The sequence below is a fragment of the Rhinichthys klamathensis genome, unplaced genomic scaffold (assembly GCF_029890125.1).
Source record: "Rhinichthys klamathensis goyatoka isolate OS25496 unplaced genomic scaffold, OSU_Roscu_1.1 h1tg000079l_1, whole genome shotgun sequence".
NCBI lineage: Eukaryota > Metazoa > Chordata > Actinopteri > Cypriniformes > Leuciscidae > Rhinichthys > Rhinichthys klamathensis.
The window spans coordinates 402,243-474,331 of record NW_026606621.1 but is presented as its reverse complement, the minus strand read 5'-3'; the positions used below and the strand labels follow the sequence as shown (position 1 = coordinate 474,331).

The 72,089-nt window shown below is 41.5% G+C and overlaps 1 long non-coding RNA gene across 1 annotated transcript; it reads left to right on the top strand.

Moving 5' to 3' along the window:
* Positions 1-32,032: 32,032 nt before the first annotated feature.
* On the top strand, positions 32,033-40,366 carry LOC130085431 (uncharacterized). The gene is made up of 3 exons (XR_008807144.1): positions 32,033-32,150; positions 34,407-34,492; positions 40,182-40,366. It is a non-coding gene; the product is annotated as an uncharacterized LOC130085431 (long non-coding RNA).
* Positions 40,367-72,089: the final 31,723 nt, after the last annotated feature.

Here is a 72,089-nt window from a genome sequence, read left to right as displayed (position 1 = left end):
TTAATCGCTATTTGTTCGTCAACAGCAGATTAATGACCATTACGATCAAACTTCTCCTACGGAAACCATCAAATCATAAACCAATAGGAGTGCATAGAGTATTAGTAGACTGTCATGCTAAATATTTGCTGCTGACACTTTATTTTGATGCTCCCCAACAGATATTCTACTTAACTTTGCAACTACATGCCAACTTATTCTACTAACCCGTGCCCTAACATAAGCCACAACACAATGGAAAAAAGCCACAACACAATGAAAACAAGCCACAAAACAATGAAATCAAGCCACAACACAACGGAAACAAGCCACAATGGATACATTATTATCTTTGTAAGACTGACGACTCCATCATACAGTGGCAAGGAAAACGTGTGGCTTGATTTTGTTGTGTTGAGGCATGATTTCATTGTGTTGTGGCTTGTTTGCATTGTGTTGAGGCTTGATTTCATTGTGTTGTGGCTTGTTTGCATTGTGTTGTGGCTTGATTTCATTGTGTTGTGGCTTGTTTGCATTGTGCTGTGGCTTGATTTCATTGTGTTGTGGCTTGTTTGCATTGTGTTGAGGCTTGATTTCATTGTGTTGTGGCTTGTTTGCATTGTGTTGTGGCTTGATTTCATTGTTTTGTGGCTTGTTTTCGTTGTGTCGTGGCTTGTTTCCGTTGTGTTGTGGCTTGATTTCATTGTGTTGTGGCTTGTTTCCGTTGTGTTGTGGCTTGATTTTGTTGTGTTGTGGCTTGATTTCATTGTGTTATGGCTTATTTCCGTTGTGTTGTGGCTTGTTTCCGCTGTGTTGTGAACTTATGTTTGCTTTTTAAATTTTGTGCACTACTGGGCCACCGTACTAGCCTGGCTGCGCCCTCCTACGCACTTCCGCTCAATTTCATTTTCCTTCAGTACTACGTCTGGGACTGCTGTATATTCTCAGGTTTCCAGAAATCCATTTTTTGTAGGACCAATCAGCGAACAGAGAGGGAGTGGCTGAGAACGATGATGTTGATGTAGTGCGTCAGTTTGAGTTGGAGTTCAGTAATGTCAAATCAAGTCAAGTCACCTTTATTTAGCGCTTTTTACAATACAGATTGTATCAAAGCAGCTTCACAGTGATAAAATGAAAATAATACAACAAAGTTTGTTTCTAAAAGAAAATTGCGTCAACGTCCACCTTAAGTAAGGCAGATCAATAATATTATTGAATATTAAATGTCCCCAACTAAGCAAGCCAAAAGCCAAGGCAACAGTGGTAAGGAACCAAAACTCCATCAGGTGACAGAATGGAGAAAAAAACCTTGGGAGAAACCAGACTCAGTCGGGGGGCCAGTTCTCCTTTGGCCAACAAAGGAACAGTGCATGATTCGGGGACCATTACAAGTCAGATTGGATCGGAACATTTAGAGTATTTATCCATTTCCATCTTTTTGGAAGTCGAAGTAATCACGCCGGTATGGAGACGAGTTGTTGAGGATCAGTGCCGATGGCTGTCGTGTCGATGAGGCCTTCACAGGGCTGATGGGGCTGGCACTTCAGGATGCGTTGGGATGGGTACAGGCGCAGGTCTACCATAGAGGGTCCATATCGCCGGCGTTGAGTCGTCTCTTCACTGGCTTTGTGATTGGGGCATCTGAAGTCTCCGTGAGAGGCTGGATACAAACTGGAGCTGACGAATGCCATTTTCCTCGGGACTCGCGTCCCGAGATAACAGCAGAAAAGCAAAAAGGGAAAATAATTAGCATAGCTGCTGTTCATAATGATTTCCATAACACGAGCGTAGATGATAAAAACATGAAGACAGTGACTCTTGCATCCCAGAGTCACCCCCATTCCGTCCCCCACTCAACTCAGCCCAGCTTACTGACCTCTACGTCCCTCCTGCTGCTGAGACCTAACCACAATCTCATAATCTCTCCCCAGCCCAACCATACGCGCCAACCCGTTTGACTAAGGCTGTCGAGCCCCACTGGTGCGTTAATGCAGTTTCAGTGGCAACGGTTCCGTATGGCATACCACCTACCGTAATGGCAGCGTAGAAAAGACGTGAGAAAAGCTATTCGCTCCGTTGGTGCAAAACTGCCGAATATACAGAAGTTAAAGCCGGAGCAAGAACAATGTTTGCTAAGTTTTGTTGGTGGCCATGATGTTGTGGCCCTCCTCCCCACTGGGTTCGGGAAAAGTTTGATTTTCCAGCTCACTCCGCTAGTGGTGAATGAGTTAGCTAAGGCGAATGATAGGGATGCAAAGCCGATAGTTGTTGTCGTCTCCCCTCTTGTTGCACTAACGGAGGACCAAGTGAAGGAGGCAGAAAAGTTAGGAGTTCGTGCTGGGCAGCTCGGCATGCACGATGACCGTGACATTTTGGACAGACGCTTTAGCCTGGTGTTCGGAAGCCCCGTGTCCTGGCTGCTAAACAACAAATGGCGTCAAATGCTAGCCTCGACAATATAACGTTAGACCCAGCTTCGACAGTTGACTGAATACATCACTGTCCTTAGTGTCAAATATACATTTAGAATTTACAATTGTTCCTTGAACTCTTAAATTCGATGAACAAAACTCTGAGTGACTCTGGGCAGATCCAATAGTTTTGAACTTTTAACAGAGAACCCGCCTACAAGGAAGTAAACGTTTCTCAATGGAGAGAGGCCAGACTCTCTGTACAAATGAAATGTACGAGAGTCTGGTAGAACCAGACTACCACCGTACTAACACCTCTAACCAAACAGTCTACAGTCTACTTTACAGTCAACTAATACTCTAATGAGAGTTAGCTGACATGTAGCTGGAAAGTTACTTATAATTAGTAGAATGTTTAAAGTGGACCATCGAAATAAAGTGTTACCAAAGTAGGATCTATATAGTATGAATGTGTGTAGTATGAATAAATTCGGACATACTGTACGACATTCGGCATGTTGTCATTGTCATGTGACCTATGACGCCAGTTGCTTCGCGTCACCACCATTCACAAATCCCTTCCCCATGACTGTTTTCAAGAGTGAGTCATTGATTAATTTATTCAACCGATCCATTCAAAAACACTGAATCACTAAACAAGTGAACTGTCTTTATAAATAATTTTTTTAATAATTTACTCAACCGTTTTGTTCAAAACAACGAATGAACCACCGGTATTAAGTTTTGCTTAGTTCAACTCTACGTCATCATTTTTATTTTCAGCCAGGGTGCGATTAGTCAGGGCAGATGAGGGGATTTTCCTCCCACTGCTTTGATATCCCCCTTTCATTTTTACGTTAGGAATACGTTTTATCCCTACTTCTGGTCAGATGGGATGCATTTCCCATCTCCGACTGTAGATGGTGATGTAACTTTTCCAGCATTAAACGTGTGACAGATTCTTCTGAGTGGAACGGTAAGTAATTGGATTAATATTATGTAATATTTTTAGGTATAATATTTATAAATAGCGGTTCAACGGTTTTACTGGTCATCAACATGAGGCGAGATTATCTATCCACCTTATTTTACAATGCAGAAGTAAGGTATTTTCTTTGAATGTACTAGACTAAAGATTCATTATTTGCTATAGGTTTAAATTAAAATAATACTGGTTTGCAATATCTACATTGTTTAAAATTCCACATTTAAGTATTCACATATGCAACGGTTGTTGCGAAAGTCTTCACTTCCCTATTGTGTCGTATATCCAAGTAAAACGTTTTCTTGGACAAGAAAGAAATGCAGAGCAGGGGCACGTTCAAGTTCAAAACGGTGCGCAACGTTTTGCTACAGTTTCCGGGTTTAATGTCATGTTTCCTGGAAACGGTGTGCACCGGTGTGCAACGGGGTTTGAGATACATTTTCTCTTGTTTGGTGGGTGTGTCAGAACTGCAGTCCAATCAGCAGCAACATGTATATAACGCACGCTGTTTTAAAGTGAACTCGCACAATGGGTTCAAGGAAAGTAATTTACAAATGTGTTCGATGCAGCTCGGTATACGCAACAACTGAGGATATTAGAAGACATGTTTGTCGTAAGTTTTATTGTAAAATATAAGATATCAACATAATGATGTAGTTGTTTATATTTTTAGCTTCATTGCAAGTGTATGACATTTGGTATAGAAATAAACAATGGTAAGTGCTTTTCCTAAAAATGAGAAAGAAAATGCAGGGTATTAAAACAGTATGAACTACAAATAAAGTCAGTATGTGAGGCTAAATAGATGTGTTTTAGTCTGAATTAGGTAAGATGTGTGCTTCCATTTCAGTTTCAGCAATCCCTTCTTGGGATGTTCTCTTGTGTTCTGGGTGGCAAGTGCAGTAACTGTAACATCGGGCATATTTTGTAGTATTAAACACATATTTATACCGACTTCATCAGGCTCCGAAAATTCTTCACAAAGAACACAAAGAATGGCCTTCTCAGCTGCCATAGTTGCAACTCTTGCGTCATCAGAACAGTGTGTTCAACGCATCACCGTTTCTGTTTAAAAAACGTTGTGCAACGTTTTGTCGGGGCTGAACGCAGCCCAGAACTTGCATTTTTTTTCATGGGGATTGATTGGATGGTTGTGGTTTGCTATTGATGATTGATTGGATGGTTGTTGTTTGCCATTAGTGGATCTCTTTGAGTGACAGGTTGTCCCGCCCCCACGGCAGTAAACATCATCAGAGAAAAGAAGAGATGTCGCTGCAAGAGGGAGGGAAAGAAATGTGATTTCATGGTAACTGATTTCAACATAGCAAAACATTACGCAAATTATCCTTTCCATGGAAAACAAGTTGTGTGCATTTCAGTATCAGTAATAATCAGGTATGCTTTGCAAGAATTGCTGTTAGGTGCTTAAGTCATGTCAGACGAGGCTGTGGTATTATATAATCTTCAGACTAGCAAACAGACTTTCATTGCTAATTCAAGCTTGTGGAAGGAGCAGACAGAGTCAGTACTTTGGCTTTCACCCTCTAGGTACAGAGCTGTTTTTCATTTCTCATTTAGTCATATGATCCAGTTGAGTAATTTAGTGCTTCAGTGATGAAGTTAAGAATTTATAAGGAGGAAGGATCGTAGTGGGTGTAAAGACAGCCAGGTTTATGTGTAGAGAATGAGAAATACTTCCAGGCACAAGCCTTTAGAGAACTGCAAGCAGGGGCTGAAATCAACAGCGAGATGCAGGTGCTGTCTGCACAATGGCAGTTAATGTTCATCTGACTTATAAGACATATATCGTGAAGTCGGACACTTTCTGCTTCCCGTAGTGATGCTCACTGTGTTTACATACTTTACCACAGCTGAAGTGAAACAAATGCAATATTTGTCAAATACACAGACTAATGGACAAATGTATTTAATACTTTATGTACTGCTAAATACAGCGTCTGTTTGTACAAGAATAAAGTTCAACATAAACCTATACTATTTAAATACCAATGTAGTGGGGTCTACGTTTTTTTATCAGTTTTATTTTGATAAACATGAAACAATAGCCCCTTTCACAGAGCGCGTTGATCCCGGGAAATTGCCAGATCAATTTCTGTGTGAACGCAAACACGACCCGGGATTGATGCCGGGATCGATGCCGGGTTGGGGACCTAGTAACATTGCCGGGATCAGTCCCGGAACGCGCGCTGTGTGAACAAAAGCCGTAACCAATGCCGTGTCGTAATGATGGCGCTGAAGTGAAGTGAAAGCAGGCTAGTGAAACGGTACGTAATGCGCTAGTTTATGATCGAATCTGAGAAAAAAATGCACAAGCGTGGTTTCTCCAGAGAGAAATCGCAGCTAATAAGCAAACTATACACGCTGCTGAGACATTACGTCACATCGATGTCACGTGTCTTTACGGGATTTTTAGGGGTTGTGTGTGAACACTCTGATTCCGGAAAATCACTGGCAGTGTGAATGAACCAAAATCAAACGAACCCGGGTCAAATCCCGGGTCACTTTATCCGTGTATTTTCCGGAATCTCTGTGTGAAAGGGGCTAATATAACATCGCCTCTACATGAAAAGAGCTTTTACTGTTCTAAAAAACAGATTTGTGAGCATTAGTGGAACTGAAGGTGTCACAATTGACAAGAAAATGCGGTGAATCCGGCCAATCGTGACACAGTTGTGTGTCGTCATCAGAGTTTGTGCAGCCGCTCTGGAGAAGCTGCGCTGGCTGAGTCCTCCGACTGCTCTCGAGTCGCTCTCGCGGTATTTTGATGGCATACGTCACAGTCTCGTGGCGTCGGCGCTGTCTCAATTTGGACAACATTTCTAACCGGCATGCACTGCTTCAAGTCAGCCGCCGATCGGTCTGCGCAGAGCTGCATGAATTCGAACAAGCCTGTTCTGATTGGTTGTTCAGATCATGTGTTTCTCTGTTCTGTTTTGTGATTGGTTTATTGCCTTGACTGTTCACATGTGTTTCTTATTGCTCGTTAGTCTTTGTGTATAAATAGCCCTCATGTTACTATTGTCTCTTGTTTAGCTTTGTTTGTGTACCCTCTTTTGGTTCATGCTTATTTCGAGTCAAGTCAGGTCTTTGTTTTTTTTTTTGTATTTTGTTCGCAGTTATGTCAAATAATCTGCACATGGGTTCTTAATAGGAATGTGACGGTTCTCGGTAAAAAAAAATCGAACTGTACCGTTCTCATCGGACCCACGCACTTGCACCATGGTTCTAAATCCGATGAAAATACGCATCTATAATATGGTTTGTTGAAAATAAATAAAAGACTGACAGAGTTGGATTAATGCATGTTTCTGTCGATGGATACGCATTCTTGCTTCTGTAACCCACACAAGGTGCAAACCCTCTAAGCCACCAGGGGGTGGGGCGTACACTCCAGGGAGTTTTTAAAAAAACACACCTTTCTTCCGTTGAAGACATTGTCCGAACGCATTGACTGGTTGAAAGCTGTGAGAGAGAAAGATAAATCGCACGACTTTGCGAACTCCTAAAGATACCTCCGATTGTTTTTTTAGAGAGGAATAAATCATCTGAATCTGACCTGCGGTCAGTGGCGAGCCAACCAAAGAAACCATTGAACGGACCGAGAGCCTGGTGTGGCCAGCCGTGGCATCTTCGGAACCATCTTCATCCTGTGCCTTCTTTGCATACAGATAAGAACATACATAAACCTACCCGGGTAGTGAAACGAACATACTTTGAGGAACACACACAAACACCAAACACTTTCACGGACTCTTTCTTTTGTTTGAAATTGTTTATTTTGGGTTCAGTGTGCGAATGTGCACTCAGGAAGCCGGCTTAGATAGGCAGGCAATGTAAATAACTGTCATTAATTTGTACAATACATCTCTTGAGCTTCATCTGGGTTGTTTTCTCTCTTTTCTGCTGGCATTCTATTGTTTCAGGCTCCGTAGTCGTACCTAGAAATCTGATATTAGCCCAGTTTGATCCATAGCTAATTAAATTAGTCGTCAGGTATACTTACAAAACCGCTAGAAGGGTTACACTTCCCCTAAACTTTGTTCAATGCGAGGGCTGTATGCTCTATTTGACTAGTCATTTACACTGTCATCATCCGGGTGTTGTTAGCACACAAGCGCAGGTTAGACCTGAACAGTACATGTTGATATCTGTGTTTAACCCTCTGGGGTCTGAGGTGTTTTCGGGGTCCTTGAGATGTTTTGGCATGCTCTGACATTTGTGCTTTTTTCAGTTGCTTATAAACATATTAATGGCACAGGTGAAATTACACTCTATATAGCACACACAGGGCTACCATAATATGTGAGCAACATGTATGTACATGTTTGTATTTTTGAGAGAATATTGTTTATGCGTGGTTATTGAAAAAACTAAAAAATAAAGTTTATAATATAAGGCCACAAATAACATACTAAATATCTGTCCACAAGACTTTTGACTAGTGGATGTTATCGCCTAGAGTTTTTGCTTCAAATTGATCTGAAAATCATTCTGCCTTATCATTCACATAAAACAATAGATTGTTTTAAATTGTGAAAAACATTTTTTTGTTTGCAAAGGCAATATGCAGATGGGCGGAACGGCCCAACCCCCTCATGAATAATTAGGCAGTTCTCACCTGAGCAGTCTGCATACTAATGAGCCTTTCATTCAGGGGTGTCACACAAGAAAGAATGCAAGGACAATATATATACACTACCGTTCAAAAGTTTGGGGTCAGTGAGAATTTTATTTTTATTTTTTGGAGGAAAGAAAACAATACTTGTATTTATCAAGGAATAATTAATTTGATCGAAAGTGACAGTAAAGACATTTATAATGTTACAAAAGTCTTTTGAACTTCCTATTCATCAAAGAATCCTAAAACAAACAAAAAAACTGTACAACTGACAGACCAACAACTGTTTCAACATTGATAATAATAATAAATGTTTCTTGAGCATCAAATCCTCATATTATACTGATTTGTGAAGGATCATTTGACACTGAAGACACTGACACTGGTGATGCTGAAAATTCAGCTTTGATCACAGGAATAAATTACACTTTACTATATATTCACACAGAAAATAGCTGATTTACACTGGAGATAATATTTAATACTATAACTGATTTTTGTTGTATTTTTAATCAAATAAGCGCAGCCATGGTTAGCAGAAGAGAATTCTTTTAAAAGTATTTAAAATCGTACCGACCCCAAACTTTTGAACGGTAGTGTATATAAATAAATAAATGTTTACACACACACACACACACACACACACACACACACACACACACATATATATATATACACTCACCGGCCACTTTATTAGGTACCCCATGCTAGTAACGGGTTGGACCCCCTTTTGCCTTCAGAACTGCCTCAATTCTTCGTGGCATAGATTCAACAAGGTGCTGGAAGCATTCCTCAGGGAGTTTGGTCCATATTGACATGATGGCATCACACAGTTGCCGCAGATTTGTCGGCTGCACATCCATGATGCGAATCTCCCGTTCCACCACATCCCAAAGATGCTCTATTGGGTTGAGATCTGGTGACTGTGGAGGCCATTTTAGTACAGTGAACTCATTGTCATGTTCAAGAAACCAATTTGAAATGATTAGAGCTTTGTGACATGGTGGAAGTAGCCATCAGAGGATGGGTACATGGTGGCCATAAAGGGATGGACATGGTCAGAAACAATGCTCAGGTAGGCCGTGGCATTTAAACGATGCCCAATTGGCACTAAGGGGCCTAAAGTGTGCCAGGAAAACATCCCCCACACCATTACACCACCACCACCAGCCTGCACAGTGGTAACAAGGCATGATGGTTCCATGTTTTCATTCTGTTTACGCCAAATTCTGACTCTAACATCTGAATGTCTCAACAGAAATCGAGACTCATCAGACCAGGCAACATTTTTCCAGTCTTCAACTGTTCAATTTTGGTGAGCTCTTGCAAATTGTAGCCTCTTTTTCCTATTTGTAGTGGAGATGAGTGGTACCCGGTGGAGTCTTCTGCTGTTGTAGCCCATCCGCCTCAAGGTTGTGTGTGTTGTGGCTTCACAAATGCTTTGCTGCATACCTCGGTTGTAACGAGTGGTTATTTCAGTCACTGTTGCCCTTCTATCAGCTCGAACCAGTCTGGCCATTCTCCTCTGACCTCTGGCATCAACAAGGCATTTCCGCCCACAGAACTGCCGCTCACTGGATGTTTTTTCTTTTTCGGACCATTCTCTGTAAACCCTAGAGATGGTTGTGCGTGAAAATCCCAGTAGATTAGCAGTTTCTGAAATACTCAGACCAGCCCTTCTGGCACCAACAATCATGCCACGTTCAAAGTCACTCAAATCACCTTTCTTCCCCATACTGATGCTCGGTTTGAACTGCAGGAGATTGTCTTGACCATGTCAACATGCCTAAATGCACTGAGTTGCCGCCATGTGATTGGCTGCTTAGAAATTAAGTGTTAACGAGCAGTTGGACAGGTGTACCTAATAAAGTGGCCGGTGAGTGTATATATATACAAACAATCAAAATTTAAATGAAAGCCAAAAGCACATTTATAGTCACACCTTTTAGCCATCCACATACCATTTTTAGCCATCCACCGCGGTAAAAATAAACCAGTCGCATTGCAAAGTCGTTCGCGAAATGACCGCCAGGTGGCGCAAAAAGACATTTAGCAAAACGTAAGTGGGGCTAATGTCTATTAACAGTAGCCTAAGGATGAAATACTACAAGTTATGGTAATTTCCAAATAAGCCTACAACAAATTGTTGGTCATACAGATAAGATATAATCTTTTAAAACTTTAAAAGGCTAAAGTAGGCCTACACTCTCACAGGCTAAAGACAAAACGTTTTCTCGCTCATGTCAGAAACAGACGTTTGGGTATTTCTCAGTGAGAAAATTCATAGCTGAGCGGTAGAACTTACAATTCATCATCAAGATGACACGGGTTCAAATCCCGCACAAACATGGTCTGCTGTAAATTTTATATTTATTATTGCAAAGAGATTTGTCTAGCTCTAAAACTCTGTTACACCATACAGTTTTTTTTTTTTTTGCTTATATTTATAAAATACAATTATCATGCATTTCCATTTTACACTAAGTAAAAATACAAAAAAAACAAAATAGTATCCAACAGAACGACTTTGCATCTGTATAATAATAGGCTACCAATCGTAATTTCAAAAGCAGTTCTGTAAAAAAATAAATTATATATAGCCTATATATATAGGCTATATATATATTATTTTTTTTATTCCAGGCTCTCATGCCACACCCCCGATTTCTCACGCTGAAGTGTCAACCCGGTCGGTCAAATTCCTGAAGGATATAGTTTATCTATAGATACCTGTTGAGCCACTCGTGATCGACTAGTTATTATACCGCAAATTAGTTAAAATATCCCGTAATCTATCTAGAGCGAGCGTGCATGCGAGACAGATATTGTGCTCCAAACCATGCGCGCGCATGGCAGAGAGGTCTGTTCCCTACAACCTAGAGTTTTTAAAAACATGGTTTTAAGTAAAGTGTGATTTGCCAGGGGGGATTGTGATTTCCTTCTGGTCTAAACATCCCTGCTTCTGCTGAATTATTTTAATCCCCACACCCCTCCCTCCACAGCTAATCAATGCTATAGGCTACTTCACCAATATCAAATATATAAAATAGAGATATGCAACAGGCACGTTTAAACGACAAACAATAAAATCAAAACCAGCGTTTCAGTTGTTCATTAGTTCCAGTGGCCTTAATGCATGCACGGCTTTTCAAATTTCACAAAGCGTGTTGAGATTATTTTGAATGGAATATTGAAGTTTATAATTAAGTGTTTTGGCACACCACGCCGAGTGGCCCTATGCATTTTTCTAAAGTCGGGTTTTATTCTGGCATGGTGAGTTAGTGTTCGACAAACACGGCGGCGCGTTCATTTAGATTAATTTATTTTTCTCATTATTACAGCTAAAATAACTTAGTAGGCGACTCCGTAATTTTTTGGTCATACAGATAAGAGTAGAGTTGCTTACATCGTTCAAAACTGTAAACTTGTATTCATATTAGGCTAACGACAAAAACAGTATAGGCTATCTGTCGTCTCTGTCTTCGGGAACTGCGCGTCACAAAAATGAACCGAAAGCCACTTCAGCTCAGTCACGATAAGAAATCGGCTATGTCTAAAGCCTTTAAATGTCTAAATATTTAGGCTAATAAATGTTATCTGATTATAGGCTAATCCATATGAAAACTAGAGGAACAGAGGATGTAGCCTACTCAAACATGTAATGTAAGCGCTTCCCAATGAGAAAATGACAAGACAAGGGTGAAAATCTCGCTCTAATTAAATGTAGGCTAAATCGCCCTGAATTAAAATGTAAAAACAGATCAAATAATGTATTTGTCGAAATGTTGCGATATTGTTTCATTTAAGTTCATAATTGTTCTATAAATGTTATTTAATTTAGCAGCATTACCACGAAGCACCGTGTTTTCGATATTTATTTGAATAATACAAAATCAAATAAAAACTTAATTCACAAATTGCATGCCTGGTTGTAAGGATCCAAAGATCCCTGTAGACTTTAATATTGAGTTGAACATTTTGTTCATGACAACAAATTAACAAGCGTTTTTTCAGATTATATTTAGTTTTGCTTGGAAAAAGCTGCCCCAAACCAGTTTTATTTCATCAATTATTGAAATAATGAAATATTTAGTAATAAACTTTTATGACAGAAATATCACTAGGCTACATGTAATTCCATTTAATTCCTTCATTATCAACACTGTCTAGAATAGCGATTTAAGTGTGAATTGCGACTTCTCTTTGTGTTAAGTCAGCCTCAGACTCCGATAGCCTGTGGGGGGTTGGAGGGACAGTTGCTGGACAAAGGTGTTAATGTTCCTCTTTCATATGGAGAGTGTCGGATAGCCAGCCTGATGAGCAGGCAAAATTATTGTAAGGATAAATCTGTGTCCAAATGTAGGCCCCATATTTTATATAAATTTATAATAGTAGTTTTAGTATATTATAAATATTGTAGTTTATTTATTGTAGCCTATTTAAAGTTTTTTTTTTCACACAAAATTTCAATTGAAGTTATTGTACGGTGAATTCAACAAGGCATGCTGTGTCTTTGAAGCAACAATTAAAGGCTAAATAATTTTTTCGTGATTTGTATGGCTGACACGCAGCAACATATACAGTAGTATTATCAGAGCGAGGGAGACTAAATAAACTTGTTAAAAAGAGATCCAGCGCGAGAGAGGCAAACAGAAACGCATGTTTTTAATTTAAATATGTTTCTTTGGACAATTTTCGTTTTGTACTGTTTTAATTGTTTAATTTAGCTGTAATTTCTTTGGCAATACGAATTTAAAATGTCGCAAGAATAAGATTAGCCTAGTGTTTCTTATTTTGCATCGCAAAAGAAATAAACTCTAAACCGATGCAACCCTGTTTTAAATAAAAAAAAAACTGTCCCGACACTTTATTTAAACCTTGAAATGTTCGAACTTGGTTTCAAACATAAGTAATTTTTGTGTTCTTTTAAATTACACAATAATTTAGCAGACTAAAGACGAGCTTCTTCATTTTAATTTTCTGATGCAATCGGCTGACAATCTTCCTTCATCAGTTTTTGTCGTTTGTGCAGCGCTGCGGTTCTACAGGAATGTAGCAAATTTATGTTGTAATGATAATCAAACAAAACTCTTGACTTTAAATAAGTAAACAGATATAAACAGTTACCTATTTAAGCATCAAGGTGGGGAAATATAAACGTAGGACAACATCGGTTAACAACATGTATGCTACATTGAGATTCGATCTCGGGTCGATTGAAGCTCCTCGAAGCTCGTGTCGTTGCGTTAACCACTGAGCTATCGTCTGTACGCTGTTTAAGTTGTAAAGCCTCATTCATGTAGCCTAAATGTTTTTATTGCAATGTTTTATGTTGAAATGTTTTCATTATTTATTCAATTACATTTCAGTAGCCTAATTTCAGTATTGTGATTATGAATTATTTTAACTACATTTCACTTGTTGAATTCTTCTGCTACCAGCTTTCAATCGCTCTGAATCAGCCGCGGTGCGGCAGCAGATTACACATTAGAGAGAATAAACCGGAATAAACGAACACTTTTCAGAGTCTATGATTGTAGCGCCTCTTAGCGGTAAAAGGCAGCAAATACACCACACATTTTACCGCCGCGGTGGAACGGCTGATGTGGGCATTGTCATGGCTTGCCTCGACATTTGCGTTTGAATGGCGTGCGTCCTCCGTGGGCGTGTCAGATTAACGCGTAATGAAGTGTAATGAGCTGGGGAAAAAAATACTGACAGCACTCTCTTTTCATACAGATTGCATAAACTGAGAATATTTGTGAATATTTGAAATTACTTCATTTAAAAGAAGAGAATTTAAGCTTCATAAAGAAAAACCTCTCGTGCCTGTGTGACAAGTAATCGCGGAGTTACAGTTAATCTTAGGACGCGTTTCAGAATGGACTTCACTGACAGAGAGAACGCAGAACTCGCATCATGTTTGTTTTTCTTTATTTGGTGAAAAGCACAACACTTTGTTTTTATTGTGAGTATCCACAAAAAAAATAGAAACTTAACAGGATCTAATGATGTACAACACTTATATGTAAGATCAAAATTAACCGAGTATTTTGAGTCTCTTTTACACTGATAAGAAAAAAAGCGAGACAATCGCGCCGGCGCGATAGCCGACCCCAGGGGGTTAAACTAAACTCATTTAAACCTTGCCAATTTAAACATTCGAGTGCAAGATGCAAAAAAGAAATAACGTGCGTTCTGTTGGAAGATTTGTGCACTCATCCGAAGCGCGCACGCAAACATTGAGTTTTCTTTCAAGTCTTGCGCTTGAACGGACAAATGCACACAAAAATTGCCAACATGCCTGTCTTAGGAAGTATCCTAGCAAACATAGTAGGTTATGTCTTAAGTGAACGTAAACAGTCGAGAAAGAACGCATGTGTATCAGTATACTGGATCTGTGCATTGTGTCTTAAAGTGAAAGCAGCCTAATATTCCTGCTGTCTGTTTGTGTTTTTAATGTTAATCAATCAACAAAAGACAAGGAAATCACTCACTGCTCTTGACCGAATAGCTTTTGAAACTTTAATAATTATTTATCTTTATTTAATTTATACAGTGGAGATTATATGCAATCAGGGATGGGCAGTATTTCAGATACATGTGTAAAGAAGGAGATCTAATCTGACGGCAGTTTGGCGCTGGCTGTGACACACACACACACACAATCAAATTTGCCGCTCCTCTGTTACCGCTATGGTCCGGGTGCACACGAGACACATAGCACTTGTTCATTCAAACTCAAAGTACCCATCGTCCTGATACAATAAACTCACATCGCATACACACACATACATACACGTTCATATAGATTTACCTGTTCATGATGAGTTGATTCTGGGTGTGAAAGAGACAGATTAAACGTGATTGTTGGTATCGAGGGCTATTTATAGCGCACTGTCACGTCTCCGCAATAATGGCGTCACCCGGAAAGGAGGATACTATGTGTCATGTGATGTGGGAAATATTTTTGTGTCCATAGTTAATTTATGTCTTGAAAGAATATTACGTGATGTTGGTATGTATTTTATGGATATATATTTATGTTTAATGTTTATTAGTGCGAGTTTGTGTAGTACTTAAGCACTGTGAAATTTCATATTCCCCCTGGTTTTTGGTAAATGGTTGGCTCCAATAGGGGAGGAGCCAACAGTATAAAAGAGTGGCTGAATATTCATTCAGGGTCTCTTGGTAGGCTGATGCGTGAGTGTGCAGTTGTGGTGCCACGAACAAATCAATTAATGTTTTGCTGTGTGAAACCGTGTATTGTGGATACGTGTTTACAGTTTTTTGTTTATTTTATTTATTTTGTTAAGTTAATATATTTTTTTGCCGGTGGAAGAGTTGATTATTTTTGTACAGTTTGGGACTCGCTTGTAAATAAGTTTCACCTCTATATAAATAAACCATCATTTTGCACCATAGTGCATTTGCGAGTTGGGCCATCATCTTTATCTTGGACCATACCACGTCCAGGAAGTGGGCCATCAAAACCCACTTCCCTACAACATGTATTTAAAATACTATTTGAAATACAAAATTCTATTTTGTACTACTATACCAGTATGATGATATAGCCTATATCTGTCTCGGCTCCACCAGATCTACAGACTCCAGCCACTCGTTCACTCTCCCCTGATTACTAATCACCACACCTGTACCTCGTCACCTGTTCACTATATACATTCACTTGCACCACTCTTCCTCTTCATTGTCTGATCTCGTCTTTCCATGGACACACAGACTCTACCTCGATCCTTACCTGTTCTTACCTGCCATCCTCGTCTTCCGATCCCATTCCACAAACCTGCTATCATCATCTGTGACTCATCAGCCTCGCTCAGTTCTCTACCTGTGAAGAACAATACTGTTATTCATCAGCTAAGTTCCAGTCTACTCTCTTCATTGTGTTCAACTCACCATTTACATCTGCTGGTTTCCGTGCTTCTGTTCATAATAAACTTCCGTTACAATTATACTCACCTGTCTGCTTCATCACTCGCCGTGACACTATCGTGACGATGACATAAAATGTGAATTGATTGAACTTTTATTATATCATTTCTATCTCGCATGCAAGCTATTAGTGTGCAGGAGTTGTTGACGCATTAGAGCGATAAAGAACAATGGTCAAATAAGTATTAAAAATTGGAACAAGCTTGATGTTAAAAAAGAGTTATTACAAGTGCAATATGCCACCAAAGAGAACTGAAATTCAGTATTCACACACTGACAGCTTTCTGTGTGCGTCTAAATGGTCAAATACACACAAAAGTATGTTAAAACCTGAGTCATTGAGTACATTGTGACACTTAGTGGAACTACTTTTATGGTGGAAGGGATTCTAGATATTAAAACTGGTGTTAAATCAGTTGATGTTATTTATGGACACTTATGGCGCTTTTCCATTACCAGTACCAGCTCGACTCGACTCGACTCGCCTCGACTCGGCTCGCTTTTCGCTCCGTTTTCCATTGCAGAAAGTACCGCCACAAATAGTACCCGGTCGTCATAGCGACGCATTTCGTTCCTCGTTGCCCCATCAAGCTCTCGCTGGATCCTCTCTTCGGCAACCAAACAAAGGAATGTCTGCACCTCCTCGTTTGACCACGGCGTATTCTTCCGAGTTGCCATAATAATAGTAGTAAGTTTAGTAACTATCTCTGGCCAAACTATTTAAAAATGGCGGGGTTATTCTGGATACTCCATCTGGCGCGTGCAATGATGACGCAGATTCTCTGTGACCAATCAGCAGTCGGCATTGTTTTCACGTCACATTTTAGTATCGGCTTAGCTCGCCTCAGCTCGCTTAGAACCTCGCCGGAGGTGGTACGAAAAAAAGTACCCGAAAGCAGGTACAGGTACAACTTTTACACAGTGGAAAACCAAACAAAGGCGAGTCGAGTCGAGCCGAGCCGAGCCGAGGCGAGCTGGTACTGTGTAGTGGAAAAGCGCCATTATTAAATTAGTGAAATATTAAAGCAAAAAAGCTGTGTATAGTTAGAGCAATATAATGGAAAGTTACAAATGCACTAGCATCTGCAATATTATTTATTTCTCAGCCGAATAAAAAATAACTGTTTAAAAAACGCTTTAAAACAGCATTTAAACAGCATTCACTGGGTGCAATTAAATTGCTACAAAATTATATTTTCTACATTAAAGATTGTTGTTGTTTTTATTACATTTCCATGATCTTGCTTCAACTCCCATCATTTCTGAAGCAGAGCATGTTTGGGGGGGTTTTCTGCCGTTCCTCATGATTACGGGATAACAATTCCCATTAGACCAATAGACAACCACTTACCAGCTCTTCTCACAATCTAGCACTGAAGCATTTCAATCTCAAAGATGAGCACTTAATTACTTCCCTGCTATTCTTCACACTCGTTTTCCCAAAGCTAGAAATAAATAATTACTAATTAACAACTTGCGAATTGCAACATACACCCTGCCTCCAACAACAGAAAAATTTGTTTCATTTTGCATTCACTATGTTGTAGACCAGAAAGTTTCTCTTGTGAGCGCACAAGCAGAGTTAAACTTTGAATGTAAACAGTCTTGTCCCTCAGGACGGCATGTGAGGGCCTGTACATGCAGCCAGATGGAGCTCAGAATTCTGTCTAATCGTGCTGATATTGATTTGTGTTGTGGAATGGCTTTGAAACATGACTCATTCCTGCGCATGTGAAGCCTTCATTCTCAAAGAAAGTCATCCATATTACCCAATTATGGATTGCAATTTGACTCTCGTTAGTTTTGAGCATCCATTGAGAGTAATTAGGCAAGATTGGATTTGTGTATGGAATATACCAGCCCAGGCTCATTAGAAAAACGTACCTGTTGCAAAAAATTTGCAAAGCGCAAAATACGTTGCTTCGTGCACTTTTCGCGACAGTTTCAAAGTGAAATGTCCTGTAAGTGGTGCTAAAAGCGTGTTTAGTATTTTCCGGAACAGATGAACGTGAATATGGCAATGCTTTATTACATTGGTGTTTGTACGTTTCACTGCAGTTCTGAATTGAAATGTCCGGTGGGTGGCGCTAAAAAGCTCAATGCTCCATTTTAAATTAACATACACATACACTAAAGCCTAAACCTACCAGATAGTGTTAACAAAAGCAAATGTGACATACAAACTCAATCGTAACCATGGCACTTTAGCTTGTTTTTGAACTCCTTTATTGTGACTCGTCTTTCATGGGATTCGTACCTGAGCTCTCCGCATCACAAGTACAATTCTGTACCAGCTGAGCTACACTGTTAGAAAATAAAAGTGAAAAAAACGGAAATATTCTGGCAGCTGGGGCGCCAGAAAAATACCGTGAAATACCAGTAAAAAACCAACTCGTAAAAAAACGGAAATATTCTGGCAGCTGGGGCGCCAGAAAATGTCTGTTAAAAAACGGAAAAATACTGTCAGGAAAAAAACTGTAAAAAAATTGTAATTTCTTATCCTATAATTATGGTTTATTACTGTTATTCTACACAAAAATATCTTTCATTATCTGATATAATGTTAATTTACTAACCTACTGAAGTATTAATATCTGTTTTGTACCATTGTAATGCACTGTCAACCAACAACCACAGTGGTGATGAGAGTCACATGATCATTCAAAGCTTATTCAGCGCTATCTCACGACCAATTCGTACAAGAGATTAAAAGGTGGCTAATTCGTCCGACCTCACTCGTACGACTTCGTGCGATTTTGTCTAAACCAACGTGATAGGTAGGTTTAGGGGCGGGGTCAGGGATAGGTCATTCATACGATTTCATACGAATTTGGTAACTTGTAAAATATGCACGAATTAGCAAACAACATATGAATTCATACGAATTGCCTTGAGAGCAGGCTGGCTCATCACAAGCAGCTCTTCCACAAAAGAGTTACAGTAATGCTAATATACAGAAACTGCACAGTATCATTCGCACAAACATTAAACACCATCATGGTAACACATGAAATTTTAAAAATGCAATAAACATTAGTTTAACAACATTAAATGTAACATAAAACCCTAATATACATAACTCATTCGGAAAAAAACTAAGAAAACTATGAAGAAACATAGTTATTTCAACAAAAACACATGAAATGTGAAGTGTCACGCAGGGAATTGTGGGAATGTCAATTTACGGTTTTTCACTGTAAATTATACAATGAGTTGTTCTTTTTCACTTTCAAAAACTGTAATTTGAATGGTATTTTACAGTAAAATTACATTAAATGTACCATTAGATCTATCACAGTTATTATATAGTGCGGAAATACTTTTATTTAACCTTAAAACTCACTTTAACACCCATCTTCAAGGAAAACATGTTAAATGACTGATTTCTGCAGTTATACCTTCTTTTCTTTGTTTTCTAATTTAACAGAAAAAATCTGTAAAATATTACGGAATATTTTATGTAAAATTACACATAACCCTGTAAAAATACAGACAATTTCCTTTAAAAAAACGTAAAATTGATGTAAAACCAAAATACAAGCAACTACCTGTAAATTCAATAGTGGACCTTTAAATTACAGCAAATATCTGTAAAATAACAGGCATTCACTGTATAATGACAAAACGGCAAAAATCTGTAAAAAAAAATACAGACCATTACCTGTAAATTTACTTCTTTTTTTTTTTTACAGTGTACCGAGCAAGCTTATTATCTTAGTAAAACCTAACATATGGAGCTGGTTAAAAATGCAAAGTTACAAACTCCAAAATATATTCGTTTACAAATCATACACTATGGTAAAAAGTTTTGGAGTCATAACATAATTGTGCAAAGAGCCGTGTGAAAATAAGTTTTTATTAATCCATACTTTAATCTGCCCATGTAATCATAATTGTTTGTGAAAACTATTAAAAGTTCTTGCAGTTTTTTACTGTCTCTAGTGTTCATTTCTGTTGGAAACTGCAGTGATATGTACGTATTGGTACATTATTTTCATTTTGCAAAAATGTTGCCACAGGTACGTTTTTCCAATGAGGTGTCTGGCTGTGTTGGAATATACTATAAGGGGCGTTAAAACTCTGGCTCTTTATCTCTAGTGGGGAACAATTAATCAGTTGAAAAGCTTGACATGCGGGTATGCACAAATGTCATTGTATTTAATATATAATACTTTGAAATTGATTGACTTAAGGTGGTGCATATTAATCTCAGACCTTTCAAATGAACAAACTTCACAAAGAAAACTACACTGAAATATACAGTATTTACTCGTAATATGCTTCTTACCATACTGAAATATTTCTCTCAACGAAACATTGCCTTTTTCAAATTAAAGTGTGCATGTAAACTGCATAAATTGTGTAACCACATAATAATGTAAATACTTTAAATGCTGCGACAGCCTGACATATGTCATTAGATTGTGTTTTGAATCAGTTTTTGGCTTATGAACAGACCCCCTCAGGTCATCATTGAAAGTGTGTTGCCCTCCAGTGACCTCGAGCTGAGCAAATGAGAACTGAAATTTGATACAGCTTCAAATTAACAAACCATGTTCAATAAATCGAAGAGATATTAACACCAGTGTTTTGTTTTTGAGTGCAACAGTCTGAAACACTGCTGAATACTTGTTAACTACTAGATGCTTTTTCAACCTTTTGTATAAAGCCCTGACAGTATGAAGGAGTGAGAGCACATTGTTACTGACAGTCACAGGGAACATAAGCAGAGACTCAATCTCTCATTGATATTGTGGTGCAATGCACCATGCATCTACTATTAAGATCCACTGTCAACATCTTCCTTTGCTGGGCCCCCATGTACAATAACTACAGCAACTGACAAAAATCTTGGACATGTCAGGCTGCAGTGGCTGTGATAGTTGAAGAAGCTGTGCAAAGGGTTCGGAAACATGCCAAACATCCATTTATTTGCTTCCCCTACTGTCAGCATGAATCATATGATAATACAAATCCAATGCTCCTAGAAATTTTGAGTGGCTGAGATCCATGAGCCTATGGGCCCATGACTGAGCCAAACATCTGAGTAATGATGCCTCAAAACACAAAGTATTGTTACTCATTCAGGAGATTGTAAGCTGTAGCCAAAGACAGTCACAGTGGGTGTCGCTTCAGAACTCAGAGTGGCATTAATTTTATATACAAATATATTAAAATGGGGACATCAATTGTCCATGGGAAATATCATGACTTGGGTAGATGCCTTTAATTTTCAAGTGATCCTGAAGACCTTAATTGGTTGCTTCAGGTGTGTTTGATTAGGGTTGGAGATAAACTGTGCAGGACAGTCGATCGGCAGGAGCAGGGTTGGGCACCACTGGTCTAGAGGCTACAGGCACTCCAAGGCTGCGTCCCAATTCGCCTACATATACTACGCCCTAAAAGTATGTACTCTTTTTGGGAAGAAAAAGTACATACTTTTGAGTGTGTAGCAAAAGAGTAGGCAATTTGTAATATTGTTCTTATTATTACCATTTACCATTATCATTTATGATTTTTATTATTAATGACGCTTATTGTTATTTAGAAGAAGAATGGCGTTATTATTATTATTATTTAAAAGAAGAAGAATGTAATTTTTATTATTTTGTCAGTCTGAATAATTTTTTGGTCATTGAAAGTCTTTCATTACCGAACCCAGTCCGTGTGCACCTGCCGGGGATAACCCTGAAACGTCAGGGTAAAGCGCACAGGCTCGCAACTGAAGGAATACGCTTACAAATCAAATGCATTGGTAAAGTCACACAAATTAAAAATTGAAGTCCATGTTGCACAAAAATAAACACTGAAGTTTATAATTACTATGTTGTTGTTGTTTTTTTACTGTGGGTCATAATATATCATATCTTTTAGTTTGTCAGTGCGTTTTGTGGTGTTAGGGATTGTTTTTCTGCGCATTTCCGCACTAACTCAAAACGTGCGTACACCACCTCCTGAGCTGGCGTAGGATTTGAGCGTGCCGTACGCCAACGTCCATATTGATAAATCTCAAAGTCACTGTGGTTTTGAGTGTACGCCAGGTGTACGCTGGAAATTTGGTGTACGCACTTTTGATAAATGAGGGCCCTTGAGTTAAGCACTGACCGCATTTCTTTATATTTGAGTCCAAGTTCAAACACTATGAAACGCTCCATTAACGTATGGAGCTCTGAAACACTGCCAGCGGGACATTAAACAGGAAGTGTCTGTCCGAGCTGTTAACAGGTATTGCGTGGGAACGCAAATATCTTTGCGAGGGAACGCAAACATTTTGTGTGGGAATGCAAATATCTTTGCGAGGGAACGCAAAAGTTTTGCGAGGGAACGCAAAGTTTCTCGGGGGAACGCAAAAGTTTTGCGAGGGAACGCAAAAGATTTGAAAAAAAAAATTCTCCCATCCTACAATTTTTTTCCACCACCACGTCCCTTTAGGGGCTCCGTAATTCTGTATGCAGTACAAATCAAAAATGTAGTTGTGAACTAGTTGTACTTAAAGTTTACTGCTGTTAAACTTATAGTACACTTAAATGTATACTTTTATATACTAAAATGTGGGCCAATTGTGGGACCAAGCAGTATTGAAATATATCAATGTACCAGTAGTAAACTTGTAATTGTACTGAGTATACTACCACATAAAGTGTACTTAAAAATATACTTGACCTTTACTTAAGTATACTTCATAAAATGAAGTAAATGAAACTTGAATTAAACGTATTTTTCGTAAGGGCAGCAGGGGTGCCAAACTCTGCTCCTGAAGGGCCATCGTCCTGCAGAGTTTAGTTTTAACCCTGCTTCAACACTCCAGTCAGTAGTTTTCAAATAATCCTGAAGTCCTTGAGTGGCTGGTTCATATGTGGTTAATTAGGGTCGGTGCTAAACTTTCCAGTAGCATGGTTTGACACCCCTGTTGTACAGCGTACCCATAATAACAGCACCTGACAAGAATTTTGAGTTGCAGTGCCTGTGGTTGTTGCAGGTAGAAGCTATGCAGAGGATTCAGAAACATGCCAAACAACATTTCTCTTCTTCCTCTACTGTCAACACGAATCACGAGTCAACGTGAGTCTGCAAATCCAATGCTCCGAGAGACTTTGACTGGATAAGATCCATGAGCCTATGGGCCCATGACTGAGCCAAACATCTGAGTAATGTTGCCCCAAAACAAAAGAAGTCTCATTCCAGAGATTGTAAGTGTTAGCCATCATTCTAATCGTTTTTAGCAGAATCAAAGAATGTTCAGAATGCAGGAAGGGCATGTGTTAACATGGATCTAAAGTACAGAAACTTATAACTCACCTATGGGATGCAGGGTGGGACGTGTGTCATGGACTGAGGCTAGGTCATCAGTTTTCACACAGCCACTGATCTTTTTAATACGTAAGGATGTTTTGGCATGCAAGTATAGGAGGACCAGAGTTTTTAGTCCATTATTCAGAATGCTCAAGCTGCTTCCCAGAATATCCGATAAAATTTCAAAGACTTGTTGGCTATTTAGATATTGTAATGCTTCATAACCTTGGAAATATGTCTTTCTAAAGAAAGAGGAAGTGTCTCAAAGGTGATTGCCTACATTCTCTTAATTGTAATTGTGACATAAAGACTTTAGGGGTCCGATAAATCATAACTGAGTATGACAGTGTTCCTTTTGAGCCTTGCACACCTCACGGGTCTGTATTGGATAGAGACTCTGAATGGGTTCAATATAAGTAAATGAAGCTTTGAGGGGTGCCTCTGTGATTCTCTGAGAATATTCTTAACCTTGTGGTTGACCTTTCTATACCACAGACTTTCTTTTGAACCCCATAAAAGCAAAAACCAAAAAATTATGCATAACAACAGTGTTCTGCTTTTTGGTTGCAAACTATGAAAGAATAAGTTCTTAGTTCCTCAGCGGAATTCCTAATAAGGCCAAACAACATACAAAAAGTCATGCTTAACATTGTTGCATGATCACTAACAGGGAATTCCTGCTGTTTAAATGCAAAGTGCTCCATCTGTCAGCTTGTGTGTTACACAATGCTCTTGCATTGGGTTCATCATGATCCAGATGCTTTTTGACAGCCTCTGCTGGAGCGTAGAGGTTATTCCTGTACGAGGTGTGCAGGTCACAAAGCGCTACTGCTATTGAGAAGAAAGTGACACTGCTCAGATTTTGCCTTTTATACAGACTGAATTATTTGAAATGAGCAAGTTTCCTTTGATAAAACTATGGAATTGAACTAAAGCCCTTCCAGAAATTCAATTAAGGAAGTCTTCAGCATAATTCAAGGGTTGTGCATTGCGCTGTCTGCAGGGATTTGGGGGCTTTGGCAACACAAAGTATTTAGGCTTTATTCAATTAGCTCTCGGAAATGCTTTTCCAAAGGTCAGGCTGGGAAGCGGAACAAACACTGCTCTGTTTATGTGCAGTGAGAGGGCCCTCTGCTTCACCCCCTGACTTGCATTTAAAGCAAGTGGCATCAAAGTGAACCACAGTGGTGCCAGTTTTCGTGGTTTGAAGCTATACAGCTCATCTAAAAATGATTATGCAAAAGCAGATGGCTAAACTTAGTATGTACTACTGCAAAAGTGTGATTTCAGTTTGTGTAGTTATATATAGGTGCTATTGGACCAGTTGGAACAGGCATGGAATTGACTCACAACTAGCAAGTCGAGTGAGTTAATAAACAATACTAGTGTAATTAACTCACACCTAGTCAGAAAGATGAGCTGTTAGTCTCTGTTGGGGGCACTTTAATAAATGTTAATAAACACAGCTTGCTAGACTGCTTGTCATGTCTGAGTTGCAGACTGGTTACAATTATTTTGGAACTATGACTGACTGACTGACGGAAATTAAACTAATCTGGACCTTTATAATTTTACTGGAAGTTTATAATTGCTTTTTAGTCTGGCTGCTAACAAAATTATTCAAGTATATCTTGGTGGTTTTGGGGCCAATTGGTTTGCTATTACTTTGGATTTATATTTCTGAGGCTTGAGTTTGTTTATCATGTCAGTTATCACAGATTAAAGACTATCAGGCTGGCTCAGGATCTAGCATCTCCAGTAATAATTTTGCTTTGTACATTCAGAATTTCCAGAGTAATTAATAACTGAAGGACTTAACATAGTATATTCCTAAACATTTTACATTCAATCAGAATAAATTGATAAAGCATTAGAGACAATGTATATGTTGTATATGTATATGTTGGATATGTATATGTATTTACGTTCTAGACATTACTTTTAAATAACTATTGCTCCTGCTCCTTAACTTGATGTGTGATGTGTTACAGGTCCTCTAGTCTCCGCCTCAGACATCACGCCCATGGACCGCTGGCTGAACGTCTGATGCATATGGCACACTTTTCTGGAAACACTTCAGGAGTTTCGAAATCGCGATCTGATTGGTTGAAATCTGAAAATTTCAACCAATGTTTGAAAACCTCTTGTGGAAGAAGAAGAAAGCCATTGAGTTTCCAATTGTGACAATGAGCGATTACCATGATCAACTAAACGCTGGATTTTCAAAAGTATGTGAAGTTCGCGGCTCCATTGATGCAGTAAACTTGCACAATGTTCTGGAATGAATCATTTATTAGATGCACGCCGGTCTTTTATTGTAGGGACATTGACATTATATTGTCACACCGCTAAATATGAAGCGGAACAAAACGAACTGTGATTGGTTGTGTTACATGTCAGTCAAACGTCCTCTTGGGCGGTCCTTGGCCAAGAAATGCTGCGATAGAGTCCAGACCTTCTGCCGTCAGTCCGAAGGTCTGGCTATGCGAGACTACAGGTCTGCCTCCTCTCCTCTGTTCCCACCTGCACATCATTCCTGGTCACACAAGCCTGCACCTCATCACCACCACTATAAAGACACATTCTTCACCTCTGTTCACTGTCCGGTCTCGTTCATTCGCAGAGGACTACTTACCCTGCCATCACGTCTCCGCCTCCGTCTCCGTCGTCTCCAGGGTCTCCATCTCCAGCGTCTTCAGTGTAGGGATGGGCAAATGAAGCGTCATGAAGCACTGGGAAAAGATTCAAAGCATCGTGTCAAAAACAGTGCCATCTTGTGGCAGGTCAAATTTATAGCAGCCATAAACCCAAATGCCCAGCGCCGTTGTTTTATCTTTTAAACACAAATAAAAGCCTGACAATGCTAAATGTTCAGTTTTCTGATAATATAACAATTATATTAATACTAATTATAAAAATACCAACAGAGTTGCTTGATGCAAGTAAATGGTGGTTTAATATGTAATATCATGTGGCAGTGGCTCAGTGATTCATGTAGGTTGTCTACAAACCGGAAGGTTGGTGGTTCAATCCCCGGTTCCACCTGACCAAGTGTCGAGGTGTCCATGAGCAAGACACCTAACCCCAGCTGCTCCCGACGAGCTGGATGGCGCCTTGCATGGCTGACACCGCCGTCGGTGTATGAATGGGTGAATGTGAGGCAATATGGTAAAGCACTTTGGTGGCCATTGGGTCTGTTGAAAGCGCTATATAAACGCAGTCCATTTACCAACATAGGCTTATTTATATATTTTTTTTAAATAGTAAATGGACTTAAACTTCCAAAAACCTGTAGAGTAGTGGTCTGGGTTCAAACATTCTGACACGCAAAGTGAAGCATTCACGTGACTGGAAAGAAAGTGAGGCTTTGTTTTTCGTTGATCACGTGTTTCTCTGAAAACAATACCGGCTCCGGCACAGAGCTTCCTGCGAAATTGCGCTGCGAACTCGATTGTCACCGAGTGAGACAAATAGGAACCAGGATTTGTTGCACGGGGGAGCGACTTCCGGTGTAACACCGGGCCGGTTCCGGTGACATTTCATGGCCGCCGGCGTTGACGAGCGCCAGCTGTGGACACTAATCAGGCCGTTATCGGTGAGCACATGCGGGAAGAGGCATATATAAGGAGAAGTTTGAAGACATAGGTGGTGGGTTCTTGGTGCTTGTGTTTTCACGTTGGGTTCCCCTTGGTGTTCTTGTAAGTGGACAGCGGGAAGCAGCAACCGCAGCGAATACAAGTGTGGGGATGTTTACACATTGAAGTCGGTGAGTGACTGGCATATGGAACTGAGAGAACAGGGTGATTAAGTGCAGCGCTGAAGATCCATGCTGTTATCAAGGAGAGAAGTTAAGTACACTTTTCATCAATGTACGAAAGGGTGAAGATTTACCAAGAACATTCTGAATACTGACTTGCGCTGGCTGGCAGTGTGTGTTGTTTCTCTCGTTGTGAGTCTCAGAGACCAAGGAAGGAACTGGGCTTTATATGATCGCTCTTGAAACCTGATACCCCCGTGTGAAAAGCCATCTGTGGATTGTCTGACCCTGCAAAGATGGAGTGAAGGCCTGTTGTTCACGGGAGGTGATGTGGCATTGCAGTGTCTGAAAGTGTGAAGTGAGCACGTGTAAAGAGTTATAGTATTGATGCATGCACGAGTGTGGGAGACCAAATCATTACCATCACTCTATAATCTTTGTTCGGGGAAGCCTAACCAGTGGGACATCAAGAATTTAATCTGATCTGTCGATTGTAAAGTTGAGTCCAGGTTCCCAACCACCTGATGCTACATTGGAGAAAGGAGAAGCTCGGCCTGGTGTGCTGGTGAGAAGAGCCGTAATTGAGTTTATGGGATCTTACTTTGTGATCATTCATTCTAAAAGAACAGGAAAAGCCCAGCCACCTCACCTGGTCTGATGATTCTTTTCCTGGAGACTGCCGCGCCCTCACCGTCTGAACTGAGAGAAGAAAGAGCTGGTTAGTAGCGGTTGGATTTCATACTCACGATTGTGTTCTGTGTGCATAGAGAGTCTGCTGACTGCTGCGTTCGATCTGCTGCCGTTCTATGAACTGAGAGATCCTGTGAACCATTATTCTGAAGGAGAGTCTGCTGACTGCTGCGTCCGATCTGCTGCCGTTCTACGAGCTGAGAGATCCTGTGAACCATTATTCTGAAGGAGAGTCTGCTGACTGCTGCGTCCGATCTGCTGCCATTCTACGAGCTGAGAGATCCTGTGAACCATTGTTCTGAAGGAGAGTCTGCTGACTGCTGCATACGATCTGCTGCCGTTCTACGAGCTGAGAGATCCTGTGAACCATTATTCTGAAGGAGAGTCTGCTGACTGCTGCGTCCGATCTGCTGCCGTTCTACGAGCTGAGAGATCCTGTGAACCATTATTCTGAAGGAGAGTCTGCTGACTGCTGTGTCCGATCTGCTGCCGTTCTACGAGCTGAGAGATCCTGTGAACCATTATTCTGAAGGAGAGTCTGCTGACTTCTGCGTCCGATCTGCTGCCGTTCTACGAGCTGAGAGATCCTGTGAACCATTATTCTGAAGGAGAGTCTGCTGACTGCTGCGTCCGATCTGCTGCCGTTCTACGAGCTGAGAGATCCTGTGAACCATTATTCTGAAGGAGAGTCTGCTGACTGCTGCGTCCGATCTGCTGCCGTTCTACGAGCTGAGAGATCCTGTGAACCATTATTCTGAAGGAGAGTCTGCTGACTGCTGCGTCCGATCTGCTGCCGTTCTATGAACTGAGAGATCCTGTGAACCATTATTCTGAAGGAGAGTCTTTTGACGGCTGTGTCCGATCTGCCGCCGTTCTACGAGCCGAGAGATCCTGTGAACCATTGCTCTGAAGGAGAGTCTGCTGACTGCTGCATCCGATCTGCTACTGTTTGAGGAACCGAGAAAGCTTGCTAACCGCTGCCCCGTAATCGGGAGGAGGATTTGCTTGCTACTGTCACCCACCTGTTGTCCTCCGGTGGACAGGAGAGATCTGGTCCTCTGAGGCGGCGTTCCGGCTCCGCCGTCCTGCAAGGAGAGTGCACGGCTGTGGCAACGTTACGAGCCAAAAACCCATTCTCTGCTGCTTGCCTTACGATGTCATCCGTCATAGACCCTCTTGACCTCCCTCTGGCCAGAGTTCCCCTTGTCGGAGGCCCATGTGGGACACCCTGGAGTGAAGTAAAGGAACCCGGAGTCATTCCGATGCTGTTTTAAGTGCTATTAATTAATAAATAAAAAGACGAGATTTTATATTACCTGTTGTCTTGTCTGATTGGTGTCTTCGGTGTCGGCTCCTCCGGAGTGTGGTTATTGACCCTTGGCCTTGGGAAACGGTTACACGATACATGCTTTGAAGCTTCAGTGTCATAAGTAACATCACTACTTCAGTGTTCTTCATACCAGCCATCCGTCTCACCCACGATATGTCTCCATACCTGTAAGAAGGACCGTTCCACTCATCGCCTGCACACCGCTCTCCATAGTATCATTGTTCATATCACTTACCTGCATTCTGTCACTGCTCATTGTTGTCAAACTCCTGTTCACTTCATATCTATCTCTTGAGTCTGCTTCCGTAACATGATGTTGATATCTTTTCCCAGATTGGGCCCTATTTTAAGGATCTAAGTGCATGGTCTAAAGCGCTCGGTGTGTCCGAATCCACTTTTGCTAGTTTAACGACAGGAAAAATGGTCTGGTGCATGGTCTAAAAGGGCTGTCCCTATTCTCTTAATGAGTCATGGGTGTGTTTTGGGTGTAACGTGCAATTCGCTCTGTGCAAGACTCTACTTCCGTTCTACTTCCGCACCCTCGAGTGTGTGGGTCAATACTTCCGGTAAGATGGCGATGTTTTACACCAGATGTCTCCAAGATCTGCCCATGTTAGTTAGCCTAATACGTTAACTAATGTAAACAAATCAAACCACATTTACTCAGAACACCTCTTAAAATGAGAATGTAAGTGTGCATTTTTTTTAGGAAGAGTGGTTAGCTATATTTAACTTTAATAAACTACAGTATTTTCTGATTATTTAGTTGACAATGTGTAGAACAATTACAAAAAAAGATCTGTACCATGTTGAAAAGAAGTCCAGTGTGTTTTGTCTAACATTGCATGAATGATGTTGAATTCCCACAGTGTCAAACAAAGATCCTGCAGGGAGGGTGACCGTCAGGGCTGTATGTTATAGGCCCATGAGGAAGCATGAGAAGCCTCACGACCTCAGAGTAGGGTGGAAAAAATGTGTTAAACCAGTTCAAAGATTTTGGGGTATTTTTGTGGCTATAGTTGGTGATGTGAATGTAGAATAACAAAAATAAAACTCTTTATTTGATTTAAACCTGAACTATACTTTCATGGATACCCCAGAAACTGGTTGTTACTGCCAGGGGCGGATCTACAGGGGGGCAAGGGGGGGCAGGTGCCCCCCCACTCTAGAGCCTTGCCCCCCCAGCTGCCCCCCTAACTTTGATGATCCAAAAACTGTACTTGTAAAAACAACCTGCCACTATGTCCACAAGCTTCGCAAAACAATGAACTAAACAATACATTTACCAAAAGTGAACAATTTAATTTTTAATTTTAAATATATTATTAGCCCCTCCCCCCTGCGTCCCTGATTCAAACGTGCAGAGCGGGCGGCGTTGGCGGCTCACACACACACAGCGAGTCTGCTGCGGTAAGGTGGCCCTGCAATCCGACTGGAGAGAGTGAGCTTCCCCAGAGCCTCTGAAGGTGAAGTGAGTTTCCCCAGGTGTAGTGTAAACACACACGTTTAATTTAAAGTTAAATTTGTAATGAATGTATTGTATACTAAAGACGATTCAGCATCAGCAAAAACAGCGCGTCTATTACATTAGCCAAAATCAGCGGTCAATTCGCTCCCTCGTGATTTGTAAGAGCACTCTTCCCTTTGATTAGCCTAATTTTGATTTTAGTAAAGACAAGAACAGCTTAAGGCGAGACACAAAAACATCGGGGTTTTTTTCACTGGTTAATTTTAAGATTTTGGGCTATTTGTCTTCAATAACATGTCTTCTTTCAGACTTGTGGTGAAAAAAATTCCAAAAAAACACATTTAGGACTTTATTTTACTACACTTTGTCTATTTGCGTCAGTAGATTTCTCCTAAATTCAACAAAAGTTGTCGTTCTAAATCAACATGCTGCTCCGCGATCGCTGCATGTCAATGTCATCGAATACATTTCCATTGGAAAGCTCTCTCTCTCCTGTACATTGTTGTCGTATCCAAATATGGTAATTTCCTTTTAATCAGCAACCAATCGTGAAAGTACAATGGGCATTTAACTCTAAAACCAAAATATCATTGGCTGATGTCAATTTCTGACAACGTGATTCGTTCAGATGCATCACGTGACGTGCTCTGACATTTAGATATGCGTTTTTGACTGTTTTTCTGTTCAGTTGAAGGCCATAAATGCTGTGATTTAGGTGGTTTGTATTGTTGTTGCTAATGATTTGATAAGATATTGTGTCTGTAAATAGTTGTTTCCACTAAAAAAAGTATGATTTTTTACATTACAAATCTTTAAATGCTGTTTTCTCAAAATTAGTTTTTTTGTCATTCTCCAGTACAAACATCTCAGCCTGTGTAGCACCTATGTACACCAAACTTTCCAGTTATACAATTAGCAGTATTCTGAAGATATTTTCAGAGGGATTTGTTAATAAATCATTCCTAAAAACCTTTGTAGTGTGTAAGGGCATGATTAAACAATAACATTAATAATTTAATAATGATTAAAAGTGTTTTTGTGTTTGTTTTGTTAAAGCAATTCACATATAGGGATTCCCATGTACCGTCTACCCCTGCCACCCTGCCAAGACCTCTTGCCACCCCTTTGCCCCCCCATGTAAAATTTTCTAGATCCGCCACTGGTTACTGCTCCCGTTCTTTGGAGCATAAGTTTAAGTAGGCCTGTTCATTATGGGTACATTAGTTCAGTGTGAGGTAAGAGTGGATTTTGTACCCTCAATCTAGGCTACTAACCTTTTCAACGCTTTACTAACACTGTTGTTCTAACTGTATTATAATGCCAAGAAAATATTTTAAGATACTAGTGAGGCTGGCTTATTTATTTTTTATTTTTATATATATATATATATAGTTGTTATCTAATGACTTAGTCTAATTGTAATACTAAAATCATGTTTTATTCATAGATTATGTTTGAGGACAGCTCACCAATTCAAATTGCATTGGCTGAGTGCTCCTGTGTGGCTGGAACCGCTCTCTGCAACCACAGTGTTACACTACTGTATCAGACAACTAAATACTCTACGTTGCAACTGAAAGCAGTACCGCCTGTCCTCAGCTGCACAGAAACTGAGCAGCAATGGTATAAACCACGAAGACTGGTAAGTATTAAGAACTTAGGCTAATCCCAAATTGGTGATAATTTTTTTTTTTTTTTTTATTGGATATAAACTCTACCCACCTTGTTTAAAACTCTCTGGGGTCGGCGGTCTCGCCGGCGATACCAGCTCACTTTTTTCCTTATCAGTGCAAAAGAGACTCAAATTACTCTGTTAATTTTGATCTTACATATAAGTGTTGTACATCATTCGATCCTGTTAAGTTTGTATTTTTTTTGTGGAACCTCATAATAAAAACAAAGTGTTGTGCTTTTCGCCTAATAAAGAAAAATAAACATGATGCGCGTTCTGCGTTCTCTCTGTCAGTGAAGTCCATTCTGAAACACGTCCGAAAAATCATCTGTAACTCTGCAAATACTCAGTCAAACAGGTATACAGGCACACAGGCATGAAGCCTGAATTATCTTCTTTTAAATGAAGTAATTTATATAAAAAAAATTTTTTCTCATTTTATGTAATCTGTACGAAAAGAGAGAGATGATAGTCGTTCTCGTCTCAGCTCATTAAAGTTAATTTGACCACGCCCACAGAGCGCGCGCTCTATTCAAACACAAATGCGATCCACGCCCACATCAGCTGGATAACCCACGAAAGAGACTCAGATTTACGACGCTGTGAGGAATAATAGTACTATCTTAATAATAATCCTGGAAAAAATTACCTCAGAAGTAGGCTACAGGTAGTTTCATTTGGAGGAGCAACGGATCCAGCCGAGGAAATAGGTACATTCTTTATTTTCAAGTGCTTTGTGCTAATCGCGATATGGAATAGTGTCTGTAAACAAAAAGACTGTTTGAATCGCGTTTTTGTGTGTGAATGAATGAACAGCTTTTACCTAACTATATTCCAATACTGAGATGAGTAAAAATCGACTGAAATATGTTGAAATAAAATATTTTTGTATAAGCAACGTATTAAACTGCCAATTAACATTTATATGTCCTAATCATAAAAACGATGTGTTACATATGAAAGACAAGATGTCGTTTTTACTGTAAAATACTGCCACATCAAATAAGCTTGTTTGCTAAGATGTTATTATAGTGTTTGTTCGATTGTAAGCTATATTCAAACTAATTAATCCGCAACTGTGAAATATGTATGATAAAATGTATACTTTAGTATATAATACAAAGAAAGATTACATTTGAAATATAGTTAAAATTTTAATTGTTGTTGTAATTGTAACCTTTTTATTAAAATAGCAAAAATATATGTAGGCTACATATAAATAAATCTTAGGTAAATCTTAAAAGCTCAATATAAGCCTCCTCTTTAAATTATTTGTATTGTGTTTTATTAGTGACACATTTGGGATATATTCCCAAACTTTCTGTAAAAACAGTATGATAATTAACTGCACAATTACTAGAAATTTTTACATTTGATATTATACAATTTGAAAGCACAATTTGAAAAATAAATAAATAATTGGAACTGTGAACCAATTTTGTATTATATAGGCATATATATATATATATATATATTGTCATTGCATTCTTGTGGCTCAGTGACACACCTGTATGAAAGGGTCATTAGTATGCAGCCCCATTATGCGCTCATTATGCGGGCCATTGTCTTCTCAGGTGTGAATCACAGCAGGTCACACCCCTGCGCATATTGCCTTTCCAAACAAAAAGTGTCATTTTTAAATTTAAACCAATCTATTGTTTTACGGAATGATAAGGCAGGATGATTTTCAGATCATTTTGAAGAAAAAACTCTAGGGGACAACATCCATTAGTCAAAAGTCTTGTGGACAGATATTTAGTATGTGTTTTGTGGCCTTATTTCAGAAACTTTAAGTTTTAGTTTTTTCAATAACCACGCATAAACAATATTCTCTCAAAAATACAAAAATGTACATACATGTTGATAACACATTATGGTAGCCCTGTGTGTGCTAAATAGAGTGTAATTACACCTTTGCCAGTAATATGTTTATAAGCAACTGAAAAAAGCACAAATGTCAGAGTATGTCAAAACATCTCAAGGACCCAAAAAACACCTTGGACCCCAGAGGGTTAAAACGCACAATGAAGACAAAACAAGCACATCATTACCACATCTATTACAGTTAGCTATGGTAGCTCTGCCAATCGCATTAAGAGGGGATTGGAGAAACTTGTGAAGTCTGTCTGGTGTATCAGTGTGGTTAGTTTGTGATGGTATGTTATGGTGGCTAACCAACTTCTGTCCTTAAGTTTAGTTTGTTTGTTTTATTTGTTTACTTGATAGGGTGTGAAACCAGGCAGAGTGGGTAACATGGTATTCATCTCAACCAAACCCAAGTCAAGACAGTACACAGCTGCTGATGGTGTAAGGTAATATTCACTGTCAAGTCGGACTGGGTGATAAGACGATATTATCGTATAGCGGCGTTGTCTCACCAGTATCGCAATGTTTCCAGACGTTAATCGTCAATATTGAAATGACATATAAAATTAAAATATTTTTTACAAATCACCCAGCCTTACTGTTGAGTAATAATGTATTCTGCAGTCATTGTCAGATTCATTTTTTTTTTTTTTTTTTTTAGTTATTGTTTCTTTTTTTCCTAATTAGTCAAGTCAAGTCAAGTCACCTTTATTTATATAGCGCTTTTTACAATACAGATTGTATCAAAGCGCTTCACAGTGATAACATGAAAACAATATAACAAAAACAATATAACAATATAACAAAGTTTGTTTCTAAAAGAAATTGCGTCAACGTCCACCTTAAGTAAGGCAGATCAATAATATTATTGAATATTAAATGTTAAATGTCCCCAACTAAGCAAGCCAAAATCCAAGGCAACAGTGGCAAGGAACCAAAACTCCATCAGGTGACAGAATGGAGAAAAAAACCTTGGGAGAAACCAGACTCAGTCGGGGGGCCAGTTCTCCTCTGGCCAACGGAAGAACAGTGCATGATTCGGGCAGCATTACAAGTCAGATTGGATCGGAACATTTAGAGTATTTTTTTGGAAGTCCAAGTATGCACGCCGGTCTTAAGACGAGTTGTTGAGGATCAGTGCCGTCCACCATAGAGAGTCCATATCGCCCGTGTTGAGTCGTCACTTCATAGGCTTTGTGGTTGGAGCATCTGAAGTCTCCGTGAGAGGCTGGATACAAACTGGAGCTGACGAACGCCATTTTCTCGGGACTCGCGTCCCGAGATAACAGCAGAAAAGCAAAGGGAAAATAATTAGCGTAGCTGCTGTTCATAATGATGATTTCCATAACACAGGTGTAAAAGACAAAACATGAAGACAGTGACTCTTGCGTCCCAAAATCACCCCCCTCCGTCCCCCACTCAACTCAGCCCAGCTTACTGACCTCTACATCCCTCCTGCTGCTGAGACCTAACCACAATCTCACAATCTCTCCGCAACCCAACCATACGCGCCAACCCGTTGACTAAGGCTGTCGAGCCCCACTGGTGCGTGAATAGGCAGTTTCAGTGGACAACGGTTCCGTATGGCATACTACCTACCGCAACACAATATCTGTCCAACCACCCGTCATTCACGCAATATACACAGGAACGTAATAACTGCAAATACTATGCAACCTATACAGATAACCTACAGTCTCTTCAAGTTTTATAGTATTAAATGCATTTGATCTGATTCAGCAGTATAATAAAAGGTAAGCATTATGTAAATGCTTGGCTAAAAAGATGCGTCTTTAATCTAGTTTTAAACTGGGACAGCGAGTCTGAGCCTCGAACAATATCAGGAAGGCTATTCCAGAGTTTAGGAGCTAAGTGTGAGAACGCCCTCCCTCCTTTAGTGGACTTAGATATCCTAGGAATGACTAGAAGCCTCGAATTTAGTGATCTTAAAGAACGCGATGGATTGTAGGGCGATAGAAGGTCCATTAAATACACAGGAGCTAAACCATTTAGGGCTTTATAGGTCAGTAATAGTACTTTGTAATTGATACGGAACTTGATAGGTAACCAGTGCAGAGATGATAGAATCGGTGTTATATGATCATATTTTCTTGACCTAGTAAGAACTCTAGCGGCTGCATTTTGCACTAACTGTAGCTTGTTTATTGAGGATGCAGGACAACCGGCTAATAAAGCATTACAGTAATCTAGTCTCGAGGTCATGAATGCATGAACTAACTTTTCTGAATCGGAAACAGATAGCATGTTACGTAATTTAGCAATGTTTCTAAGATGGAAAAAGGCCGTTCTTGTAACATATGTAATATGATTTTCGAAAGACAAGTTGTGGTCTAGTATAACTCCCAGGTCTTTTACCGTAGAGGATAAAGTAACAGGACATCCTTCTATATTAAAGTTGTATTGTAAGTGGTTTTGTGGATAGTTTTTTGGACCAACAAGTAATACCTCGGTTTTATCTGGATTTAGTAGCAGGAAATTATGCGTCATCCAGCATTTTATATCTTTAAGACACTCTGTCAATTTTGATGAGTTAGTGTTTTCATCTGGCCGTGATGAAATATATAATTGAGTGTCATCAGCATAACAGTGGAAATTAATTCCATGTTTTCTTATAATATTACCAAGTGGCAGCATATATATTGAGAATAGCAGAGGGCCTAACACCGATCCTTGCGGGACTCCATAGTCTACTGAAGTTATCTTCGATTTTTCCCCATTTAAACAAACAAAATGGTAACGGTCTGATAAATACGATCTGAACCAGCTTAATGCCTGTCCCTGAACACCAGTGTAGTTTTGTAGTCGATCCAAGAGTATTTTATGATCGATAGTGTCAAACGCAGCACTAAGATCGAGTAGAACTAGTATTGAGATACAGCCTTGGTCAGAAGCTAAAAGTAAATCATTTGTAATTTTAACTAGCGCAGTTTCTGTGCTATGATGCGGTCTGAATCCTGACTGAAATTTTTCATATATCTCATTTTCTTGCATGAAAGAGCACAATTGAGCGGACACAGTCTTTTCTAGTATTTTAGACATAAATGGAAGATTTGAAATCGGTCTGTAATTTGCTAAGTTATTTGGATCTAATTGCGGTTTCTTAATGAGAGGTTTTATTACTGCCAGCTTGAATATTTTTGGAACATGACCTAAAGATAAAGACGAGTTAATAATATTAAGAAGAGGCTCTTCCACTACAGGTAACACTTCTTTCAGAAATTTAGTTGGTATTGGATCTAATAAACATGTTGTTGGTTTAGATGCAATGATAAGTTTATTTAGCTCTTCCTGTCCTATAGTTGTAAAGCGGTGTAGTTGTTCTTGAGGGGCGATAATTGAGGCTGAATCATAAGACACCATAGAGGATTGTACATTTACAATTGTGTTTCGGATGCTTTTTATTTTCTCATTGAAGTAGTTCATAAAATCATTACAGCTATACTGTAACGGAATAATTTGCTCGAGCAGTCGGTGTTTGTGTTTGAAAACTCCGTCGAATCAATTCATTAATCCTTGATTTTCTTTTTTACCACTCATTTATAAACAAGCACTTTCTATTTTTATATCATGGGAACTTATCCTCGATACTATTCCTTATAAAAAACAATCGGATTGCTTTGATATCGCTACTTAGACCCAACTTTGCGAATCTCGGCTACTAGCCTTTAGTCCGCTAGCATTTCACGCGTGGCCTCGCGCCTATTGACCGTCTGATTTTACACCCGTTTCACTGAAAGGATACAGGTTATATCCAGCATTTCAGTCCTAAATTACTAGTGATATTGGTAGTTTCACTACTAATCTACTGTTGTTCATCTGTTATGGCGAACATATCAGATGTGTGTCTAACGTTACCTCTGAGTGCAGGTGAGGACACATTCGAACTCATTTCGGTACGTTTGGAGCTTGAATCGGTGGAGAAACAGATCCGTGGTCTGCTAGAGAGGCAAGCCGAGCTGCGGGATCGGCGATCAGCGCTTGAAACGTCACGCGCCGATGCACACAAGTCAGTTGTTAGTAACTTTTTGACTCCGACTTCGTCCACTCCGTGCGTTTCTCTGCCCAGGAGGACGCGATCATCTCTGGCATCATTCACTCCGGCACCAACCCAACACCATGGACCCTGGGTGATCCCACAGCGGAAGACACGAGCCAGGACCAGAGCAAGAACCTCTCCGCCCCTCCCGGTCTTCGAGATCTCCACCCGGAACCGCTTCTCCCCTCTTCGCGAGTCGGAACGCGACGACGCCGTGATCATCGGCACTTCCATGGTCCGTCATGTCCGTGCTACCTCAGGTAAGGGTAAGGTGCGCACTCACTGCCTTCCTGGTGCTCGTGTTCTTGATGTCGCCGCACAGGTTCCCCAGATCCTGAACGGTGAAGAGCGCGTCGGAGCTGTGGTGCTTCACGCTGGAACAAACGATATCAGGCTACGGCAGACGGAGGTTCTGAAGAAGGACTACAGGAGCCTGATCGAGGCGGTACGCAGCACAGCGCCTGAGGCAACGATCATCGTGTCTGGACCGCTTCCCACGTACCGACAAGGACAGGAAAGGTTCAGTAGATTATTTGCACTAAATGAATGGTTAATGTCATTGTGTAATGAACAAAAACTGCTCTTTGTAAATAATTGGAATCTGTTCTGGGAGCGACCTAGGCTCTACCGTGCTGATGGCCTGCACCCCAGCAGAATCGGAGCGGCTGTTCTGTCGGACAACATCTCCAAGACGTTACACACCGTATGACTAGAAAATCAAATTCCAAATCACAGTCTTTGCTGTGCCAATTTAATTGATATAAGTAGTGTAGAACATTATATAGAAACTGTGTCTATTCCTCGTTTAGTGAGGCCAAATAATAAATCCACTGTAGGATCTAGGAAAAATCTTATTGTAATTAAACCTGAAAATCTAAATATCAGTGAACAAAAACAATTTCTAAAACTAGGTCTTCTAAACATTAGATCGCTCACACCTAAGGCGGTTATTGTAAATGAAATGGTCACAGATAATAGCTTCGATGTACTTTGCCTTACTGAAACCTGGCTTAAACCAAACGAGTATTTCGGTCTAAATGAGTCTACCCCGCCAGGATACTGTTATAAGCATGAGCCCCGTCTGATCGGTCGTGGCGGCGGTGTTGCAACAATCTATAGAGATATTCTTAATGTAACTCAGAAAACAGGTCACAGGTTTAATTCGTTTGAAGTACTGGTGCTAAACGTTGCGCTCTTAGATGTAAGAAATAAATCCCTATTATCTCTAGCCTTGGCTACTGTATATAGACCTCCAGGGCCATATGCTGATTTCCTAAAAGAGTTTGCAGACTTTCTCTCAGATCTATTGGTCAATGCCGATAAAGCAATAATTGTTGGAGATTTTAACATACACGTAGATAACACAAACGATGCGTTAGGGACTGCGTTTACAGATTTATTAAACTCCTTTGGGGTCAAGCAGAATGTCAGTGGTCCCACTCATCGTCTAAATCATACACTAGATTTAATTATATCATACGGAACCAATCCAACCGATATAGATATTATACCGCAAAGTGACGATCTCACCGATCATCACATGGTAACTTGTATAATACGCACTGCTGAAATTTGTCATGTTGCGCCACGTTATCGACCAGGCAGAACAATCCTTCCGACCACTATAGATAGATTCTCAAATAGCTTACCTGATCTATCTCAGCTGCTCAGTGAACCCAAACAAACAGATGAACTAGAGGAAATGACTAGCAGTTTGAGCACCATTTTCTCTAGTACATTAGATATTGTTGCACCAATTAGATCAAAAAAGGTTAGAGAGAAAACTAAAGCACCATGGTACAACAGTGCTACGCATGCTATCAAGAGAGAAACTCGTAACCTAGAGCGTAAATGGAAACAAACTAATTTAGAGGTCTTTAGAATCGCGTGGAAAGACAGTATGTCACGTTATAAAAAAGCTCTAAAAGCAGCCAGGGCTGAGCATCTCCGCAAACTAATAGAAAATCACCAAAATAATCCAAGGTTTTTATTTAACACCGTGGCTAGACTAACAAATAAACAGACATCACCCGAGCAAAATTATGACTTAACTAATTATGACTTAACTGTTTTCAAAGGAGCAAGCGCTACAAAGCAGTGCGGGGGGACTTGCCAGACCCAGATGTCCTGAAGGTCGACGAGGCATACCAGGACTTCACGGCAGACCTTGCTCCGCTAATTACCACACTCTCCATAAGTAGTGATGTTCCCCTCGTCGATTCAGCCTTTGGGACGGTTCAAGAAGGCAGCCCTCTTTCATACCAGCACCTAAACGTAATGTCGCTTAACATCACTTTCGACATGGCAAGATCCATCCAGATGTCCACGAGGGAACAGAGTGGCAGCGCAGAGTGGTACAGCCTGAGGAAGATGAGGCTCACCTCCTCCAGATTCCAGGAGGTGTGTCATGTCCGAGGTCACAGCTCTGCAGAGAACCTTGCAGAACGCATCCGCAAAGGTGGGGTTCAGATAGCCTTGATGAAGAGGGGACTAGCACTGGAGCCAGTAGCTATTCAGGAATATTCCCACATTAAAAATGTGACCGATCACGGAAACTAGGGACACAAGTCGGCTCTTCGGCATTTTGAGTTATTCATAGATTCTGAAAGTGTAGTCTCCAAGCTTTCCAACGATGTGTAACACGTGGAAATCTGATAATATTTGGAGAAGTTGTGGCCATTTGAAGGTAGGAACTCAAAAAAGCTAAAATGGGAGAAAACGGCCTCAAAAGATTGTGCATTCTCACCTCTCTCTCCTGCTGGGAGTGACAATAGGGCTCATTTACATCTCATTTAGATAAGCCATACCCCCTGTAAAGCTCCCCCTGTGCTTTACAGCTTTTTTTTCTTTCCTGAGCTAGCTAATAACAATAGGTAGGTATGGGAAGGTCTAAACAGACTAAACATGAGATAACATGTACGTGTTCTTAGAATTAAAACAAAACGACAAACTTTAATGTTTAATGCAAACTCACCCCCAGGACCGGCGAATGCACTTCTGCCGCTCTAGGCGAAAAACAATTGTGCTGCCCCTCTATTTGCAACGTTTACCAGCAACAACACACAAAGACCAATATGCCATATACATATAACGCAAAACGTACTCGGTTACTAACGTAACCTCGGTTCTCTCTAGAGAGGGAACGAGTACTGCGTAATAGCTTACGCTAGGGGAAAAACTCTTTTCCACGAGATATTGAAGCCAAAAATTATCCTTAATTTTTTATTAATGTAAAACGCTTTGCAGCAGCAAGCAGACATAGGCGAAACAGCTCGCGCGCCTATTGGTTGCTCTGCAGCAAATGCAGCAGCCTATTGAGAGAGACTCTGCGTGACGTAATGACCAATGGGGGCAATTCGCGCCCATATCGTCACGTCCCGCCAGAAGGGGCGTGGTCTCACCCTATAAATATGCTCGTTAGGCTGGTACAAGCTGGTTTTTATCGCTGAAGCGAACCAGAGCGTATTCCAAGCACGGCAAGATACGCAGTACTCGTTCCCTCTCTAGAGAGAACCGAGGTTACGTTAGTAACCGAGTATGTTCTCTTACGAGAGTATCTCTCGTACTGCGTAATAGCTTACGCTAGGGGAACACAATGCAACACGCCGTGCGTACAGGGATCCAACACCAAAGTCCCGGGGGCCGAAGCCCAGGGCTCATGTAGTGCATAATCACCATAAACTCACATAGAGTGGAGGAAGAGAGGCTGGAAGCGTCATTCCCTATAAAAAAGCACCCAGCGGGGCTATCATATGACAATAAAACGCGCAGCCAGGGTGAAAGCTTTCAGCCTGATCTGGGTGGCCATACGTGTGTCAACACTCATGGGGCTGCAGTAAACTCAGCATCTGGGCCGCACAGCGGGGCAGATAGCACTGAATTTTAGACCGCCAAAAGCTTAGCTTGTAAGGCGGGTACCTCCAGGTTAGAGTATTTTATAAATGTAGACGGCGAGGCCCAGCCCGCGGCCGTACAGATATCTTGCAGGGAAACCCCGCTAGACCACGCCCACGAAGAGGCCACGCCTCTCGTGGAGTGCGCTCTGACACCCAAGGGGCACTGTAGGCCCTTCGCAGAGTAAGCGAGCGCAATGGCATCCACTATCCATCTGGATAGGCTCTGTTTTGAGGCGGCGAGTCCCTTGGAACGCCCGCCAAACAAAACAAAAAGCTGCTCCGTCTGTCTGAAAACAGACGAGCGTGACACATAAGCTCTCAATGCCCTGACGGGGCAAAGGAGACTCGCATCCTCCTCCTCACTGAGAACCGGAAGGGCGGACAGGGAAATTACCTGGGCCCTGAACGGTGTATTGAGGGATTTCGGGACATACCCGTGCTTTGGTTTGAGAATGACCTTCGAGTCATTAGGCCCAAACTCCATACACGACGCGCTTACTGAAAGCGCCTGTAAGTCCCCTATGCGCTTCACTGAAGCGAGAGCCATGAGAAACACTGTTTTGAACGACAGGTGTTTCATGTCCACCAGCTGGATTGGCTCGAACGGGGCGCCTTTCATGGCCTCCAGGACCGTGGAAAGGTCCCACGTCGGGACTGAAGGGGGCCTGGGAGGGTTCAGCCTCCGAGCTCCCCTAAGGAAACGCACGACTAAGTCGTTTTTCCCCAGCGACTGGCCAGACACCGGTTTTGCAAACGTTGCTATGGCCGCCACATATACTTTGAGCGTGGATGGGGTCCTGCCCTTATCCAGTAGCTCTTGAAGGAAGGAAAGCACTTCCGAAACCCCGCATTCCACAGGTGAAAAGCTCTGGGCTTGACACCATGCAGAGAAAACAGACCATTTCGAGGAGTAGAGCCGCCTGGTAGACGGAGCTCTAGCCTGCGCGATCGTGTTTAACACTCCTTCTGGGAGGCTAGCGGGTACCCGTTGATGGCCCATGCGTGCAGGGACCACAACTCCGGGCGAGGGTGCCAAATCGAGCCCTCCGCCTGAGAGAGGAGGTCTCTCCTCAATGGTACAGGCCATGGGGCAGTGCTGGTCAGCTGCATCAGGGCAGGGAACCACGTCTGGTTTGTCCAGAGCGGAGCTACGAGCAGCACTGGGCATCCGTTCTCCCTGATTCGTTCCAACACCTGAGGCAGGAGCGAGACAGGAGGAAAAGCATATAGGGGGCAGCGGGGCCAAACATGAGCCAGCGCGTCCTTGCTTTTCGAGAAAAACTCCGGGCAATGAGCGTTTTCGTGGGACGCGAATAGGTCCACCTGTGCTCTGCCGAACGTTTTCCACAGCAGCTGGACCGTCTGCGGGTGCAGCGACCATTCCCCTGCTGGAACATTGTTCCTGGACAGTCTGTCTGGTCCCACATTCAGGTGACCAGGCACGTGCGCTGCTCTCAGTGAGAGCAGGTTGTGCTGAGCACAGACCAGGAGGCGTTCCGTCAGCCTGTGAAGGTTTCGTGACCTGACGCCGCCCTGGCGATTTATGTATGCCACCACTGACATGTTGTCCGACCGGACCAAGACGTGGTGGCCTGTTACCTGGGGACAAAAACGCCGTAGCGCTTTAGCGACTGCTATCATCTCCAAGCAGTTTATGTGAAGGAGCTTTTCCCGTTCTGACCACAGGCCAGCTAGCGGTCTGCCCTCGAGCAGCGCTCCCCACCCCGAGGTGGAGGCGTCCGTAGACACCACCTTCACACTCGAAGCGGTCCCCAGACTCACACCTGACTGATACCAGTCGGTTATTTTCCAAGGTTCCAGAGCTGAAACACACTGAAGGTCGACCCTGAGGCGAAACAGACCCGCTGTCCATGCCCTGGGTGGAACCCGCGCTTTCAGCCACATCTGCAGTGGGCGCATGCGGAGCAAGCCCAACTGGAGTACAGAGGCTGCTGAGGCCATCAGCCCCAGCATTTTCTGAAACCTTTTGAGCGGAACTATCGCGCCGTGGCGGAAGGATTTCGCGCCGCGCTGAATATTTAGCCTGCGCTCTGGTGACAGGCGTGCTGTCATGGACAGCGAGTCCAACACGGTTCCCAGAAAGGAAATTTTCTGACTGGGAGACAGTGAGCTCTTCGCCCAATTGACTGTGAGGCCCAGCTCCTCGAGGTGCTCGAGTAATGCGGCCCTGTGTTCTATGAGCTCCGATCGTGATCGAGCTAGAATCAGCCAATCGTCCAAGTAGTTCAGGACTCGCATGCCCTGAAGTCTCAGGGGTGCGAGCGCCGCGTCCATGCACTTCGTAAATGTACCAGGTGCTAGGGACAGGCCGAACGGCAGGACTGTGTATTGATATGCCTGGCCCTCGAAAGCGAATCTCAAGAATCGCCTGTGATGGGACGCCATTTGTATTTGGAAATAGGCGTCTTTCAGATCTATTGACATAAACCAGTCCCCGTGGCGCACTTGCGCGAGGATTTTCCTGGTCATAAGCATTCTGAACTGGCGCTTCACAAGCGCTCTGTTCAGCTGTCGCAGATCTAAAATGGGTCTGAGACCTCCATCTTTTTTCGGTACCAGAAAATATCTGCTGTGTAGGCCCCCTTTGCTCTGAGCTTGAGATAAAGGTTCTATAGCACCTTTGCTCAGTAGTTTCGCTATCTCGGCTCGAAGTAGATGATACTTCGTTTTCCACCGTCGTCTCGACGCGCGCCGTATAACGGCGGGGACGTCGAGCGAACTGTAGCGAATAGCCTCTATTTATAGTGTTCAGCACCAATTCTGATACCCCAGGAAGCTGTGCCCACACTTTCGCGTGAATAGCTAGGGGTAGAATGAGATCTGGGCTCTGGCCGAGACATAGTGACGGCAAGAGAGCTCCGGCGTGCTGTAACGCAGACACTGTGTTTACAGTGTGTGAGGCGGGGGGCGCGCCGATCGCGGCGGGCAGCCTGGCCGCGCTCAAAACCCTTATAGCAGTTTGCTGAGGGAGAGAGAGCGGGGCGAGCCCCGTGGGGCTTAACATGTCTGTGAGTGAATGTGGGCGCAGGACAGCGGGCACATTTACTGCACTGAAAAACACCGTCGGCCTGAGCTGACTGAATGCGTGTTGGTTTCGTTTTCACAGAACCCGTGGGACATGTGGTGTGTAGTGTTTGTGGGCACTGAGACGTAGGCACATTCACTACATTTAGTGCACAATCGACATGAGGCGATTTTGTTTGTGCGAGCCCTGCATTTTTGCGGGCTGTGTTTGTGTGTAGAAATGAGCCCTGGGTTGTAGGCATTTTCAACACACTCATAACACCATCGGCTGTGGCCGGAATACCAGAAAATACACAATTTATGTGATTTATCTGGGTCGCCGTGGGAACAGCATTTGTGTGCAGGCAAGCGGGCATGGTACTGGCTTGCTTACTGCAAAATACACTGGAACAGTCACATTTTCTGGAACTGAACGAGCGAAAATTTCAGTGGAAGTCTGGCCACGGCGAGACTGAAACACCGTCGATGTCCTAGGAGGCTAGGAAGACTTGTGTTGGTTTCGTTTTACAGAAACCGTGGTAGTGTTTATGGGCACTGGGTTGTGGGCACATTTACTACATTTAATGCACAATTGACATGCGTCGATTTCATTTGTGCGAGCCCTGTACCGTGGCGGGCTGTGTTTGTGTGTAGAAATGAACACTGGGCTGTGAGCATTTTATTACACTTATAACACCATCGGCTGTGGCCGGAAAACCAGAAATACAATGATTACATGATTTTTCTGGGTCGCCATGGAAACGGCCTTTATGTGCAGGCAAGCGGGCCGTGGTACCAGCTTGTTTACTGCAAAATACACTGGAACAGTCGCATTTTCCGGAACTGAACGAGCGAAAAGTTTTTGGTGGAAGTCTGGCCGCGGCGAGACTAAATTTTTATCTGCTGCGAGAGCTGGGATCGAACACGGGTCTCTCGCGTGAAAGCTACGGGTTCCGCCACTGGGCCACAGGGAGAACTACACTAGCGCAAGCAGATAAGAGAGCGTCATCACAGTTTTGTGTGTGTCGGCGTTTGTATGCAGGTGTGCGTGTTATACAACAGGCTCATTGCTGCAATAATGACATTTTCAGCCGCTCAAACTAGGAGCTGAGAAATGTTTAAGAAATGGAGATTAGTCCGGCCTCGGCGGGGACTAAAACACACTCTTTTCTCATTTGCCGGTGACGCACGCCCATGGGGGGCGGGGTAGATTTCTTATAACGTAAAGAAAGCTAGCCGCGGTTTTAGGGCTCGCGGTCTTGATGCTGGCCCGTTTCCTTGACGACTCGCGGACAGAAGGCGGAGGTCCACAGAGCTCGCCTGTTGCGCGGCGGTTGCGCGGGCGCCTCCCAATCGAGGCCGATGCTTTCCACGGCCTGAGAGAGCAGACGCATCAGCTCAGTCTCAATGCCGGCTCTCTTACCAGTGGTCTGGCGGGAAACGCTAGCGGAGGGGAGGTCCACGGAGCTCGCCCAACCCTCGCTATCGGATGCCAGAAGAGAACACGCCTCGGTGGGTTCGTCAAACTCGTGGATGGACGCGGCGGCAGGCGGCGGCCGTTGTCCGTCAGTGAGCGACTCGAGCGAAGCCGGCGAAGCTGGCGGGCGAACCGGCGAGCTTTGGCGGGCTGGAGAAAGCTCGGGAGCGCGCTGGGCGCGGCGCTTCTTGCGGCGCGGCACCACGGCGGGCTGCGGTGAAGGCTCGGAGAATGATGCCAGGCGAGTCCTCAGAGTCACCATAGGCAAAAGCTCGCAATGAGGGCATCCGCCGTCAGCGAGCGCGAGAGCCGCGTGATCCTCACCCAGGCAGGAAACACAGATGACGTGCCGGTCTCCATCACTGAGCGGGGTGCGGCACGAGCCACAGGAAGGCATCTTTAAAAAGACGCAGCTTTAGTGAGAGAAGTGTGAGTCGCGTCAAGTAAGCGAGCAAACACTCTCAACAGAGTAAATACACACAGAGTATAAAAGGATATAGAACGCCGGAAAGTGCAGCAGGTACGGCAGTTGAAGGCGGCGAGGCCAGCGACTCCAGAGCTCGTCCCGCTGAAAGGCTTGCTTCGACGGCGCGGCTTCTCACTCCGGATCCAGCGATGCGTGTGCGTCGCTGAAGAGATAAAAATCAGCTTGTACCAGCCTAACGAGCATATTTATAGGGTGAGACCACGCCCCTTCTGGCGGGACGTGACGATATGGGCGCGAATTGCCCCCATTGGTCATTACGTCACGCAGAGTCTCTCTCGATAGGCTGCTGCATTTGCTGCAGAGCAACCAATAGGCGCGCGAGCTGTTTCGCCTATGTCTGCTTGCTGCTGCAAAGCGTTTTACATTAATAAAAAATTAAGGATAATTTTTGGCTTCAATATCTCGTGGAAAAGAGTTTTTCCCCTAGCGTAAGCTATTACGCAGTACGAGAGATACTCTCGTAAGAGAACCAGCAACAACACACAAAGACCAATAAGCCATAGGCCTACATATAACGCAAATAGTGCGCAACGCGCGTGTGCCCAAAATGTCAACAATATTAAAGTTTATGCAGGAGGTAAATGCCTGCTGGCATTTTTCTTTAAGCAGTCATGACAGGAATTTTCCAAATAATCATATTTCCTCCTCAGATTACTGTTGCAAATCTCTTTACACCACTTTCTTATGTGCGTATACACACACAAATGAAATGTCCGCAAGCACATTATATCATCAGCAGGTTCAGCATCTTACATAACGACTAAGGAGCAAATAAAGCTTAACTTACGTTTCAGAAACGCGCACGGCAGGCCTTCATCGCAGCAAAGGTCTTAACTGCATCCTCTATTTCGATTCTCTGTGCCAGTTCATGTTCTATGGAGATTGTTGCCAGTCCATTAAGTCTGTTCCCTGTTCACAAAACGTTCCCCATTCAAAGCAATCGGGACGTCACATATGAAACAGTTAGCCACCGCTGTCAGCGAGCCGAGCCGCCGTATTCAAGCACCGAGGGCGCGCGCGCCGCGCCCATACCTCCGGTTCAGTTTCCCGAGCCCACAAAGTGGGGCGAAAACATTTTCGGTGTAACTGCCACGGTTCAGCTCGTCTGCGACAATCTTTGCGGCATCGATCTTCATTGAATTTTGATATCAGATAGAGCCGGCCAGAGCGCTGCATAATAAGTAGCCACGCTGTTGGGGGGCGGGGGCAAAAGCGCCGGCGGCTATTCAGTATGGAAATACACACAGACAATGACACGCCCCTACTGCATGCTAGAATCTCCGAAAAACAAGCCGATTTCAACCTCAAAATGTACGCTTTTAAATATACCAATACTGTTATCTCAAACATGGAGAGGCTTCTTCATGATCTCAACTAACAGATTCTGCAAAAAAGCGGAAATCACCAATTTTGGAAAAAAACGCTTCTTTCTCATTTTGCTCGCAAGTTGTACTGCCGACTTGTGTCCCTGGTTTCCGTGACGGGTCACAAATGTCAACTACTGGCCATCAGGATTTGTCATCCACCCAGATTCTCCCTGGCTCGGATCCTCTCCAGATGGTGTTGTTTTTCATCCGACGGAGGCACCACCATTCGGGCTGATGGAGGTGAAGTGCCTCAACGTGAAGAGCTATGTGGACTGCGGCTACCTGCACATGCAGAGTGGCGCCTTGCGCCTGAAACCAGGTCACAGCTACTATTGGCAGGTGCAAGGCCAGCTGCTTATCACTGGAATGCCGTGGTGTGATTTTGTGGTTTTTGCAGAGGAAGACCTTGTACAAAGAATTTACAAGGATGTGGAGGTCACTAGGGTTATAAGGGAGAGGGGGGATTATTTCTTTTTCTATCATTACTTGATCTGATCTTTTAAAAATCAATGGTTCTTTCAATCAGTTCTGTTTCAATCAGTTGATAAATGTTCTTGTTCTGTTTTTATTGTTCATCTTTACAATGCCTGATCTAATATTAGGTATTATTGTTCATCTTTACAAATCTGTACAAAGTCTGAACTAAGTATTTGGTTTTTATTGTTCATCTTTACAAATCTGTACGAAACCTGAACTAAATATTAGGTTTTATTGTTCATCTTTACAAATCTGTACGAAGCCTGAACTAAATATTAGGTTTTATTGTTCATCTTTACAAATCTGTACAGAGCCTGAACTAAGTATTAGGTTTTTATTGTTTATCTTTAACCTGAAAACCTGAAGTGATAAACTGAACAATGAAATCTCAATGCCGATTGAACAATTAACAAATCTCTATAAAACTAGAGCTAATGTCACTAATGCAGGCCTACAATTGACCTGAGACCATACCTTTTTACTGATTGAAATGAGAGCCCGATTGTAAAAAGCTATGTGGATTGTTGATATACGATTGAATAAGTGTTGTTCAGTATTTCCTTGTTAAATTCTACATGTTCTAATGACATCTCTGGTACGTTTTTATTTTCATTTCAAGTCAGTAAAAACAAAGCTGATGTAATGATGACAATGACACAAAGAATGTTTTTAAGAAGCAAGATGGATCTTTAATTCATTGCTAAGTTGCCCATGCCTTCACTAATGGCCCATTCTGATAATTGACCAGGAAGCAGGCCACACTGAACAATTCATCAAAGTTCCCTCATATAGACAGTGGTATGTCCTTGTCGAACAGTTTGTTCTCTTTCACTCTCCTTATGCACCTCTCCACATGCACTCTCAGACGTGCAATTGACTGTGTCTGTCTGACATTCTCTCGAATCATTTGTTGTTTGTTGCTGAGAAAGGCAGGCCGGTACACCTTACAAGGAGCAAGGTTGTCCACAACAAACCCTTTGTCCACCATGATCGCCATACCTGGCTTCAAAAGCTTTACAATCCCGGACTGCTTGAAGATCTCGCGATCACTCATAGAGCCTGCATACAGTCCAGACACAAAGGTGACAGCACCGTGGGGTACCATGCCAATCATGGCCTTGAATGTAGTGTGTGATTTGTTGGTTGAGAAAACCTCACTCTGAAGGAGCAGCGAGGATGGCGTCTGACAGAATATCTCTGTACAATCAAGGACCACCTGTGTATCAGAAAAATCTGCAAACTCAGGTGGCAGGTGAGCTCTCACTATCTCTGGAGGAATCCAAAGGCGCTGGCTTCCCAGCAGGCAGTACAGGAAATGAGTCCATGTGGAGATGATCCGACTTGCAGTAGTGCAGTGAATGCTGAACCTCTCTGCAAGGTCCCTGAGAGGAAAACCCACTGACAGGTACATCAGGAACAGCAGAAACTCGTCAATGGGTCTAAGTTTCTGTTGAGATATAAAAAATAAAAGCCCCTGTTTAGTTACGTTGACATTGATATTGTTATTACAAAGTATAAATCAGAAAATAATACCAACATCAGCTTGTTGGCTTTTACTTTTTAGTTAGATGTAGTTAACTCCACAAACCAACAGGGGCAATTACGGAATAAAACAGTTTGTGTCCAATTTCAGAGTTACATTAGGCCTACAACTCTATGCACGTCATGTTACCATATTTGTTACCTACCATTGTTGGGTGATGGACTGTGCTGATGCTGGCTGAGGCTGTCTTGGTGCAGGTTATGCGCACCATCTTGTTGATCACAGCAGGTTCAATTAAACTCCAAAAAGCCATGAAACTCCTGTAGGATGCAAAGCTGGTATAAAAACGCACGTCCTCATCTGATGCAGACAGGCGATCTATCCCAAAACGCTGGCAAAGTTTGAGGACTTCCAACTGCTGTTGTAGCTCCCTAATATGGCGACGTAGAGCCTCGTTCTCGTCGGCCAAATTACTCGCCCTCGCTCCCGTTTGAGGGACTACACAGTAGTCGTGATCTGGAGCCATTTCGGTCTCCATCTCCGAGTCCGAGTCTGACTCTGGTGGTGCAGGACTCTCGGCACGTGGACGCCGTTCCCAGACGCTCGGTCTGGGCGCAGGTAGTTTGTACCCATTCCATGAAAAGTAAACCGATACGGCTCCCTTCTTCAGCCTCCTCAACCCCCCGGCAGTCACATTCAAATCAGTTTGCTTAAAATGCCGACTACAGACCGGGTGTTTTTGGTCGGGTTGAAGTCATCTCTCCGGATCTTCTGCATCCACCCAGCCCGTACCGCAGCGTCAACGGGGAAAGCATGAAAGCTGACTTCTTTGTTGTAACTCGAAGAAACAGTGCATAATGGCACACAACAATGAAGTGTTGAGGCTGTCATCCTCTGAAAGGCAAGTCGCCTCTTTTGAATACTAAAAACACTCATTCTGAAAAATCTCTGTGGTAATGGAACTTGGTCGCTGTTGTCTCGTTGTGTCCCGCTCTCTGTCAGATAACCGGAAGTCTTCACCGGAAGTACTGGCCCACACACTCAAGTTTCGAACTTCAACGGTCGTCATATTGTGCACGGAGCGAATAAACCAATCAGAGTCTCATCTCCCATTCCCTTTAAAAGCCAGTTGCGCTCGCGCCATGGGGGATTCGCTATTTACATGTCAGAATTTGCAAGTAAAAAAAATTGAACGATTCTCTGGTGAGGAAACGGATCTGCTCGTGCACAAGGTTAAAGCGCGCAAGCAGACCATCTACGGGACAAAGTGTACGCGCGTTGTGGACCCGCCTATAGGCGCATATTACTAATGCGCTCTTTAAATAACAAAAAAAATAAATTGTGCCATTGATCAACTGAAACCTGGTCGCAATATTTTTTTTTGTTATTTAAAGAGCGAATCCACCAATGGCGCAAACGTAACTGGCTTTTTAAGAGGAATGGGAGATGAGACTATAATTGGTTTATTGCACGTTACACCCAAAACACACCCATGACGCAGTATATTTCAGTTTCTTCAAAATAGAATTAAAAACCCTATCCCTGGATAATCCTACATTTCCCATAAACCTTTGCCTGGACTCATTATCATGTGACTACATCCACCTGTGTGTTTTTAACTTGTTAATGTCTGTGTATATAAGCCCAGTGTTTTCTCTCACTCTTTGCAAAGTCTTGTATGTGTGACACTGCATTTCTGAGTGCTATTTCTGGTTTTCCGAGTCATGGTTTTGATCTTCTGCCTGTCTCCCTGGACTTCCATGTTGCCTGTTTCTTGGACTCTGTTATTATCTGGATTGTTTGCCCTGTAGTTTTGACCCTATACCTGTTATATGGATTATGATTGTGGATTACCCCTTGTTTGGATCTCTGAGCAGTCCGTTACAGAAGACTTCACCATTTACAGATCCAGCAGCTAAGTGATTCAGATTTTCATGGACCTGGTCAATCTGATATTGTGTCTTTTTAGGAGAACCTATCGATTGATGATTATGTAAGTCAGTTTTAAAAACTGTCATATCGAGTGCCAATTTGAAGAAGTTACATTAAAAGACACAGAACCGGGATTGTGACACAATGAATAAGACTGTACAAAACTATACAAAAAGGCAATAAATAGACAATGGAACTCATTTACAAAACGAACATCTGACTGGGTGTACGGTTCTTTCCACACAAAACTTGGCATTTATCAATATGGACGTGAGTGGTGGCTACAGTCAAATTTAACGTCAGGTCTCAATTCGTGTACGCAGGTTTTTGAGTTAGTGTGAACTTGCGTGCAGCATAGCAAATCTGGTGGAGAATTGTTATGAAGGCATTTTGTTCATTAAGATTATTTTATCCCTGTTGTAAACTCTAGGGGCAAGGTTTCTAAATTTTTAGAACCGTGATATTCAAATGACGATTGTTTTGAGCCGCCGCATTTATCAACATATGATCATTCGTATGATGGGCTTGGCAGCATACAAATGTTTCATGGATCACATGTGAACTCTGTCATAAGATGATTTATGTGCTTGGATTTGCACTCATTTCTACCTTAGATTATAAATTAGGCCCAACATGTCTTTGTGTTGTGGTGTCCTTGCAAGTTGTACACAACAACAAAGATATTGCACAACTAATGTAGTCCAGAAACAGTTTTGTTAGTAGATTTGTTTATGACCCTGTTTCACTTTTTTGAACTTCATATCATGTCCATGCATATAAACCATTTCTAAAGCTCCACCATTCTTCATCACTGTGTTCATCCCTCAGGTGAATGAGAACTTCAAAAGGTTCAAAAGGTATAATCTTGAAAACCTGATTTTACAAGCTAATTTTGGAAACCCATATTATGTCCTTGCCAGAATGATGGTATAAATGATAAAACCAACTCATCCTTTTATCTTTTTATAAAATGCTGTCAAAGTTAGAATGTTAATGCATATGATTAATTCAATATATTAAAGACCATTTATTTTTTAACTGTTAACACATTTATTCTATAATAAAATTAAATTTAGCTCAACAACTGAATGAGTGAACAATTGTCACACAAATGTGAAAACTAATCTTACATGTAAGATTATGTCCATAAAGTGCGGTGTAGAGTCTGGACCCATCAGACACACACTAATTATTCATTATATAAAAAGGTTTATGAAACTCCAAAACTAACATCCCAAATGAAACGAACACAAGGGCAGAAACAGTGTCATTTTACTGATAAGAAGATTTTTACGACCTCCTCAGGTATTGTGGCCACGTGCACAAGAGAGAGACAATGGGAAGACAGAAACCCTCTTTAAAACAGACTTTACTGCATTAATCATAGACTAACTGATTTATAAATGGACATGCTTCATAGCATTGTGTAAATGATTTACTGTCTTGTGTACTATTATGTATATATTATGGTATGTACCCTGGTATACAACCAACTAACGGTCAATGTAACCTCACATGTATCATGCCTCCTACCTAATTAATCCTCATTTAATGACTCACACTTTGATGTACATCACCTTCTTCTAGAATGCAGTGTGGATGTGTTATATCTATCTGAGCATTAATGAAGGTAACCATGCTTGGGACAAAGACTCGTAAATTAACTAGAGTAACCTTCCCACTCGGACATTTCACTTTGCTTATTGGTCCAGTCAACCCTTAGGGGTTGGATCTTTTCTCAGGCTTTATTAGGGACAGTCCACATGTGACCTCCCGATCTCAGTTTTTCATCCAGCCGCAACACTGTTTCTGGTGATACTGGGGAACCCCCTCCCCCTCCACGGGGGCCCAGGGCTCAGCAGGCCTTGATCCAACCAGATATGCAGTCATGCAGGAGAGAGAAGACTCTCTCACAAAGAACCAAGGACAATCTCAGGAGTTTGGAACCAGGACTCCAACCAACAACGACTCCAATCACCTACTCTTCTGACTTCCTCACTTCTCCGGGGTGCTCGGCGTGGCCTCAACAGGGCCCAGGGCCCCAGGCCTTGACCAAATGTGCTCATGGAGAAAGATAACTTTCAAACAACTGCCACTTGCCACTGCCGGAACCCTCAACGACTTCAATTTTCCACAACTTCAAGAATTGTTCCCACTACAAATGCAAGTGTTCAATTCAATGAAATGTGAAAATGAAATGCTGTTGGTTCTTCTCATAGTTAGATGGATCTTCTCCATCGTTCCATCATTCCATCTCTCACTCCTTTTTCCTACACATGTATTTATGTATTTATGTATGTTTGTTTAGTTTATTCATGTTTATGATTTAGTTAATAAAACTTGTGCACTTTATGTATTTGGTTCTGATTCACTGCTTGCAAACAAAGTCTCTTTTACGATCTTGATCTTGCTACATGCTCAAAGCGCTGTACATGCTAAGAAATAATTATTCTTCTGTGGCCATTAAAGATACCCTTTTCTTAGAATAAATTAATAATCAAAAGAGTTCGTTGGACGAACTGATTAATTGATTGTAATATTAATTTAGCCATGTCAAGTTAATCCAATTAACTGACCCAAATATTAATAATTAATCATAACAAGTTATTATTGATTATTAATATTTCCCATAGCTAAGTTCCTTACAGTGGGGAAAGTTGTTTTGTTCAAATCTTGCAGATTTGCTTTTCTGTATTTAGCATATTTGAAGGAATGTTGTATCAGTTGTATGTGTGCCACTGTTGCAGATGTCTGAAGAGAAACATAATGATATTTGCAAAAAAATATCCTATATTACTTTTTAATTGATTGAAAACTAAACCACATTACATTTTAACTTTGTGAATATATAAAAGTATAAAAGTGTTTCAAAACTAAATGTAACCCAAATGAATGGCATGTAGGTTTAAAATTAGATTTTAAAAACATTTTCCTTATGATGGACTCTCTTATTCGGCACTGACCTTTCAACACACTATCAGGTATCTCACCTCACCAGGATAAAGACTATATTTAAAGTTTAAGACAGTGAAGTTTGTTTCGTTGTTTTGCATGTATGATGTATCATCAAAGTGAAACACAGTTTCCAAATGCTGATCTGACTATCAAGGTCTCATCCTTGAGGTCTACAAAGGGTAAGAACTGCAGATGGCATAACAAAAACTGATGCAACCGGGTGCAAGTCTGGCAAACAAAACCATTGTTCTCTATTCAAATAATAAAGAACTTAATGCTTGTCATCCTTTTTCTGGGTTAAGCTTAGGGAGCTTTTGTTTCCAAACATGAGGGGTTGGGAATCTTTGTACAATGACTAATGTATCAGAGAAAGCAGTATATGAAGTAAGGCTTCTTAAAAAATGATTCCCCTCGATCTAGCCAGAAAAAAGTCTTATTGTTCTACACTTTGTTCTGGGTGCACCAGAGAACTGCCGTGTATCACACACACACACACACACACACACACACACATGAAAGCGGTCTATTTTTACGAGCAGTTATTTTTCTGTTTGCAAAGATGTGGGACAGTATATCAACCTCTGTCTCTGCTTTCGCACCAGAGGAACTAATTATGTTTCTTTCTTTGCATAATTCAAAACAGTTTATGGTAATGGAAGGGTGGAAGTGATTGCCTCCTGCATGCTTTTTCTGGGCCAAACAGTCTTATTTTTGTGCTAACAACACAGCATTTATTTTGATGCACCTAATTAAGTCCGACATCTTCAGTAGACCCCAATATCTAATTTCTCAGGCTTGAGACCTGTGTCAGCAAAAATGTGCAAAAAATTTGCAAAAAAAAAACAACAAAAAAAAACTTTAGGATGAACTGTATACTACGGAAGCCCTGAACCGCAATGTAAAAAAAAAAAAAAAAAATCTGTAAAAAAAAAAAGATTAAAGTCGAAACATTCGAGATTAAAGTCGAAACATTTCGAGATTAAAGTCGAAACATTTCGAGATTAAAGTCGAAACATTTCGAGATTAAAGTCGAAATATTTCGATATTAAAGTCGAAACATTTCGAGATTAAAGTCGAAATATTTCGAGATTAAAGTCGAAACATTTCGAGATTAAAGTCGAAACATTTCGAGATTAAAGTCGAAACATTTCGAGATTAAAGTCGAAACATTTCAAGATTAAAGTCGAAACATTTCGAGATTAAAGTTGAAATATTTCGAGAGTACGAGAATACAGTCTTCCGTAGAAGTTGCGTGTGTGCTTGCCGTTTCACATTGCCGCACACACAGGCATTCATCATAATGGTGCATAGCGAGTGTTTCACACTGTGTGTGTGTGTGTTTGTGTGTGTTAGTGTGTGTGTTTTGTTTCAACAAAAGGAAATTCAACAGGTGCCAATCTACCAGCATTAGGCTACCATTAGGACGTTATAAAATATACTGCGCCGGAATAGACTTTAGCCTATAGGAAAACCAACTCGGAAAACACTTTTCAGACTGGATGGAGATATCCAGCTTTATGAATGAATGAATAAGGCATTTATATAGCACTTTCATATGTCTACTAGGCCTACACTCAAAGCACTTTACAATCATATCAGAGAATCTCTCCTCAACCACCATTAGTGGTTATTAAATCTGAGGAAATCACGGGATCCGGCCAAATGATTGGATACAGAATGATGCACTTAAAATGTATCCAGAACGTATTTACGGTGAAGAGGGAGACAGAACGGTTACTGTTGTGTTCTCGACCCAGATAGTGTTGCCTAGACGAGCACGAAAACACCTCAAAAACACTGCCACATAAAGTTTGGACCAGATTGTGATACTACTCCGGCGGAGTCTGTGTGCTCGTCTATAACGCCATGGTAATTCTTGTTGGTAGATTAGCACCTGTGTAGAATTTTGTTGAAAGCCCAGATAAAAGTAAAAAGCTACTATTTTGTGTTGATCCATGGCAGTTCGACTTCACAAGTGCATTTCTTTACACACACACGCGCGCTCTGAGCCAGTGGACGCGCACTGTTATGAATGCACACACTTCTATAGAAGACTGTATTATCGTAATGTTTTGACTTTATTCTCGAAATGTTTCGACTTTAATCTCGAAATGTTTCGACTTTAATCTCGAAATGTTTCGACTTTAATCTCGAAATATTTCGACTTTAATCTCGAAATGCTAGATTTTTTTTTTTTTTTACGTTGCGGTTCAGGGCTTCCGTAGTATACTATGTTTACTATATTTGTAAATATAGGATGGAACACATGTTGGGTTAATTTTACCCACCAAATTGGGTTGTTTATTTAACCAAGCATACTGGGTTGATTTAACCCATCATACTGGGTTGATTCATGTTTACTATAGTACTAGCTTTTTTTTCTTTTTTCTTTTTTACTTCATACATAAATTAATGTTTAAGGATTAAATTAAATCCTCCAAAAAAATAAAAAATACTCCACACAACCACCGGTTTTTGCATGATAATTCCTTTATTTTCTTAATTCCTTAATTCCATTATTTTATAGAATATTTTACATAGTTTTGAATACATATGGCATACATTTAAGCAGGTTAGTAGTATTAACATAAACCATGTGTCAAAAAAGGTGTTTTATGACTTTGATTTATGGTTCTGAGGTTCCCCTGTCTCTGATTTATGATGGGTCGCTGACAGGCTCCGGTATGTCTAGGCTGCGCGACGCCATGTGACATCCTCCGTGCCGATGTCCGGGTACTTTTAAAAAAACAAACAAACAGATCAAACAGATGTTAAATTTTTGACTGGTTTTTACGACTGGGTTAATGAACTCACACCTCGCAACTTGCCATTGTAGTTTTTATGGTATGAGGTGTGCCTTTTTCACAACTACGTCACTACCTACGTCTTTTGTTGCAGTTTTAAATAAGGTTAGGGGTTACACTGTTGAACACAGAAGACATTCTACGACTTTCCTGATACAATGGCTACTCCGAGAACTCCTAAAACCCCTAGAAAGGTTATGTGTATTTCGCCGACATGAGGACCTGTTGAAATGAGAGAAGATCTAACTTTTGCTCCAAGGAAAAAGCTAAATGTTAGCTTGACAAGATTTCTTCATGAAGACAGTGCTCTTGTGAAACAGGATTTCTCAATGTCTGGTGGTCGTGTGGTGAGGTATGTGTTTGACAAGGTGATGCGTACTGTGAAACTCTACACAGGAGATGTTGAAGACGATTTTACATCACAGACCCCATGTGTGATTTTCCACAAGAAGGACTGGTTTCTGTTTTTCAACTACGTTTGGAGAGATTTGAACGACTGTGGTGATGATCCGTTGTACGTAGCCGAGTGGGATGGCTCAATTGCTGACACAAGATTTCGGGTGGTCGGGGACCATAGTAAAAAGTTACCAGACGATTGTGTTTATATTTTCTGCTGCAACGACAAGACAAAGCTCTGCGAACGTGCGTGGCCTGTTCGTGAATCTGAGCATCACTTGTGCTACGACATGAAATTTTTGTTTCAGTGGAAAGATGTTCGTACGCTTGACAACGTATTTACATGCATTGACAAGATGTTTAGATGGTGCGACATATATGACCGTTACAGTTCTGTAAAGATTAAATTGTTTCACCCTGAGCAGGGCGTTACCAACGCTGAAGACCGCCTCTTAACCCCACCCACGTATTACAGCCATTAAAAACGCCTGCAGATCGGTACAATTGCTACATTCATTCACCATGTCTCAAGAATCTACAACAGTCTACTGCTACACCAACAACCCTGAGGCTCCCCCAGCGATGCCTGATGACAATGCTACGCCGCTGGAGCCCCACCCACAAACTTGCGACAATAGTTGGTTGGATAAATTTTGCATGGATCTTGGATATCACAACATGACCTTCCTTACAACACCATACGGCAACACTGGTGCAATAGCTGGAGCTGCGGCCCTTGCTGGAATCGACAACACAGACAGTTGTATCCGCTCGGACGGATTCAAAATCATAAAAGCGACTGTTGTGGTCCTTCTGGAACACGTCATCAACAAAAAGCTGAAAGAAATCTGTTTGGGTTGTGAAGTGGATCACCCCAGTCAGATTAGACATTCCTGCATGTTTGAACCGGGTCCCTATTTCTTTGACGCCTACTTTGAGGAACTGACACGTAATCTGGTGAAACCGGACCTTAAGCACATCGTTGCTCAAGCATTGAGCCGTTGTGGTTTAAGGGTTCACCCCCAGAGGATTCAAGGTTCAGTGGAGGCTATTTTACATGAACTGCGTGACAAAGTTTTCATTGTGGAAAAGCTTCGTGAAGTCAGAGAGAAAGTTGTGGATGTCAGCAGCGAACAAATTGTCTATGACGCTGTGGACAGCTGGAAAGGTATTGTCCAAGTTGAGTGACTGTAACACCGACATGGGGAATACGTGTTTTGCAACAGGTCTGGCAAAGTGTCTACTTAAACAACGTATTAGATGTGAGATGACCGGCTTGTTGTATAAGATTATTAATGAATGTGCCAATGTATCTGTTACTGTAAACAGATGTGCTGTAGATACCAATCGTTTTACAAACCTCATGAAACAAATGTCTGTTGTAAGAACTGTGTCAAATGAATGGACAGATTTGATGCGTTTATGCGTTAATGCTGGTGAACCAATTTGTGTGACTATCAGAAAGATTTTAGACCTGATGACTGAATGCGGCAGCTGTATTAGAATAGCTGATATATTGTGCTTGTGTACATATGTGACTGATCTATGTGTAGACATATTGACAAGAAACAATCAGGCTGATGTTTGTGAAATTATTGAAACCCTGGTTGATTACATTCTTGAAAAAAACATTGTGATGTGTATACATTTTTTACACTACATTGATGCTGTATGATACCTTTTGTTTTCTTTTGCTGTTTAAGAAATAAAAACCCAAATTACTTAAACCATCTGTGTTATTCTTTTTGTGGAGCGTGAAGTGGAAACATGTCAGAAGAAATGAAAAAGACTTATTACACACCTTCTAACCCTGGTTCTTTAGGGGGGAAAAAACGCTTAAAAGAAGCTGTTTTAAAAGAAACGGGTGTTCGTTTAACCGATAAAGAGGTTTCAGACTGGCTCGCTGGCGAGGATGCATATACACTACACAGAACGGCCCCACTAAAATACAAAAGGAATCGGGTTTTTGTCTACGGTATCGACATGGAGTTCCAGGCCGATCTAGTCGATATGTCTGCATATGCCCCGGTAAATGACAACAACCATTTTTTGCTGACATGCATCGATCTCTTTAGTAAATATGCATGGACAAGGGCTTTAAAAAACAAGAGTGGTGTAGAGGTCTCTAAAGCTTTTGAATCCATACTGAAAGAGGGACGCATACCACAGAAATTACAGACAGATAAAGGAAAGGAGTTTTTTAACAAACATTTTCAAAATGTAACAAAACAGTACAATATAGCCCATTTCGCAACAGCCACAGATTTAAAGGCATGTGTTGTCGAGCGGTTTAATAGAACCTTAAAAGGTAGAATGTGGAGATATTTAACTGCTACAAACTCCAAACGTTACATCGACATACTTCAAGACATTACACAAGGATTTAATGCGAGCCATCACAGAAGCATCAAGATGAGGCCGATTGATGTGGGGAAAGAAAACGAGTCTGTGGTGCTGCATAACCTATATGGTGATACCAGACCTCATAGTGTTAACCCCGTATTTAAATACAAGATTGGTGACGTGGTTCGAATTTCTAAAGTCAGAGGACCGTTTGCAAAAGGGTATGAGGAAAACTACACACAAGAGTATTTTACTATATCAGCGTGTATCCCACGAGAACCCCCTGTTTACAGATTGAGTGATTACGACGGGGATGTTATCGACTGCGTTTTTTATGCAGAAGAATTGCAAAAAATATTTGTCAGTAAAAACAAGACATTTAAAGTTGAAAAATTTTTAGATAAGAAGACGAAGGGTCGCAAAACATTAGTGCTGGTGCAGTGGCTCGGATGGCCAGCGAAGTTTGCGTCATGGATCGACCAGAAAGAATTAGTTGATGTACAGAAGCCATAAATACAAACCACACACACAGGATGCATACAGTTGTATAAAAACCAGACATGGCTGAGGGTGGATTTTATGTCACACTACCCTGCAACGCTTCGCAGTCTGTATACCCTAATAATAAAATCTCTAATTATAGAACAAGACTGGCTACCACTATAAATATAAAAGGAGAATGGGAGGTGGGGCTTGTTCAAATTGAATATCCTAGAAGCTGGTACACCTTTAACAGCAATGACGCCGTTTTCGAGATAAACATTGGACCCACCACGACCGATGGTGAAAAGTACACTAACAGCTTACGCCATGGTGTAGATGTGAAGAAGACCAGCTTATCGAAACTACGCATACCAATAAAAACAGGGTATTACGACAATGTCCCATCTCTAGTTAGTGTAATAAATGATTTAGTAGCGCCTCATGGGGAACTCGGTTATGACCGCGTAAAAAACAAAGTATTTCTGAAAGCAAAACCTAACATTTCAATGACCTTCCATGGAAAACTAGCCATTATTTTAGGATTGAAACCAGGCGTCCCTATAGGAGATTCTATTCTGCAAAAAACAAACCCTGAAAAAACTAATTATGAAAAGGATATTGTAACATATGCAATGCATCAGTCGGACATACACGGTGGTTTCTATACTCTTTATATCTACACGGACATTATCCGTTACCAATCAGTGGGTGATGCTTTTGTACCGCTCCTGGAGTGTGTACAAATAACAGGGGACAACAATAGCACAGTCAGTGTTCGATACGACAAACCTCACTACGCGTCTATCAACAAATCAGTCATCACAGATATTGTTATAGAAGTGAAGGACGATCAGAACCAGCACGTCCCATTTTCTTACGGGAAAGTGTGCATCAAACTTCACTTCAGGCCTGTAAAACACTTTGTTTAAAATGGCATATTTCAACAATCACAATGTTGACCCTATGCGTTACGTTGCCTATTACCAGAATCAGGCAGGCAGCGGGCTCCCCGGGTATGCAGGAGGTGGAGTCATGTATGGGGCTGGTTTGGGGGGGATTTTTCGGGGGCTCTTTAGAATGGCTATACCCCTACTAAGACGAGGATTTAGCATAGCCAAGCCGCATCTTAAATCAGCTGCAAAAAACATACTAAGTGACGTTGTTAGTAATACGTTATCAAGATCTTTTAACAACAACTATGATGCTCAAGACGGATCCGGACTAATGGTAATGGCTCGCAAAAGAGCATCTAGGCCGCCAGGGGTGCGGAGGAGTGGCCAGAAGCAGAAGAAAACAAAACAACCTCCCAAGAAAACATCAGTTGTAAAACGCAAGCGCAAGGAGACAGCTAAGCGTACTGCTTCAAAAAGATCAAGGAGCTCTGTTAAAACAATATTTTAAATCATGGCGTTACTACACAACATGTCAGAAGAGTGTTTAAAGACTGAACTGGATCTGTTTACTGTACCACTAACTCAAACAGCAATTGAAAAAAACACTTATATAGAAGTTCCACCACTATCAGCGATATCCGACACATCTCCGCTGGAATTTTTTATTGCGGGGAATGGGGAGGATTACATAGATCTAAACAGCACATTACTTTTTTTGCGCCTCAAAATCACTAATGCTGATGGGACGGATATTGCAGACGGAGATCCCGTAGGTCTTGTGAACTATCCTGGATCTACGATTTTTTCACAAGTGGATGTGTCGCTTGGAGATCGGCTTATATCACAGAGTTCTAGCACATACCCATACCGCTGTATGATAGAATGTCTTACCAATTATGGTAAAGACGCCCTTGAAACGCTTTTCTCAGCAGGGCTCTTTTACCTGGACACTGCGGGCCATATGGATGTGGCTGACCCGGCTGGGGGAAATCGCGGGCTGACAAAGAGAGCAGCCTTCACCAACGCTAGTAATGTGGTCGAACTACTCGCGCCTGTTCACAGTGATATCTTCTTTCAGGAAAAACTATTACTTAATGGAATAGATCTTAAAATTAGAATGACTAGAGGTAAGGATGAATTCTGCGTGATGAGGAGCAACGCTACAGCCTATAAACTAAACATCCTGTCTGCGTCGCTATTTGTGAAAAAAGTGTCTGTGTCGCCAGCTGTGAGACTGGGGCATGCACAAGCTCTACTCTCAACCACCGCCAAATACCCCATCGACAGAGTGTGTCTGAAAAACTTCTCAATACCTGCAGGCTCACGTGTCTGCAATCAAGAAAACTTGTTCTTAGGAACTCTGCCAAAATCTCTGGTTCTAGCTATGGTTGATAATGATGCATTTGTGGGTGCCTATAATAAAAACCCATTTGCGTTTAAAAACTATGATTTAGAATTTCTGGCCATTTATCTGGATGGGCAACAGTACCCAGCGAAGCCCCTGCAACCTGAATATGAAAATGGTTCTGCAGTGCGGGAGTTTTACCAGCTAGCGCTGGCTTCTGGAAGGCATCTTAAAAACCAACCTCTATGTATCGATAGAGAGGATTTTCTGCACGGCTATACACTCTATGCGTTCAATTTCACACCGGATCAGGAGTGTAGCCAGCACGTATCGCTTATCAAAAGTGGCAATATTAGACTAGAAGCCCGTTTTAGACAGCCGCTACCACGTACGATTAACTTAATTGTTTATGCATTGTTTGATAGTTTGATTGAAGTGTCAAATCGCCGACAGGTCCTGGTTGATTACTACTAATATATTCAAATGAACACTATACAGCTTACGGCTGTCATGGATAAGGTTTCATGCGATACTTATTTTCTCGGAGTTCTACCATGTGACTACCTACCAAAAACCCCTTTAAGAAAACTACCAGCAATGGTTTTGATCAATACACATCCTTCAGGACTCCCAGGGGAACACTGGTTGGCTATCTACATAAATGAGGATGGTGTAGGATGTTTTTTCGACAGCTTCGGTAATAAACCAGATTATCATGGTTTTCCGCCGATTATCAAAAACTTTTTAAAGCTCAACTCTAGTCAAGTACTACATTCAACTGTGCAAGTCCAAGATTTTTCATCAGATACATGTGGACAACATTGTGTGTTCTTTCTCTACCACATGGCAAAGGGATTTGATTATGATTATGTGATGAAATTGTATACCAACGATTTTATTAAAAATGACAAAAAGGTGTCAGCATTTGTGAGAAAACTAAAACAAGCACCATGTAGTGAAAATGTTTTCAAATGTGTTCAGTTTGTACAAATGGGTGAAATGTTCATGTCTCATGCTTAATATTTTAATAAAAACAACTAAAGAACGGAATTTTGTTTCTTTATCCCCACTTTTATTACACATACATCACATCATAAGTTCTCAAAAAAAAAGAGAGAAATTGAGAACACAATACATACAAACTGTTAGTTTAAAAACTTAACCACCGACTAGGGTCTTTCTGTTTCTTACTCCTCTTAGATGATCCTGTTATAGATAGGGGTGTAAGAGAAAATCGATACACTTAAGTATCGCGATATTTTACTTGGCAATACTGTATCGATTTTCAAAAACGCAATATCGATTTTTTTTTTAGTTTACGTGCAAAAATATTCATGGTTCAAGTTTATGTTGTGTTTAAAATCCCTACCACTAGATGGCTATGCTGAGACGCACCACTAGTCTCTCGCCTAACCGCGTCTAACTTTTTGCTAAAAGCTAAAAACATAGCTATGGCTGAACCCCGCGTAAGACCGGCTCCTGCTGCATTCCGTGCTGAAGTGTGGAATTATTTTGGTTTCCAGAGTAAAGAGGGCTCTACAGATATCGACAAGAACCATGCGGTTTGTAAACTGTGTCTGGGAAAGATTAAGTACTCTGGTGGTAATACCACGAATTTGAGGGCACATTTAGCAAGACACCATTCAGACACTCAGTTAAGCGAACAGCAAGCTAAACGAGTCGACCCCTCACAACTCACCCTTGCTCAAGTTCAAACGCACAAATTACCAACGACTTCAACTCGTGCAACCAAAATAACCCAGTCGGTAGTTTATTTCATTTGTAAAGACATGCGTCCGCTCAGTGTGGTTGAAAACGAAGGTTTCCGTTATATGGTGCAAACAATGGAGCCTCGTCCCACTATACCGTCTATACAATGTCTTTTCTTTTTTGAGATTGTGTGATTTTTCAGATTTCTTTTTTTATGTATTGTGACAGGGTCTGTATTTATTTTATTTTATTATGGCTTACTTGAGCATATAAAAATGTGTTCACCAAGAACCTGTGAGCACAGTCCCAAACTGGCAGTTTGATTTTGCTTGTACTGAATTGTTGTTTACCTAAAGTAAACTTGTTTGACTTTTATGCACATCATGTCTTTTTTCAAATAATACTTTTTTCTAAAATGATAGTCCTACTTTAAAAAAAAAAAAATCGCAATATATCGCATTATGCACAGTATCGGAATATATCGCGATATATTGAATCGTGACCCATGTATCGTGATACGTATCGTATCGCCAGATTCTTGCCAATACACAGCCCTAGTTATAGACGTGGTCGATTTGGTTTTGAAAGAGTTAATTGCATGTCTGACATTGTGGTTTGGTACCACAGAGTATGGCAAATTTAAACTAGCAAAAGCCTCCAGAAATTCACGCCACCCGCCAGGTCTCCGCTCGTCAACAATCTTTTGTGGAGCCGTGACGCTTTTAACTAAGTCAAGCATGTGTGAACCAGGGATTGTTCTGCCTTTAAACACAAACTCTCCCGACTCAGTCCATGAAGTAACATCTTTAGTTTTAGACATTTTATCTAAAATGTAACGAACATTTTTCACACTCCTCTGTGGAATATTTTTTAAAATCTCATCTGCAAAATCACCTAAATCGTCATGGGCACATGGCCTGGTGCGGGTGGGTCTTCTTTTTCAACATTACTAGGCTGTGGTAGCCTTAATGTTAATGTACCGGATTCTCTATCCCCTTGTCTAGTGAGTGTTAAAAACCGCTGCAAAACACCTGTGTACATCTTAGCTTTTTCATGGTGATCCAGATCAGACCTGTGCAAAATATTTCTTATAGTCATGTCCAGGTCATTCTCCACAACCTGTTGTATAGACTCACGGGTGTTAGAGGATTTCAGCTTATCCAACTGGTGTTGCGGTACTAAAAACATCTTCTCGGCATACTCCATCACCAAACTTATTTAGATGTAACCAAACTGGTTATAAACGGGATTGCCGCACTTAGCAAAGGTAGTAGAAATCCTCCTTGTTGGTTGATTAACCGTCTTTTACGTCTAACTCCAACCTTTTTATCTGCAACAATTTTGATCTCACTTCTTCTTCTCTTCAGTTTCTGATATTGCTGTGGTGTTAGCGGAATATTACCGTGGACTACGTTAAGAGCTACTTCACACAATGTCACAATGAGTTCGTCTGCAGCCGCCTCTAAAATAACGCGTCTTTGTTTAGGCGTGGCTTTTAATAACAATTTTAAAAGAGGTAGGTTTCTTAAAAGTCTTGCAGACATTTTCAAATCTCTCTGTCAATGTTTTCTTTTCTGAATGTACACAACTGGATGTTGTGACAGAATATCTGTTCTGAGACGGTACTGTTCTGGTGTTTTCGCTTTAAAGTCAATCAATAGATACCCGAAAGGGGTGCTGGTAGCATTTTCATAACACTCCATAAAGTATTTTGTGTTCCTGGGGTACATCTGCCGCGCTAAGACATTAATTTGGGTATTGTCTCTAGGGTTTTTAAACAATACCAAATAATTAGTGTTCAAACTGATAGTCCTACTGGATTTACCTTGAAAAAATAAGTTTTGTACGATATATATTGCACTCAAGCTTCTATGGTGCACATAGTTGGTAAACAAACGTTCAACTTCTGAATTGCTGCTAGCATCTTTCATAACATCATCCAATATCACAAAATTGGTCTTGTTGGTGGGAAACAAGCGATCATCATTCAGAGTCTGCGGTATACCTTCAATAAATTTAATATCATACAGTTTCAACAATTCATCATACATAGGTTGCCAGCAGTCATAAATGTACACAATGTTTTCAATTTTTTTAGAAATTACACTTTTAGCATTTTCCAACAACTTTTTTACAAAAAATGTTTTTCCTGAGCTAGAAGGACCGCTTAACACACATGAAAAAGGATGTTGTAATCTAAAATCAAAACCATCCGGGTCTACCACACCCCGGCGCCCAAAAACGTTGTCAGTAGCCATATGGTAGCGTAGTTAGGTCGGGTAGCAGTACACGCTTGTTGTATACGACTTTACATTTTTTCACAACTGACTTGTTGTGCAATGTGAACTGCTTTTTGTTCCTCACTATACTGTCGGTGTACGCGAGAATGTGATTACTGTCACCCCGCCCCCTCACATATTGATCGACAAGCCCAATTAATGTGTCTAACCTAATGGTCTCGGAGTTTACAGCATTCAGTGTGATGCCTTTGGCCTTCATACAGACCTTACCCTTAGCAGTTCTGTACCCGTAACTTTTCGGACCACTTGCCGAAAATTCCACAATATGGTCTCCATCCCCAACTTCATCAGTAAGGTCACCAAGATATGGCCCCAGTGGGGGCTCATATTCACCCTCTTTAGACGTGAACACAACACTATCTGTGTCGCAATAAAGCAGTCTATCACCCAACCTGTCCATAAGATCATAAAGTTCTAACCGCGCGTGGGCCGTTGTAAAAGCCCCGAGAAAGACGTTAATGTCACGAGTCTGGGTCCCTTTCCCATTTGCGTAAGCCCACTGAACGATTGCAACAGTGTCTGACACAAATGAGAAATGCTTGAGGTCATACTCAGTGCCAAAAATGTATCGGGCAAACTGTTCGGGGTCTGTTAGTATTTCGGTTGTCGGTAACTCCTCGCGCATACTGAACCTCCCCCACAAAGAGTTAAGCAGTAGCTTCATGATGGATCTACGTGCAGCATTAAACTCAATCTTGTCCAGATTCAGCTTAATCCCTTCTTTCTCAAAGTAATCTCTAACATACGATTCTTTGTCGGCGTCGGTCACAACGTCTTTTGGAAAACCTGAACTTTCCTGTTTGAACTGTAAAAATGTTTTAACATAATCACAAAACAATGTTTCAGAGCGTTGGGGAAAATGCCAGACCTCATCGATTTTTGTCACTACATAACCCTTCTCAACGGCTTTTAACAGTTCAATGCTAACCCAGCACCCATGAATTGATCTTTCCTCATTAGTATGCACACACGGGTGTGTCTGGTTCTGCTGTTCAGCACACGTGCGGCAAAGCGGGAACATTAACTTACCCCCGGTCCTATAAGGCAGTACGGGGTGAAGCAACTTCCGTGGCGGAAGGACTGTTGCCTTGACGAGTCCGTAATAATCTTCAAGGTTTTGAAAATCCTTGTGTATTATTTCCGGATGCCCAATTGGGTAACATTTTCGAGCCTGACAGTAGGGATATAGTGATGTAAAGTCAACATACCTAATCCGCTCGCCCTCCGCAACTTTGTGATACAGTTTTAATGCGTTCGTTCGGCCGCCGAATAGAGCTTCACGGGGTTTCAATCTTTCAGTGTGTTTGTAAGTGGACATGAAATCCATAACTGCAACATCACTCTGTTTAGCGCGCATCCATGCACATTCCCAAATCACCTCGACCTGAAGACCGTACGCACGCTCCAAAATTTCAATCTTGTCGTCGCATTGTCTTCTCAAAACGCCATAAGGCACTTTTGATAAAGGGTTTAGGTCGTTGGGGTTATAACATCGTTCACAACCATGAAAGAAACACCCGAGAAATTCGAATGCTTTTTTCACGTAGCCATCGTCGTAGAAACCATCCACATAGTATTTCCCAAATGACGCCTCACCGGTGTTTAAAGCATGTTGAATTTCTATCCCCCGTGATTTTCGGATGAATTCGAACCATTCAATTGAAATGTTCGAATATGTTTTGTTCTGGTTGGTGTACGCATTGTTACGTGTCAGAGCTATTGTGTCTTTTGGGATGTAGTGTGTTTTATATGTGGCCATACATGTTGCTGCCAAAGTGGTGTAATTAAATGGATCAAGGCCTGTACACAAAATGAATTCGTCGCGGTACTTCATGCATGCCTCCCTCAGCAAAACGACATCGTTTTTACCATAAAGCGCGAGTTCTTTTTTAAAATCGAACACTTTGTCAGATATGGTATTGTACCAATCATCAAACGCAGCCCTGTCTTGGTTCGACATTGTCGCATACCCGTAAAATTTCTTGTCAGGGTACGGGCCTATGTAGTTGTCATTTTCAACGCGGTTAAAGTGGTGCGGAAAATACCCCTTCTCTGCATTAGTCAGATTAAATGCATCGGGTGTCTTGGCCAGACGCATGGGTATGAAGGAATATGTATCAATAAAACGTTGCTTGAAAGCTGTGTCATACATTAAGATTAGCCTGCAACCTTGCATTGTGATTTTAGGAGCAATCCCCATCTTAGTAAAGAATTCCAAAATTATGAAATTGTCAAATCCTGCTGCATTGTGGGCTAGCCATGTGTAATTAAGGTAACGTGGTTGTCTGAATTTTTTAACGAGACGATCCACACAATCGGTCCCTTCAGCCACGAATTCCTCGCCATTAAACGTGATAGCACATACAAAATTGGCAACGTGTTTACCATTTTCATAACGGGTCTCAAAATCGTAGAAAATGTAACGATCGTTCGGCATCTCCGGCTTAACTGGTTGGATAAAACACTGATGCATACCATCGGTGACCAAACTCTCACCACAGTGCACACAACGATCTGCAGGGCATTTATGGGGTTTGGGTTTAGTACCGCTGACATGGTAACGTCTATTACATTTACCGCAATATTTAGTCACGTCGCACTGCGCGTATTGCATACCCCGAGGTGGTTTTTTATGCATCTCGAAACAATAGTTAGACTTACAGTAGCGCAGGCAGTCGCCGCAATGTTTTGGCTTTTTGGGGTGTTTATGACATTCCGGGTCATTACAGACATCGCAGATGTACCGACATCTGTGATCTCTCCTACAGGTGAATCCTCGGTGGCAGAACTCACACACGTATGGGGTGCCAATAAATGCACGTAGATTTTTAATCATAAAATAATGATTGTCATGCAGGTACAAAAATACTGTTTTAGGATGCGGATCGTCTGTGTTTGTATACTTCTCCAAAACACCCGTATCAGACCGATAGAAGACAACTATTTTAACGCTCAGCATCTGTTCAAACCGTCTGATGTCATTAAACGCTATCTTGTATTGATCACCATAGCCAGCTGACTTCTGTATTGAAGATGCTACAGACTCAAGCTCTACGTGTGGTTTCTGTGGATTTAGGAAATGTGCCAGACAGATTGCAAAACAAAGATTGTTTGAAATGTTCGTGGGACAGAACAGATTAAGTCTGTTTTTGGTAATCACTTCATTGTGGGCAAGATCACGGATCTTTCGATAAACGCCGCCGTGTTTACTTCTCGCTATCGACAGTCTTAAATTCAATCTCTCATCAAACTGTACGTCAGAGTTGCTCTGCATTATTTTTTCAAGGTCGTTTATAAATAGATCTACACTATAACCATTGCTACCCGTCAAAAGTGTACTAACATCTGATGTCAAACTCGACCCCCTCAACGTGATGCTGATTAAACATCCGTCTCCGCCTAACAGTTTGGAAAACTCCACAATTTCAGAAAGTGTGTCATGTAAAAACACTGTGTAGGCTGCTAAATCTGTCGAAGATATCTCTCGCAAATTTATAAGCCTGTGGACTTCCAGACCATTGAACCGTGCTCGTGGCAGTACCGTGTACCCACTAACATCACCACCTACTGTTACAAGTGATTCTATATCTCTATCTGTGAGACCCATATTGGGCGCTTCAGGGTTGAGTGTGCGATGTGTCTGTGTACCTGGGCCCTCGCCTGACTGGTGAAAAGACACAAGATGATCAAATGCAGAATTTGGTTCTGGACGAGGTTCTAACACCTCTCCTGCTTGTTGGGTATTTACAACATGTTCAAAATCATTATTTGGGTCAGGATCCTCATCGGACATTGATCTCACGATGTTTAATAATTCTACCAACGTATCAGTTGAAGACTCAGACCTATTCATATCCTCCACAGTCTGTATTAAATAGAGCAATGTTTCTGTGTTACTGCACTGTTCGAGGGGCACCACGCTACCATCGTTTCGTCTAAACCTAGCTACCGGACCCTGATCAAAACCATCTGGCTCCCGACAACGTTTAGGCATTTTTAAATCAGATCTTTTTTATTTTATTTATTTAAATCACATGTAGCAACACGTTAAAAACTATGGATAATAAACCCTGTGTCCATACAGTAAAAAAAAGATAGAATGAAAAACTGACAAATGTTGAAGAAAAAAAAAAAAAAAAAAAAAAAACATAGTATGCAAAATATGTATATATATAAAATGTTGTCAACTCACCCAAGTTTCTTTTTAAGCATAAGCACCAGTTGCTTTAACAATTCTGTAGTCAGGCATTGTTCTCTGGCTACTTTTTGAACAGTACCACTATGCAACCGTTGCGCTGCTATGCATTGTTTAAGCCAAATTCCCTGTTGTTGTTGTGTTGACTCATAAGCATCTAAACGTCTCTCAATGGCATTAAGGCGTTTGTCAAAACGTACCTCGAAGGCATTCAATGCGGTCTTGACAGAGTCCTGTATCAGTCCGGCTATGTGCTGATTGTCTATAAAGGGTTGTGATTCCTGTTTGTAAGCCTCCTGATTTGAAGGCAGCTGTTCAGGGTCGGATTCCTCCACGACCACGACCCGTTCGCTGGTTGGAACAGACTGCGGTGTTTCTTTAGGGTCGTTTGTAAAAACACAGCCGTCCCACGATTGTAT